The sequence below is a fragment of the Typopeltis vanoorti genome, chromosome 2, assembly GCF_054136105.1.
Source record: "Typopeltis vanoorti isolate ZY-2024b chromosome 2, IOZ_Tvanoo_1.0, whole genome shotgun sequence".
In the NCBI taxonomy this organism is placed as follows: domain Eukaryota; kingdom Metazoa; phylum Arthropoda; class Arachnida; order Uropygi; family Thelyphonidae; genus Typopeltis; species Typopeltis vanoorti.
Window position 1 is genome coordinate 11,043,010 of NC_143550.1, and position 72,089 is coordinate 11,115,098.

The following is a 72,089-nucleotide window of genomic DNA, read 5'->3' on the forward strand; positions in this document are numbered from 1 at the left end:
ATCCAGATTTATCGGGTTTGTTGTGTTGAATGGATGATTGATGCTCTTGAATTCTTTTTTCTATAGAGCGTCCAGTTTGTCCAAAGTAGGAAAGATTACAAATACAAGGAACTTGATACACACCAGGTAGAGACATAGTTGAGCGTTTATCTTTAGATAAAGGAAAACAGGTGAATAATTTGTTAATATGTGTATAAGTAACTGTTAAATGATATTTCTTCAGAATTCTTGAAATTGGTTCTGAAATCCCAGAAATGTAAGGAATTGGAACTCGACGTATTGAATCTTTGCTGTTCTGTGTTGGATTGTAAGAATCGAAAAGATGTTGTATATTCTTTTCGGAGAAGCCATTTAGTTTCATGTGATGTTTGATAGTCGAAAGTTCTTTCTGTAATAAATGAGAAGTTGAACAGCTAGTTTTGGCTCGTCGGATTAAACATTTTATGATTCCTGTTTTTTGACAAGGATGATGAGCAGATTCTTTGAGAATATAATGACCTGTGAAAGTTGGTTTTCTGTAAACTGTTGTTGTAATAATGCCTGAAGGTGAACGGATGAGGAGGACATCTAAAAATGATAACTCGTTGTCTTTTTCAATCTCCATGGTAAACTTTATACGAGGATGTAAGAATTGATACTTCTTAAAAAGGAAGGTAAGGAGTCTCTGTTATGAGGCCATACAGCAAAGATGTCGTCTATATATCTAACCCAAAAGGATGGGTGAGGGAATATAGATGAGAATAGGACTTCTTCCAGATATTCCAAATAAAAGTTGGTTAGAGTAGGAGAGAGTGGACTTCCCATGGCTGTTCCTTCAATTTGGTTGTAAAATTGTTTTGACATAAGAAATATCCAGAGTGCATTACGAAATCAAATAACTTTATAATGTCTTGTGGAAGATGTCAGCAAGTAATTCTAAAGTCTCTTTGGGAGGTACATTCGTATATAAAGATTCGTATATAAAGATATCTATACAAAGCTAACCATAAGATCTGTAGATTGTAGTGCGATATTTTTCAATTTATTTAAGAAATCCGAAGAGTTTTTTTAAAAAAAAAAAAGAGCATGAGTTGCCTATGTGTGATTTCAATAATTTAGCTAGATATTTGGCTATGTGATAAGTGGAAGAATCAATACAATCCACTATAGGTTGAAGAAGGATCTGTCTTATGTATTTTAGGTAGACCATAAAACCTGAGAGGCCTTGCAAAATGAGTTTTTTGCCTTTCAATCGTGTTCACATCCAAACTTATGACCTCATCTAGCAGGGAGTTTAATTTCTTCAGTTGTCTGTTGCTTGAATCGTCATTGAGTTCTTGGTATGTTGAGCGATCTCGAAGTAAAAGGAAAAGTTTTCTTCTATAGTTTAAAGAGTCAATAATTATTGTCGCTTTCCCCTTGTCAGCGTTAATAATGATGAGGTGATGACTGTTGTTTCTTAAGGAATGTAGCGCTTTCTTTTCAGAAGGAGATATGTTCAAAGGAGGAAGCTTGGCTTTAAATAGCTAAGAAGCAACTTCTAGGTGGAGAACATTAGCTTTTTCACTTGAAAGATGAATGAGGTTCCGTTCGATGTTAACTAGGAAATCTAGATATGGAATCTTTTTAGCGACTATAGAGAATTCATTTCCTTTTGAGAGGATGAGTATTTCACTATTAGTTAAAGGGCGACCGGATACGTTGATAATCCAATTATCTGGAACTTGGAACGGCTTGATTTGGTTAGAAACAAGAACATCATATTTGCCGTTTAGATGTTAATTCTGTTTTTTTTACGAACGTTGTATAGAACGTTCGAATAAAATTCGAATTCAGAACTATGTTTGAAAGATGTGGTTCTAAGTTTGTGGAGATATAGATACAGAGATCAGAAACTTGATGAATGTTAATAGCCAGATCATGTTTAGCTGCTCTGAGTTGATTAGGGATTAAAGATAAACTGGTGTTCCTGTAAATATTATGAACTCCAGGAGATTTAATAGTTTCTTTAATCTTAGCGAAATTAGGAATTATCTTGTTGTCGCGGCATTTTTTCAAAAAGATGATCCTCGCTCGCAATTTACCTTGTGTAGTTTACCTAATTTACCGTTTTTTTTTTTTTTTGGTGAAGTTTTCTCCGTGAAGGAATAAAATTTGATTCTTTAAAGATACTTGTGACATTAGGATCATAAAATATATACACGTTTACACAAGAATATTATGTAATTTCAGACTGAAATATTTGGCAAATTAAATATTATTCTTGTGTAAACGTGTATATATTTTATAATCCTAATGTCACAAGTATCTTTAAAGAATCAAACAATAATAAAAAAAATGAATACTTAATTATTAAAAAAACGAACACGTTTTAAGAATAATAATATTTCTATATGAACTAATTCAATAATGCAAGCAAAAGTAACAATTATTATCAGTTATTTCCGCTGACAACAATATTCAATGATAAAACATTTTGGGTCCGATCTTTAAAATATTTTATTTCTTTCATGAATAGTAGATTTTATTAATAAGAGTAATAGTTATGTTAATGACGATAAATGTATAGAACCTATTATGTAATTTAAACATTGTGAAATTCTTAACGTATAAACATGTATTCAATATATATTTCTTGAAGTATCCGGTTTCACCTTTTAAAATATCTATCTGTTAATCGTCTCTAAGACCGTGAAAACTCATGGCAACGAGATATCTAATTTATGTTTCTGTCTCGGTTGTAAAAGCAATATTTTGTACAAGTAGCAGCTCTGAACCTTGCAGAAATGATAACTTTTCGATAGTGTAGTTTATGATAAAAAATCATCTTAGTTTCTATTGGTCATCTAGTACAAACACAGACGTCACGCCGTAACCATGGAGGAGAAATTACGTCATGTTTAGAGACCTTGACTTCCCTTATCAAGAGTTGAAAGGTTCTAGCTCACGTGATATGCTCAAAAGAAGCATGCCTTGAGTTTTGCTCTAATATTCCCTCCAGTGGATTTGAGATCTTGTTTCTACCACGTGTACGTTACCATGCACGTGTTAGTTATGTTCTACTTCTTTTAGTTTTACGGTGATTACTTAATCAGTTTAAAATTAAATTAATGTACAGTATATGGCTGCACATATCAAGGTAATATTACAATTTCAAATAATTATATCACTCAAATAACTTCTGTAATCTAAGGAATTTCAATTTTTTACTATTCCGTAAATTCTGTCATTATGCTTGCGAGCAATACGTCTGGAAGGTCAACTACAACACCATTTTCTGTAAAGGATATCCTTTCTCATCCATATGAATCTATGGGTTTCCAGAACGTCAGTTTCGAGAAGTTACTCCTGGATGATGAAGAGGATATTAACAATGGTAATGTTCATGAAGCCAATGCTGAACACAACTGTTCCTCACCCTTTCCACTCCAATGGGACAACGGAATGAATTTTCCTATGGGTCTACATCAGAATCCATCCATATGCAGCCACCCTTCATCTCCGCTGCCATTATTATCATCATCAGCTTTAATACAGTCAGCACCGTTACATTCTGATTTATCTTATGTGGACATTGACAGCCCAGTTATTCAAACAAGCGAAGACGCTTTCAGTTCTGGATCGTACAGCAATGGCGATAGCATTAACGGAAGTCCGCTGGATCCAGATTTGGATAGAGAACTTACTCAGTGGCATACTCCTGTATCTAGTCATCTATTAGACAATGGCGAAATAGAAGAAGGTAAGAATTATAATGTGAACATTTTAAATAAATATCCTAATTTTAAAATTTTATATTTTAATGCATTAGAGCAATCACATAATAAGCGATATGATGTCATGCTGCAATAGCTTCCTTTTCTTATTTTTACATCCACAGTAGCACATTTTTTTTTTCAGTAAGCTATAATGGTTTATTATATTTTATTTTGATATTGGCAGAGATCGGATATTATGATAAATATTGCAACAAACTGAAAATTTGAATTCTCTACAAAAGTACTTAAACCTTAGTTTTGAATGGTTAGTTAAAGTGTTTACCCATTTTACACCTTACTTCAAAATATAACATTCCCGAATGCTATGTTAAGTATTGTAATAATATTTAAAGTGGAATAATTTGTTAAATTGTCGGGAAAGAACTACAGAAAATTTTATCATGAAATCAACTGAAACATTCGTAATATATTAACAAGCCATTGCATGAATCTCTGTAAATTATATTTTGTATTAATATTTTTAAATTATTTACTTATAAAAAGACAAAGCTTATAAACATAGGGAAATCTACAAGATTATCTAGTAAGTATACATTTCAAATATCATATCTTAAACAGAATTCACTAAATCATCAAACTGAGCTACTTCTCTGGAAAAGAGAAGTTGGTGGTGAAAATTCGGACCTGCTGCAGCGAAGAGAAGTGTGGCCTCCATCTTCAAGTACTTCACTGTGCTACTGGTTGATATAACACGGTGTGAAACATGCAGTCTCTTAACCTGATAATGATTAAAATAATTTCAGAGTTAAAACTCGTAGCTGATTAATTATTTTAACTAATTAATTGGTAAAGTCAAAATATAAAAGAGCGAGTATCAAAAACGAATGCACCAATTAATTTCCTTCTGTTTATTTTCTTATACAGCGGTTTGAATGTGTCGCATTTCTAAACGCATTTTCATTAAATTTACTACTTTGAAACTATTTTTAGTTCTTTTTAATGAGTGTAAATTCCTGTCAGTATTACCCCAAAATAGAACTACTTCATTCGGGTATATTCAACATATTTAGTAATCTTATCTGTAACCACTAAAATGAAGGAAAAGCAGATAACAGAAGGAGTATGGTCTGCGTAAGGCTACGAAAATGTACTATAGTCGGATGAGTCTATATTATTATTTTTTTTTTCTGAAGAAATGTATCTTATCTATTGTACCAATCTTCAGCATATAGGATAACTAGATTCACATGTCACTCACTAGGCTCCTGATGACCTGGTATATATCCTGGAATGTTATATTTTACCAAAAAATGCAATCTCTGCTTTCATTAGATGTGTTCTTTAATGCATTGGCATATCACTGAAATTGGTCCAGCTGTTGTTTTGTCGTTCTTTAAAATTGTGGGCGGATCATCGTAGCCTATGCATAGTGCATTATGTAAGGTCACCAAAAGTGTTATTTTAGCATTTTTCTTGAAGCAAACTTTACCACTGTGTCACAATGTATATTATACTTGAAAATAAATTAAATTATTGATTTAATACCTTAGAGAAGCAAACAAAGTTTACGCAAGTTGATTTCATATCCACTGCTTCAGTATCCCATAATGCAAAAATATTCTGTAATGGCTACTACCCAGAGCGATTTCGCCCTTTGTATAAGTAAAAGGACATCTTCAAAAGCTAGGCGATTCATCAGATCCCTCTAACGTCAATAAGCAACCCGAAGGATCATTTTAACAAATTAACTCTCATCCCTTCAAGATGCCAGCGATGGCTCACTCAATGATAGGCAGATCCTATCACTAAGCAGAACCGTTCATCTCCCATGGCAAAGCATCCACCGACGAGACCTGATAGTGGCTACGTCAGGAGAAACTATACCATAGGCAAGCATCTAATAGAATGCAGTGATCGTGACCACTTCAGCGATTTCCTCAACATCAGCGATTTCCCCAGGTCAGTTTCGACCTTTATTCATGTCTCATTAGAGGACCCAAGAAGACATCTTGGTTAAATCAACGCAGATATCATATATTTTCTGTATAGAAGTAGTAAAATGATGTATGAATTTATTACTAAATACTAGTATGATAATTAAATAGGATTAAATCAAAAATATAATCTCTTGAAGTATAATATACATTGTAACGCAGCACTAAAACTTTCTACATTGACTTGAGTATTTAATAATATTGTATTATACCATTTCACTATTTACATATAAAAATACATGACTTCTGCGTTGATTTAACCTCGGAAGTTTCCTGATTTCTGAACTCCCACTGATTAGACTTCAATAAAGGTCGAAGCATGAGGGTAGTAGTTCTTCCCATTATGTTTTTGAATTATAGGATACTGAGGCAATTGATGCGAAGTCAAGCAACTCTATATACAAGTAGACAAGCTGTGAAGATACTTCGCACCAACTTTGTTTGCTAACCCTTCGATAAAGGGTTGAAACAATAATATGATTTCTTGTAAATATACAGACGGTTTATTTGCTTCACGGAATGAAAAACCTAAGTTTCTAGGAGAAAAAACTATTCGATCAGAGAAAGATACTGCCTAAATCGCTTTTCATTATAAAACTGAAAGGGAAAAAATTGCATAGGTTCACACTATCATACACGGGATTCAAACTCCGATCTTTTCTGAACAACTCAGTTTTAGTTGAAATATAGGATAATACAACCCCATTATCAGATTATATCGTTTCATTTCATGAGGTAAGAATTATTGGAATGCTTGAAGAAGGCTGAGTTATTGATATTGCCAGAGAGTTTGTAAACTCACAGAGCGTTCTATCCAGGCTCTGGGCAGCGTATCAAACCAATGTAGTGTGTTCCTCACATTAGCTAAGAGGTCGCCCAGAACCACTGAGCACGAAGACAAATTTTTGGTTATAACAGCAAAATGTAATCGATGCCACACCGGCAGGTCAGCATGCAAGTCAGCTCCATTCAAACACAGGTACGCGGATATCTCGGCAAACTGTAGCAAGACCGTCTGCGGCAAGTAGGCCTATACTCCTGAAGGCCTCTGTTCTTAAGGAGGCTGGTCGCTTTATCCGCAGCTCATCGTAGAGCACGTTTTTTTTCAGTAGTGTTGCGTCCATAAAAATTGGAGAAGACATCAATGAACTATTACAGATGAGAGTCGTTTTAGAGACACAATAGAGAGATGTATTGCTGTTCGAAATTCCCTTCCAGAAATGAGGAATTATGGAGGAGAAATGTTTCAGTCTACTTCAAGAATTACTGAATCACTTAGTACTAAGCATGGTACGATATTGTGAAAGCTTCAACGCATTTCGGGGGTTGACACATTCCTTACCTAAATGTCTCTCCGCATAGCTTTCTGTAAGCACTGTACATTAATTTGTTAACTACTTCCTTAGGAAATTTGTAACTTTTGAAACGTATTGAAATTTAAATTATACGAAATTTATAACACATTTTAGTGTAATGTAATTTATTTATATTCTGAAAATAAATGTATGCCCACATTTGAATGGAGACATGCAATTTTTTTTATATACAAATAAAAATGTAGTTCGTCCTTGGATTTTGAACACCAGTATACTACACAATTAGAATATTTCGTCACCTTCCTGAAGAACATTCATCTTCGGATTAAATTCACAGTTGAATTTGAAAGAATTAGGTCTTTATTGTGTTTGGATACACTGGTTGAGATATTAGAATTAAACACACTCAACTTCTCCTTCTCCAGGAAAGCAACTAACACAAAATGTTACCTACACCAGTGGCGGCTTGCACTGCAGCACCCTAAGGAAAAAACGAAAAAATTAAATTATGTTTCTGTTTATAAATAAAAACAATGCTTACAACATTATATAAATGCAATACAATATGTTAGAGATTACATCTTGCGTTTCGACATTGATTGAATAGTTAATAATTGGAATTGTTCGATTAACGCTTTTGATCACGAACCAAATGTAACATTTATTTCGTAATTACGAAAATTACGAAACAAACAAGTGTCGGAATTATCAAGTTCGGTCAGTTACTGCTAGACTTGCCGATATTTGTTTGCACTTGTCACTGCATGCAACAAGTGAATCCGACACTGCTCGTTGAGCAGTGTCGCTACAGATAAATTGTATGCTTGCGAGCGTTATTTCTGGGAGATATTGAATTTTTATTATTGGTGTGTGCTCGTCGTAGTGAGGATAAAATATTTTTATTGAAAAAGTTTGTCAAGGCAAAAATAGAAGAATGGATTTTATTTTTAAATAATATTTTTAATAAAGCAGATTTTTTAATATGTAAATTTACTTATTAATAAATTGATTACTGATTAGAAAAAAATGAATTATTTTTCTTATTTTGTATATGCAGTACCCCCACTTAAAATTTTCACCGGCCGCCACTGGCCTACACTCAACTCATCACCACCCAGACCAAAAAATATGTATCATGCGTTTCTTAACGGACAGGGTCTATTGAATTTCCACTAACAAAGATATAGTATAGTATACAAAGGTATAGTATAGTAAATATTTTTATATATAGTATAAAAATATACAAAGATATAGTATCTTAATTCTGTTCTTCAAAAAAATGGAAGGACGGAATTCATTTTTTTACGCATTTCACTTGAAAATAAAGTAAATAAATAAATAAAAATACATGGAAAGGGTTTATATTTTTATTAACTTTTTTACATTTTTTTTTATCGCAGTCAAGATCCTGCAGTATTATCATGCAAGACCTGCCAAGATTGAAAGAGGAATAGTATTTGAGTGGAATGTCTACAAAGAGATTATAAAGAGATTTACAAAGAGAATATATAAATTTATTATTAAAAGATTTATAAAGAGGATTACAAAGAGGTTATAAAATGGAGGACAGAATTACAACTAGATTATATGATTTTAAACTGAATTACAGGATTTAAAGTAGAATAAATGCTACGAATGGATTATAATGATCAAGTAATCGTTATAATCCATTACAGGACAACATAAGGATCATAAAATTATAAAATAAAATTATGAAATGGATTACAAGAAGATTATAAAGTGGACTATATGATTGGAAAAGGAGTAGAGGACTATTAAATAGAGATATCATGTCTTATGTGAAGATCAGCAGCTATGATATCACATACTTCAAAAATATTGTTGAAAAAAAAACGTTTTCTGAGATTAAATTCCATATAAGAGACCAACAAAAAATATTGATGCCAGGAAGTAAAACTAATCTGATTTATCAATGTAAAAAAACTATTATTGAAAGGTCGATAGATATAAAATTTCTATATCTATCGACTCCTATACTCTTCAATATATACAGCTAAAACCAGGTATATGGTAATAAGAAAAAATAAGCAACAAAATAAAAATTTAAGAGTATCAACAGGATTCCTTCGAAATGTAAAGGCTTATAATTATTTAGAAGTAATGATTACAGAAGATGGAACAACAGTTATGGAAATAAAATCAAGAATAGTTAAGCAAAAGAAGTGTTTGGGAAGAATAAATTACTAATGACCTCTGAATAAATAAGCAGACTAAAATGAGAATAACAAAATCGTGTGAGTGGTCCACACTGAATTATGGATGTGAGACGTGCACATGAAAAAAATTCATAATTAGAGAATTGCAGGCCTTTGAGATGTGATGCTGCAAGAGCACTGAAGATTTCTTGGAAGGAGAAAAAAACTAATGAAGAGGTAATGAGGTTAATGGGAACCATTCAGATGCAGTGCTCTGCTTCAGAAATTTTGCGTTGAGCACTTGTTAAAGACTTTATAAAGATAAAAGTGCATGACGGCAGGATACGTACTGGAGGGAAAATTAGAGGGAAGAAAAAGAATCTTCTGGAAGAACAAGAACTTCTTGGGTTGACGATGTAAAGAAATGAATGGGTAACAACAGCTATACGAGACCAAAGGGATGGTAGAGGAATGGACACTAACGTACTATGATTGCTAAATCCAAATTGGAGAAGCTACTTAAGAAGAAGAAACTTTAAAAACATTTGTGGGGAACTGTTATAAAAAGTGGTAGGTAGGAGATAAAAATTCCACAATCCAGTTGAATATTATTAACGAGCACAATTATTGAAAGGGAGTGGGTGGTAAGCAAATTGATCCCTTTGTGTTTTTCACTTTGTAGATTCAAGAAAGGATGCATTTAACACTATATCACGTTTTTTTTTTTAAGTTGGAGGTCTTGTTCACAAGACTTATAACACAAATAGTGCTAAGTGTGTGGGCCAGTGATCATGAAGAAAGGAGGAATAAGCTAATGATTTTTCTCTAAAAGATGGAAGTTTGGATCATTGTGGAAAAACAGTAAGGAACAGCCTTTTCAGAGAAAAGAGGCAGGTGAAAACAAAGTGAGGGGAAGTAAAGTGTGTGTGCGATGATTGAAGCTGAAGGTGGTAAGGATATTAACTACAGTTGCTTGTGGTGTTACATTCCTAGAAGGAAAGGGAAGTTTGTTCAGTATGGCCATGAAAATACCTATAAGAATGCATTATACAGAAACACAGCATTTACACATCTGTGTGAGAAAGAGAATGGAGGATATTTTGAGAGAAGGGTTATCTGTTAAGGAGCTTGCTCTCTTCTGGATTTCACCAAGAATTCCTGGGGATATTTTTAGTTTTTCACCTCATGTAATGTGGCAATAGTATTCTAATGATCAGTCAAATCTGGGATTTATAAAATATTGGGGCGTACAGAAAGAAACGAGAATTCAGGAAGTCTTTGAACAGAACATACTTTCCCTATGCTTGTGAATACAGATCGGTGCACACATATTCTTTAGGAACTAACTCAAAATTATTCCTTGAAATTTCCAAACACACTGTATGACCTTGTTCTCGATCCCATTTGTAATGTCTGAAAGACTTGCTGTATTTATTCTTTGTGTTAGAAATGTTGATGTAGAACAACTTTTTATCAACTCGTTGGATGAAAAGAATCTTCTGAAAGGTGTCAGTTTGTGCGGAATATTTTCACTTCTCTTGATTTGTACGTAGTAATAAACTTCACATCTCATAGTTCGCCAGTAATTCGTTTGTTTAGGTACTCCTAGGCAAACGAATTACGGGCGAACTATGAGATGTGAAGGTTATTACTACGTACAAATCAAGAGAAGTGAAAATATTCCGCACAAACTGACACCTTTCAGAAGATTCTTTCATCCAACGAGTTGATAAAAAGTTGTTCTACATCAACATTTCTAACACAAAGAATAAATACAGCAAGTCTTTCAGACATTAGGTGTCAGGTGTAAGGTGTCAACTTTAGCACCGAAGTGAAGACTGTTCCGAGGAGTGGCGAGCAAATCTCTATCGTAGCAACGCTGATGTAAATTTGGCATTTTGTGCATAATATTTTCAATCTATTTATTTGTAGAGGTGGTAAAGTGTACATCTGACGGTTTCATTTACCTGAGTTTCCCATATCAGCCAAAGACAGATTAAGTGATGCTTAGCGCTTCACCGACTCCTTTGACAGTTTAATAAATGTGTTGCACATCGTTTCGCAGTGGTTCTTAGGAAACCTGTTGCTTTACAAAGGTGATGTCGTCAACATTTTTTTTTTTTTTATTTGAGCTAGTCAGATGCCGTGCTCTTCTTCAGAGTATTCTGATTCAGGAATTTCGCGTTGTAAAGTTAGGACTGCTTCGGCTACAGTAGCCAATGTTCAAATTTCCACTTTCAACTGAAAAAACATGATATTGGGTATGTGTTCTTATCAATGAGAAAAAAACAATTAACCATTTAACATAAACAATTCAAGTAAAGTTTTTTCTATAAAAAGGTTATTGAATATGGTAATACACAGTTATTCATAATTCTCTATTCAATTTTATCATGTACAGAACACGAACTACGTAATGCAAAAATATTAAACCAAAATTACCTAATATGGCACATACGTTTAAGTTTCAGACTAAAAGTGTGAATGTACTGCGAAATAGCTCCAGTTGACTGAACCACTGTCAAATATTTCTGCACAACACTTCAATGACTTGATGACTTGATCAGGCCATCAGTAAACTGCCGCGTATACCATAGGGGAAAAATGTTGAGCGTGTGAATAGGCTGTGAAGCCTAAGAAAATTAACAGCAATGCAAGTATAAAGTTGGAAATCGCAATCAAAGGTTCATTGATGTATACATAGAGTATGAAATCATGTAAATTCCAACTTCTGCGGTCCATGGATGAGAGTAACACAAGGCTTAGCATGACATTCTGTAATAAAATGCTGGGTTAAAAGGTGATGTTCTTATAGGTTGATATTGTCAGGAGATTCCATATTTCTTACGTTAGGTATCTCTCTCTCTCTCTCTCTCTCTCTTACACACACACACACACACACACACACACACACACACACACACACACACACACACACACACACACACACACACACACACACACACACACACACACACACACACACACACACACACACACACACACACACACACACACACACACACACACACACACACACAAATAAATATCAAATGAAAGACACTAATGGAATGCTATTTCTTAAGTGTTGTTTCTGAGTATGCCGATTTAGGAGAATTTACAGACATGCGAAAAGAAAAATAGAAAAAGAAAAGAAATGGCTTTAACAAAAAAAAAAGATAACTTCAGCCATCAAATATTGAAACAGTAGTATATATCATGTACTCTCTCTCTCTCTCTCTCTCTCTATAGCCTGAGTTACGAAGTCTAGATAAAGACAGGTTCCACCCTTATTGTAGAAATGATCTTAAAGGAGAGTAGGTGAGGAAATTGAAAAAAAAAAATAGTTGCCAAGGAAGCTGGAAGTAAGGTTCCTTTCGAAACATTAAACAGCCTTTTGGAAATAACGACGACTTTGAAAGTCAAATTTACATTCACTCGACTAGAAACAGCAAAAGGTTTCGACTTCTTTTATGTAGCTTTCTTCTAGTAACTAATGGAAATCTTAGTCTGAAAGAAATTTCACTTTTGGTTATACAAATGAATATTCCTTATAAAAAATTCATGATGAAGGTCAACAGATATATTTACTTACAGCTCAACTTATTTAAGTCTATATTTTCAACTTTTCTTTCAATAATGGCGACCTGTCTCTAGTGTTAATTTGCGAGTTCCAGATAAATTTCTGTTTTCAAAACAGAAATTTATATTTTTGAATATATACCAACCTGCAATTCATCTGTGTCATATGATTCTATTTTGATACACATTGCTTTTCCGAAAAGAAAGTTGCATAGGAATTTCCCAACAGTGATACCAAGGCATCTACTGCAGCACAGAAGAAATCGGTTTCAAGTGCATTTAACTTGGAAAAGAAGACAACATGATACAGATCATCATTACATCGTTAGAAGCGTTTGTCAGTCAGATGCTCTGTAGTAATCCACTGAGCCAGAAATTATTGAGTACAAGATAAAATCGTTCGCTTATGCTATTAGCTGTAACTACAATCTAGTAACACCATCACTTCACACTGAGAGCCAAGAAATGTGAGAACAAACGAAAGGCGGATCTACTCCTGCTGTGACATGCTCACTTACAAACCTGTCAGGTCGCCTTTAACCCAATGTCGAGTTAAGAAATTAAATAAGAAGCACATCCGTGCAATCCTCAAACAGTTTTCTTTCTTTCTTTCTTTCTTTTTTTTTTTTACTCAACAGCATCATTTTTTTCGGAGATGTACATGCGTGACATTAAAAATATCCATGAGATCGTGGACATGAGGAAACAAATCCTCGCGCCGCATGAAGAAATTATGAAAGAATTAAATCAGGAATCAGTAATAGAAAAAAAATTAAAAAAAATAAACATAAATGGATGGAACATGTTCAAAGAATGAAAACAGAAAGATTACCAAAACAAGCCTTAAAGTACAAGCCATTAGGAAAACGAAAACCAGGACGTCCTCTTAAAAGATTCAACGATGACTTCTAAGACCTAAACAGGCCACTCTAAGCCTAAATCCTTGATAGGCATGATGATGATGATGATGATGATGAATTTAATTATTTAATTACAAAAATGTTTATCTTTATTTGTTTGTATGCTTTTTTTTAATTCAAGAGTTTTCATTTTAATTTCAAAGTGTTTGGTATGAATCTCTCAACTTGTTAGGTCATGGGTTGTCATCTGCAGATACATCAAAATCTTTCACACACCAAGATTGTTCCTTATCACCCTTCACAAAACTTATAAAACTGGGAAGTAAATATATTTCATCATTTTTAGTAAAGTATTGCTATTCTTAGCGAAGTAATAGATTTATCTAAACCTTCGAGATTAAGTGTTTACTTTTTTATTTGAAAATTACAACCAAACGGGGCATATTATTATTATTTTTTCAGAGGTAGGAAAGATATTAAGAATAACAGACTATATATCGCAGTATTTATGCAGAATACTTTGAGTTAAATGAAGCTGATACCAATCTCTGTGTGAGAAAAGAATGGGAAGGATACAGATTCCGTACGGTGTATGAGCCTTCTGCACCTACCAACATTAGCCTCACAGCCGTTGTATCATCCTAATTAAATAAATAAACTTACTATTTCAGTGGTCCGCAGGAACTTAAACAATGTAAATTTTCCTTATGATTTTACAAGATCAAAAACTTTACATCCGAATAAGTATCAGGTCCTCAAGAAGGGAGAACGCACCCCAAAGTTTGGGAATCTCTGTACTAAAGTAACAATAAAAGAGCTATTAGAGACTGTTTTTATGTGAGTGACGTTATTAAGATCCCATGATAAGTAGGTGAGATAAATTTGTGCTCAGGTAAGTCAAATTAATGTGAATACTCCACAAGTGAAATACTTTTTGAATAAAATTTAATAATTTTATATAACTTGGAAAAAAAATAAAGGAAAGAAAAGAAATCGAAGGTCATATTTGCTTTTCCTCCCATGCAACAATTCGTTTCTGATATGCTGATACCGATGTTTGTAACTCTTTATATGTTAAATGCGTTTCGGAGAGCGAGACACCATCCTTATTATATGAGTCCGGAAGAGGTTTTATTAGTTCTTAGAGCAGAGTTTCCGAATTAACTAACCTTCAGTCTATCCTCGGTATCTGCGTATGATCAATAGCTAATCTTTTGTGGATGAAACAAAATCATGAAATAGCAATAATTTAATTAATATTATGCAATTATACACTTTATTACTTAACTTTGTTTTTATTATAATTTTTATGTAAGAGAAACATTTCAGTTTCTTAAAAAAGTGCAGAGTGGAGTGTACAACAACATCCATCCATGCCAAATACAGAGCATTCTACACCATTTACGTCTGCGTTGCGCACGCGCATGTCTGCGCCCTCGAAAAATGGTAGAATATTTCAACGTCTAGGTAACTTCCTGACCTCACTAGCTACTAGACAGCTGTATTTACAGTGGAAGAAAAGAAATTAATGGTTTTTGCTGACAGGCGTCTTGGTAGCAGTTTAGCCTTTGATTTATAGAAAATATGTTGCGAACATGTGTTTACATTAAATGTAGTGATGGGAAAGAGGGAGTGAGGAGCATGTTACTAACTAGATACCCTAAAACTACTATTACACTATGCGCTTGTTATGCAAACCTTTATAGCCGATGAAACTAAATCTGTTATACGAACAAATCGTAGTCTTTCCCCCCCCCCGTAACCTGCTGTTGTGATTATAATCATTATTTCATCCGTGATAATTATGCTTGAACCTGCATGGTATTCGAATCCATTTCACCGATACTTGTGAATTAGTGAAATCACAAATACCGCTGGAGGAGGAACGAAATAATTGTCTTCTTTATTGCGAAATAAATATTCCATTTGGGATCATACGAACTTCTGCGAATATATACATAGCTGTCTCTTTAAAGGCAAAAACGTAAAAACTGATGTAGATTCCGCACCCGCGAGATCATGAATATGTTTGAATCCTCTGTAGCCTATTTCGTATCGACGATACCAGTTGTATGGAAAGTTCTATCGAATTCCCTACAGGAAGTGAAGAGCATTTATAATTTCTCCCTTTTTTATATTATTTAATCTGAAGGAGCCTCTCTAAAACGGTGGTTGCGAACTGATTCCTTTCGGAAACAGGTTACACGTTTTCGTCAGAAAAAAAACAAACAAAATGGCCTGAAAAGTACGTGCGCTGCCCTCATTGTCTTAATTGCTTCAGCAAAAGGGAAAAAACTCTCTCTCTCTTCCTACATGCACACACACACACACACACAGCTAAAATCTGGCTATAGGTTCAAATCTAATGGCGTTATACATCTTTCCTAATTTACTCTGTCATCGATATCCCGCTTATTAGAAACCGAAGTTATGTGAAAAAGTACACGTTTGTTCTCTAGTGCTTATATAAGGTAGTATAATTTATACTACCTTATTTAAGTATAATTTATACTACCTTATAGTACATATTGGAAGGGAAAATAGGTTAATAGTACAAAGCAATCTATACTTTGTACTATAAACTTTATACTTTGTAAACATAAACTACTCCTAATACACAGTAGTCTAAGTTTACAAATAGTATGGACTGCTTTGCACTATAAACATATTTTCCCTTCCAATATGTACTATAAGTACATATTGGAAGGTAGTATAAATTATATGGTACCTGATGATTCCAAACAGAATTTTCGATATTAACGGCATTGTTATGGTTATTTATAGTTACGCTATGTTACTTTTGTTCAGCATTGTATTTTCTTTCTCGTGTCGTATATGATCGAGTAAGATGTTATTTATTTATTTTGGTTTTGTTTTCTTTATCGAGTTGTATATTGTTTATTTTATTGTTCTAGACCATAGGTGACCAACAGCAGCCCCGCGGGCCGCATGCTGCCCGCGGCAGGATAAAAACTATATTAAATTATATGTATTATCAATTTAGCTATTAGTTTCGAACGCAGATTTTCTGATTGATATACTAGTTACTGTATATTCATTATTTCTGATGACAGAAACAATTTATATTCTCCATACGTAATCAAAATTGCTTTAAAAAGATTACTCATTTTATAAAATCTACTGCTTCTATGTGCGAGTTGTAGTAGTGGGAGTGGTAGATTTCTATGCGCTCCAGAGTAACGAATCATTGAAAGTCACTTGCTCTGCTCTGGTTACAGAGATCAGTTTCAGAGACTCAGAATCACAGTTAACAGTGTTGTTGTTACAGTTTGTGTCCCCTGGTCAGTTGTGTACTATGAGTAAGAAACGTAAGATCTGTGAAGAAAACAGGTCATTTCAGGAGGAATGGGAAAATGATTTTCTATTTGAAAATCATTGTGTGCCTTGTACACACAAATACACACGGAATATAACCTCAAACGCCACTATATACAGCACCATGCATCTAAATACCAAGAATACGCTGGACAAGTATGTACTAAAATTGTACGTAATTTGAAGAGAAAGGTTAGTGCTCAGAAATCTATTTTTACTAAACCAACATCAATACAAAAAAGCTCACTTTTGGCATCGTTTGTTGTAAGCGCAGAGATAGCATAAGCAAAAAAAAAAAAAAAAAATCATTATCTGCTGGTGAATTTCTAAAACACTGTTCTGTGAAAATGACACGTGCATTTAGGGAAGATAAAATGGTCAGTGAGTTTGAAAGCATCCCACTATCAAAACAAACTGTAACAAAAAGAGTCGACAAAATAGGTTCTCACATATTAAATAAATTAAAAAAGTGTTATTGCAGATTTAGCTTACTTCTCATTGGCTCTGGATGAATCAATTGACATAAGAGATACAGCTCAACTTCTAATTTTCATTCGCACTGTTTCCAAAGACTTTGTTATTAATGAAGAGCTACTAGCATTAGAGTCATTGCATAACACAGCCAAAGGTCAAGACATTTATGATGCAGTTATGAAGGTTGTAAATGGTACTGGTGACATCAACAATCTCACAGCTATTGTGACAGATGGCGCCAAATCAATGCGTGGTACTCAAACAGGATTAGTTGGCTTACTAAGGAAGGCCAGAATCAATTGCACTGCATTATACATCAGGAGGCTCTGTGTGGTAAAATTCTGGAGATAGAGGATGTTATGAAAACTGTGAAGTGTGTGTGAATCTAATTAAAGGCGGAAATCGGGCCTTGACACACTTCAAGTTTCTTTCTTTTCTAACATAAATGGAGGCAGAATATGACGATTTAGTGTTGTACACAGAAGTACGTTGGCTAAGCGGAGGGAACCGTTTGAAACGGTTTTTTGCTTTCAGATAGGAAATAAAACAGTTTTTAGAGGAACAGAGAAGACAAACAAAAAACTAATCACAAAACTATGTGATCCTCATTTTAGCAGCTTACTCGTCTTTCTAACAGACATCACACACCACATGAATGAACTCAATGTGAAGTTACAGGGACGTAACCAAACAATCTGAGATTTAGTTGGACACCTAGATGGGTTCATAAGTCGACCGAAGGTTTTTAAATTCACCCTAGTCAGAGGAAACTTGGTACATTTCCCTTCCTGCAGGGAGTTGATGGAGGAAAGTCATGATATTGACCTCAAGTTTTCTATGTCAATGTTAGACTAACTTTTGGAGCAATTCGGTAAGCGATTTTCTGACTTCAGTGACATGCGGCCACAACTGACATTATTTAACAAGCCAATGAAATGCGACATTTCAGAGCAGCATGACACTATTCAATTGGAGTTGTGTGATCTTCAAAGTGATCCCTTTTTCCAGTCAAGGGTGGAGATAGGCATTGACTTTTGGAAATTGGTACCAAGAGAAAAATATCCTGCATTGAGTGATTTCAGCTTCAGAATTGCATCTATGTTTGGAAGCACATACATATGTGAAATCACTTTTTCAAATTGCACTCAAATACACTTGCTCATTCACATATAAAGAAGCCGACGACTGATGACCACCTTCCAGATTTGTTACGAATAAATTCGTAACAAATCCTGAAGGTGGATTTGTTACACAAACAACGATAATGTTTATCGTCATCATCGTTGAAAATCGACTTTGATGAACTTGTTGCCGCACATGAACGCCCACAGTGTTCTCATTAAGTTGTGTTACATGTAAAAAAAACAGAAATATGTAATTAAATATAATTTAACAACTTATATTTAAATCAATCAAGTATTTTACATCGTTCTCACAGTAATAAAATGATTTAACAAATATAGTAATTCAATACATATAAATATTGCCTTTTTTTTTTCAAATCAAAAAATCATGTTTATTTGTAAGCTTCCTATAATAGTACATGTTGAACAATCCTATGTGTAACCTAAGAGCAACAGCTCATCTAGGTTACGATATGCATAAAGTTACAAAAGTTTATGTAACGCATTTTACTTATATACACATATGTACATTCATATAATATACATTACATATTATTATAATATAATTACATAATAAAATCGCAGATAAAATAAAATTTCATCATACAGAGAAAGTTGCATAACAACTAAGGAAAAATATAAACCAAAGCAGTTAAATAGCATTTAAATTTTACGTTTTACATATAAGACTGGATATTTGAATACAAATATGCTAAAAACCAATAATTTATACAATTATTTTGAAAAACTTTTTAATGAAAATTTTTTTTGAAAAACCTTGAAAAAAATGCGGAGTTTATTTTTATTTAAGTCCTGCCTAAAAGTGTGAGGCCCGTGACGCTACCATTCATCATATATTGGCCCTCGTATAGAATGAAGTTGGCCACGCCTGTTCTAGACAATCATTTCATTTTAAATTGAATTATTTAATTTAAAACAGTTAAATGTTTTGATCTTTTGCTCCATTTTTGATATTTCCTTTCTATATTGAGAATATTACATTAGAGTATTAAAGTTAATATGAAGAAAAAAGAAAAAGGACTTACATCCTGTAAAATGAACTTTTTTTTTTCATTTGATTTTTGGCTGGGAAGGAAAGGTTGAGGAGTAATAATATAAGACATATTATGTTAGGCAGCCTGTTTGTGTCGAAAGAAGAATGAATGGGAATTAATGAATTCCAGAATTTGCTATTTTAACAAACTCCTGAATTTAATCCAATCCTGGATTAAATTAAGTAATTAATTGGGTAAGTAAATATTAATAGAAATAATTCTAATATTAAATATATTTATAATTTTAAAAGTCGTATACACATATTAATGACAAATATGTTAATAAACTTGCAAGTTTCAGCCAAATTGTAATTTAGCTGAGCTTTGATGATTAGTATTGATTACTGATGGGGAATTAATTGTTTACTTTCGAAAGATCTGAATCATGAGGCGATGCATGAGCACTTTCTTCCAATGCCAAGGAATTCTGGTGATCGTAGTGAGATGAGAAGAGCTATTTTTTTAAATCTTTTTTTTCTATATTGAGAGTTTTTTGTTTCGTTTCATTTATGTGTTCTACAAATTTTCATTTAACCGTAAATTTCATTTACGTGTTCTGACAGGTAAATAATTTATTTATTTTTTATTTAATTTTTTATTTTTTTTTAAGATTTTGGGGATTCAGCGGAAGTCGTATTTCACAATTGTGAATTTTGGCAAGAAATAAGGAAGTCCAGATTAGAATTGATAGAATGCATTTCGAGAGACAAAATCTGCGTTTCGTATAAACAGCAATTGGTTGATTACTCCTAAGCTTTTCTCCTTCATTCAAAATCTAACCGATCATGAAATGCAAAACTATAATAAAATAAATTAATAACTTAAATCGGTCGTCTTTTCAGATACATCTTCCGTACCAGTGTTTACTTACTTTGGCTTTTAACTTCCTGTTATTTCATGCACATTTCAATACCGTATTCTGGCTCTATTATGTGGGTTCTTAGATCACTGGGCATGTGGAAAATAATTTCTTCTTCCAGAGCAAGAAAAAATGATTTCTTTACTGTTAACCTGGAAGACTAAGACCAATGACTCTTGTGATGACACGATTCTTTCAGAGGCTTACAGAATTGCAAATCCATCCATTCTGTACTGATATCTTTATAGTTTTGATTTTCACGACAGTTCATCTCAAAAATCCAGAATTACAGCAGTGAAGTCCAAAGTCGTTTGCAGTGAGACAGCGCAAATCATCTTGGTGGTGGCAATGCATCATGAAATATTTTTTTCGCCGATCGAAATATTTGTAAATATGTAGTATATTCGTATTGGTATCCTGAATGGAGAAAGGCTTAGATGATCTGGAAACCCTGATTTAGAGATTGGACATAATACTTTTCTCAAGCCTTTTCTACCCTGAGTAATGGTCTCACTCGCACCGGGCAATAAAAACAATTCACCTCCTCATCATTTACATTCAGAAACATTCCTGGCTATGGTCTGTGTTGAGTCTGATACGCATCCCTTTAATTATTAGCATTTTGAAAGGACTAAATCCGCTGCCTAATCTTATAATTAGATCGAAAGTGTTTCACTAAAGGTTGATTAATGTCACGCAAGCTAACGATAAACCTTCTTGTTTCTAATTCCTTGTTAAAATTATTTCAAAATTATTGATGTACGAATACTTCAAAGCATGCAGTATACTCATATCAGTGCAAGCATTGTGAATGAATTCAAGAATAAGTATGATAGCTGGTGCGTGTAGTATGTGGCCTCCCTGGTGGTCTCTCTCTCTTAATAATAACAACAATAATAATAATAATAATAATAATAATAATAATAATAATAATAATAATAATAATAACAAAATCGACCATCCTGACAGTCATAAAGATGTATGGGAAAATGTATGGATTTTTTAATCTAAATAAAAAAGAAGACTAGTGTGCTGAATTTGTGCTGCTAACAATAACTTAATGGTTTAAAACGGTTCTGTGAAATCTTTGATTGATGAACTTAAGAAACGCAATAAAAGGTTATGCATTATCAACAGCTTTGTATTAATTTTATTTAAAACTGTAGTTTTTTTTGTAAAATTTATAAACTTTACACTACCACAGGGGTACGCTTTTATTTTCCCACTATTTTAAATTGAATTTGTGATATAGGGTAACTTTTGCGTACATATCTTTATCCTGTTATTTTTCTCATGCAGACGTTTTTCACTTTCTTTGCGAAATAGGACGACCTCCTGTCAATCTTATCACCACTCGCAGACCATACTTTCTGCTAATCATCCACTGGTTGTTTATCCTCAATAAATATTTGTAGCGTGAGACTATCTGGTTTATCTTGTTTCTGTTTACTATTCTCGCTCTCTCTCTCTCTCTCAAACTAATAGTTATTCGGAAGAATGTGAATACTGAGACCGAGACGTAAAATAATACACATTTTAATAAAATGATCTGAATTTCAGAGCCTGGTTATGTAATTTTAAAAACCTAGAATGTGTATAAAAGTTCTCCTTAAACCTCATTACATTATTGTTCTTGCGATTAGATACACTAGCAACACACACACTAGACAAGGTGTTGCACTATTTGTCTTACGATTGTTATTTTTAATAGAATATTGCATTTATATTGTGAAAAACGGTTAATAATTCACATCACATCGTAAATTTATTATTACATTATAGTGTTTAGTATATTATTATAATACTTATTATTATTCCAATATTATATTATTATTATACAAGAGGCTGTGTAGCTCAGTGGATGTGGCGTTTGCACATCACAGCGCTTAACCGCAAGAAGGAAGACTTTGTTTCGAATCTAGTCGTTGACTAGAGGAAATATTTCTAAGCCTTTCTTCGACCGGTTTCCGAGTTAGTCGATTTCTGGCACGAGCACCGGTTTTTTTCTCCCAGAAACTTGGGTTTTTAGTCCCATAAACACAAGAAAATCGCCCGTAGACCCCACAGTATTTTCAGACATATGAATATATTGTGTTAGGGTTATGGACCACGAGTGGTGGCCCTTGTTGAGCCGTCTCTCTTCAATAAGTGCCGCTTAATTACTGAAAGTTTAACTTGCTCAGGTCACACTATTGTTTCTTTCCCATAATTTCTTTCCTACTTCTATTTGTCTCATAACCTTAGGCCTTCTCTCTCTCTGATTGGCTACCAGTGGAGATTGAACTGCCCACTTAGTCTCCAAAAGTTTGATAGGGCTAAAACGACCACTTCTGGGAATAAAAGGCGTTATCTGATTTTTTTTTTATTATTATACCAATATTAAGTGTTTTATATTATTTATATTTTATATAATTAATTTAAACACAGCATCTTAATCTTAATTATCGAGGATTATCAAGTAATGATTTTATATTAAGCTATCGCCATTAGGTTAGTCAAAGATTAATAAACAAACTCCTCCTTCATTGTAATATATACATTCCACAGTTTTTTACTTTTTTCCCCCCAGAAGATCTCTTCGTATTTCTAGCTGCGGAGACCACTTATGTGAGGCTGTGGTAGTCGTATGCTCTGACCAGTTTTTGGGATGATTCTTGAACTTCCTTGAAAAGGCCAAGAAGCTGTTAACCGGCTTTCCGCTTAAGGGAGACATGCGTTTTCTGTTGTCTTCTCGTCTTTTGACGAATAAGGAACTCATTCTCCTCATTCCTTCGGTAGGCTGTTAGGAGGAATTCGGCATTTTTTGAAGCAGAGTTTCTCTCATACAACCACAATGGTTCCGAACTGGCTGTTGGATATATGTTTTCTGTGCTCTTTCGCTTCTTTTTTTTCTGTTCCCTACTTGCTCAGGTCACACTATTGTTTCTTTCCCACAATTTCTTTCCTACTTCTATTTGTGTAAGGTTGCTTTTACAGAGTCCAGTCGGAGGTTATTCCAAAAGGTATAATTTCTTCAGTTATGAATCAGCTGTACTTGGCGGAATGTTTGGCACTTCAGATTGTTTTTTTCTCTCCTGTAAACGTTACTTTTCTCCAATTTCAGGTTTCTAATTTTCTGATGGGTGACTCAAAATGATGGTATTGTCAGCTACTTTCGCATTGTTCAAAATATGTAGCCATTCTTTCTTGTAGAGCTCTCTTCATGTCAATAGAAGAGTGACCAACTGGAGTATATTACAAAAGCCTACAGACTTATCATGGTAAATCTCTCCTACCTGCCGCATATATCTCATAGTTATGCTTAAACGCATTCACATTCTTAGAGTTCACAATATAATCAGGCAATGCGTTCCACTCATCACCACACTGTTATCCACTTAAAATATACTCCTCACCTTCTTAATCACCCCTCTCTTCGCCTTCCATCTGCCCATTTCATCTATCCTCGTAGCTAAAATTCCACATTCTTCGAATAACTTTTGTCAACAGTTCGGCTCCTTCTCCGAAGTGTATCCACTACAAAATTTAGTGACCAGATCGAGCACAACAGTCCAAATTTAACTAGATGAAGAATTTTTTTTACAATCGAATCAGCCATTTTATATCTGCTGATTGATGCTCTTAATTACTTCTGCAGTCCTATGAGGTGTCTTTAGTACCTTTGCAACATGCGCCTTAAATTTCAAATTTCGATCCTCTATAACCCCAAAATCCTGAGCTTCCTCCACTATATTTTCACATAAGATTATGCAGTGTCCAAGACGCACATCCCAAAATTCAAAACCTTAGGAATGTTAAACTGACCATTCATCTGCCAACATTTCCAGCTTATTTTGATCTCCCTGAAGAGCCACCACAACAGCACTACACTCAATAACCTTTTGCAGCTTCACTTTATATGCAAACAACCGAGAATACCTTTCCAAATTCCAGTGAATTAGATCAATTTCATTAATATAAAGGTTGAAAAAGTAATGATCTCAGTGTCGAGCCCTGTGGATCTCCTCTGCTGTATACTCTGATTGTCTTCATTCTCCCACTATATTTATGCAGTGTCACAATCGTACCCTCCTTCCATTTCTCAAGCACTTTTCTATTCGAGGTTTTCATTAAACAGCCAAATCAATGGAGCTGTTAGTTGTTCGGCAACTGTTAGACTTAAGAAATTTCGCCATATGTCTTAAGAGGCATGTGGCGAAATTTCATCCACTCTGACTTTTCATCCACTCACATTGTTGATATCCAGAGTACTTTGTATGGTAAATACATTCATTCACGTACTTCCAATCCTTCAACCCTCTTCATCTCCTTTGGAATAAAACTCACCTCAGCAGAATGAAAAACACTAATAAAATATTCATTAAACATTAAATAAATATTCATTAAATATTCACTAATATATCACTCATGTTGGTCACTCGACCACCTGTTCCATCTAGCAAGACCATTCGTTCACACTTCTTTCTCTTGCTGGGTACATAACGAAAACATTCCTTAGGAGTGATCCTTGAATACAGTGTATTAGTACCCACTCATATTCTAATTTCTACCCTTACTATACTAGTCAGCTTCCTTGATTTAACTTTATATTCTTCATATAAATATTCACCACCTCTCATTCTATACTTTTCCATAATCTCCTTTTCATCTGTAATACTTGATATCAGTAGTCATCTATACTGTCCCAATTTTTTTTTTTTTTTTTTAAACTTTATATCACTCCTGGTATCCACTTTGTCATTGTTGTTAGCACGTGCTCCTTGCTGATTACTGACCTCTTTATCTTTCAATTCCTCCATCCATGCTGTCCAAAGTTAATTTCGAAGACTATTAAAGTCTTCTGCCTTGTAATTCTACATCAGTTCCTTTCTTTTTAAGAATTTTGCATGCCTATGTACCTCCTAGTCAATACCATATAGTCACGCTATAAACAAAACAAAAACTTTTAATCCTTGCTTTCTCTCCAAAACATACTGTTTAAGACATTTGTCACTCAAGAATTCCCGAAACTGAGTTTCCATATTACCATAGGCTACCTCCTCTATCTTCTATCCAACTTAAAATCGGTCAAGTTGGCTGAGTGGTTAGCGTACCCGCTCTCCAACCAACCCTCCTGTAGAGACCAAACATGGAACTTTTTCAAGCCTACAATACGCGAGGCGGTGGTCTCACACTGGGCGATGGCATCCATGCCCATAGCGGGATTCGAAACCACCGCCTCGCGTATTGTAGGCTTGAAAAAGTTCCATGTTTGGTCTCTACAGGAGGGTTTTCGGACTATATAAAAATAAATTAAAAAATTACAAAGAGCCTGTGTAGCTCAGTGGATGTGGCGTTTGCACACCACCGCGCTAGGCCGCACGAAGGAAGTCTTGGTTTCGAGTCTAGTCGGCGACTAGAGGAAATTTTTCTAAGCCTTTTTTCGACCGGTTCCCGAGTTAGTCGATCTCTGGCACGGGCAAGCAGGTTTTTCCTCCCGGAAACTCGGGTTTTTCGTCCTGTAAACTCAAGAAAATCGACCGTAGAACCCACATTATTTCAGACATTAAATATATTGTGTTAGGGTTAGAGACCACGAGATGGCGGCACATTTGAGCCGTCTCTCTTCACTGTGTACCGCTTAATTAGTGATAGCCTTGGGCCATCTGTCTCTGATTGGGTACCAGTGGAGATTGAACTGCCCACTCAGTCTCCAAAAGTTAGATAGGGCTAAATGGCCTCGCCTACTCCCGTATATACGGGAATAAAAAGGCGTTAGCTGATAACTGAAATTACAAAAATATATCCCATCCTATCAGTGGTTTTAAACTAGCACTTAAGCGCCCACGACTTTTCCAAATATTCTTGGACCCTGCAACCGCAACCGTAACGCGAGGATAAGGAGGTTAGCACTATGCCTCACGCTATGGTCTATGTCTGTAGATACATGTGTTCACGGGGTCAGTTTGTCTTTTCTAGACCGGCCAACTCACCTTTCGTCGAAAGAGACCAGATAAAGGTTCCTCACGTCGCTGACGCGAATCGAACCCTGATCTTTCAGAACAAAGGGCTTTCTTTAACAACTGAGCTACGGAGGTTTATACAAAATATACAAAATTGATAAAAAATGGGAAAAAAAATCCTTAACCCACCCAGGGTAAACATGTACTATAGGTTTACTAAAAATCTTTCGTGGGTGGAACCACATATACAAAAAAATAAGATCACTAATAATGATCACCAGCTTTCCACTCACCAAGTCAATTTTGCCTGAACATTTCCTGTTCATCGCCAGCTATATTCTCTGACATTCAGCTATATATCTGATTCACTCTACACACCTTCCACGTCATACGCATTATATCCCTTACGGCTCTCTATCCTGACAGGGTGCATCCCATCAGCTGTCAAGAGCAACACTCTGCCACACCATTTCTTACCCTCTTATCCTTCCGAGAAAAAGTACATCCTTTTACCTCTCTTCCTGTCAGCACATCCTCTTCTGTTAACCATGTTTCAATATTACCAATAATCTTATGTGAGATTGAATCAGTCAACCCCACTAACTCATTCCCTTTATTCCTAATGCCCCATGGTATTTGTACATAGAAAAAGGTGCCATTGCATTCTTCTCTCTCTCTCTGCATATAGTAGTGTCAGCGCTCCTCCTCAATGTATTATTTTCGGCTGTAGTCTCCAATGTATTAAACGTTACCTTGTCTACTGAAACAACTTTTCTACATGCCGTCGTCCTGCCTGCACCAAACCCTATCAGTTCTAGTTTCGCTGCCCAAACATTTGCATCAACCTCTTCAAAAGTTTATTCCCTGTTCTGATGCAATCTATTTCTTCCATACAGCTCTCTACTGCCATCAAATGCACTCCAAACATCCCCATATTCCAGTCTTATCTTCCTACACATTCTTGTGATCGTATCATTTATTATCACCGTTCTTAACTCCTCGTTGTGAAAGCAGGGAAGTACACGTCCCCATCATGCTTTCCTGTTGCACAGTTTTTAACGATGTTCGCAACTCTTTTGCAACTCGACTGATTGATTAACGCTGCCTCTCAGATCATTAGTATCAGCCATCACTATTATATCCTCTTCATTGCCAAAATTACCATCTCAATTGTTCTTGCCAGGCAAGCACTCTTCGAAAATCTTACTCGCACACCCTCAATCACTGAATCTCATATTGCGCCTCTCACACCTTCATTTCTACTCACACTGGAATTCTACCACCAGTTGAAATTGGTCAACTGGTGGTAATACCAGTTTACCTGTAAATGAAGCCAAAATACTTTAAACATTTACCAGTAATTACATGTTTTCTAATAGTATTTCGGTAAATCAGAAACATTTTAATCGATATTATGATAATTTCATGTTGACTAATTTTGTAAAATTAGTTCATTGTTTGAATAAACCGCTCGTATGTTAATTATTTATTATTATTCATTATTTATTAATTATTCATGCTTATTTAGCTGTCGGCTGCTTGCATTATTACCTCAAATTTTCGTGATTAATATAACTTTGTATTACTAGCAGTATTAATTATAATTTCTTACAAATATGTGATATGCCAGTTTCAGTTCGGTAGACTTTAATTTTTAATTTTGGTAGACTTTAATTATATATATATAAAGAAGCACTTCTCCAGGCTCTTCGCGAAAATATCCAATTATTCTGATACTGCATATTGAAAACAAAATTATATCCCATGATTTTGTGTTCTTATTCATCATGGAAAGAGAGGGAGAAGGGGAGAAAGAGAGAGAGAGAGAGAGAGAGAGAGAGAGAGAGAGAAAAGGGGGGGGTGGCAGTGAGTAGTGTTAGTATCAATTGTTTACTTATTGTTTCGGATAGTGAAAATCAAATGTAAGAATTAGAATATTTCTTGTGACTTGGTATTTGGTAATAGCAGGTATTGAAAGGTTTATTTATTTAGCCATGAATAAAAATTCATGTGGTATTATTGTAAACGTAACGAAGGGGAAGATTCAGGTTCTAAAAACAGTGCTAAAAAAGCCAGCACAAAGCTTATTAAGCAGAGCGAGGAGAATATTAAGAATACATCACCTTCAAATAAAAGTATCAAGGTTAAGACTAACTGGGGATTCTTGATAAAAAATTTCACCACATTTTAACAAAACAATCGGTGATCTTTTTCTGCTTTGGTAGCCGGGATGCTTGTAGATGTTTTTGCATGGGATGGGTTCCTCTATAGCAAATTTACATATAAATATACGACGACGAAGATAACCGTGGGCATAGACTTCAAAACTTTACAATACATAAAAAAAAGAAAAAAATCAACTGAAATTAGTGATTCCGTGTCTCTGAGATTGCTGCAACTTCACACTCGATTCCTTCGGCATCCGTTGAGTTATCAAAGAAGAGGGGGGGGGAGATGTAATTGGCTATAAAGGAAAAAAAAAAAAATAAATAAAAATAACCTGTAAGGGTCCTACTGAAGAAAAAAAAACTTTTGTTTATTTTCAATAAACAAAAAAATTACAGGAAAATATTTAAAAATGGTTCTTGATTGGCGAAATAGTCAGTCAACCAACAAATTAGAAGCTGAGCGATTTTTTTTTTTTTCAGCTTATAAATTAATTTGAACCCAAGATCGCATCGAGGGGACCACAGTTATGTTTTTCTACGCGATCATTTTATTAAAAACGACGCACAATAAAAAAAAAAGTAGTGAGTTTTTATATCTGTGCTTTCCTTATCTTTAAACTATTTGTGTTTTTGTAATAAAATATTTTGTTTTTTTATAATTTATATGAATAGTAGCTAGATAGGTTATAAAGGCCTCGCCTACTCCCTATTAGGGAATAAAAGGCGTTAGTTGATTTTTTTTGATGTTTTTTAAATAATATTTTATGATAGTATATCATAAAAATTACTGTTTCGTTGTCTCGGGTAACACGTTGTGTCGTTTGATTATTTGCACAAGTGCATTGTTATTCGTAAGCGGGAGAGCCCTACTTAATTTAGGTTAAATCCGCTTGGGACTGTTTGTTACTATATTGGCATAGGAAGCAGAAACAACTGACCTTTGTCCGTTCCTTGGGGCAGGGCTGTGACTTCTCTTTTCCGTGGTGTAGACCTTTGACCGACTCCTGCTGAGCCAGAGGGATGGCTGTTGTTGGCGTTGTACAATTACTGCTCGTTTTTGCAGTAGATGAGTCTAGAGATTCAAAGACTATGACAGACTCAACGGCATTTCTTTGCAGTGACTAAAGAACTTTATTATTAATATTTAATTTTTACTTCTAATATCTTATGACGGTAAGGCGTGTAGAAAAAATTGACTTTTAATTTCCTGAAAGAGTTCAGGTTAACGATTATTTTCTTATAATATTTAAAATTTAAATGATCTATAAAGCACTACTAAAATAAGCTTTGAGTAGGCGCAAGCTAAGACCATCTCCTACCTCCGCTTTATTTAAATTATTAACTTCGTCAAAATATCCGAATAACAAAAATTATTTACATTATACAGTATATAATGTAGATATTACATATAAAATTAAGAAAGAAGAAATGAGGCGACAGAAAGGAAAGGAAAAGCCTTTTATATTGCCATATAATGGAGAAGACAATACAGTTTTTATGGCTACAGTTTATTGTATTTCCTTCTACTAAGCGGTTGATGTTGTCTGGATAAACTACAGCTTTGGATGCTACAGTAAGGAAACTAACGTTATCTCCTCAAATCCACAAAATGGTACCATTTGGACTCAGTGCGTTGAACTGAGCTTGACTTCCCTGTCTGATGATGGCCATCAGCAGTCGACCATTCATGTTCCTACATAGAATTCACAAGAGATGTAGCTTGAATTCAGTGAATGATAAACTAGGCCGCCAGAAGAAAGCGTTCTGAGTTTCATTTGAACGCTTTTGTTTTGTAAACGTTTCTTCAACCGGTTCCCAAGTTAGTCGATCTCCAGCACAGACAAGCGGCTTTTTTCCTGTAAATTTGGGTTTATCATTCTACATTTGAAGAATATCAAATGTAGAACTAACTCTTTTCAGACAAGAATATATTGAATTAGGATAAGAGACAACGACGTTGCTTCTCTTGTCTGCCTCTTTTCACTGGATACTGTTTACAATTGGTCAGTCTAGGGCCAGCTATCTCTGATTGGCTTTGATGATATTGGTTGCTCCTCAAGTCTCCAAACGTTGTATATATATATATATATATATATATATATATATATATATATATATATATATATATATATATATATATATATATATATATATATATATATATATATTGTCCTATTCCTTAGGTAATAATAGTAGATTACAGCTTTGGAAGCAAGGTAATAAAATTTTTAAAAAACTCACATATTCTGTTTCTCTGCTTTGTGTTTAGTAAGTACCAGCAGCATCCATTGCTACATGTTACAGTTGCAATAGGCGATATCCAGTGAATGATAATCCTTTTATCATTCACTGGATATCGTACCAGGTCGGATGCAACATGTTTGCATCCAACCTGGTACATTTCGTCTTAAAGAGGAAATCGTGCTGAAAGCTAAGTGACATGACCCAAACGGTGAGTTTGGAAGTACTGACTTCAGAGATGATGGTAAACTTTATCAAATTTCGAAGGCAGAAGTGCTAGAGACCAATTCAGATGACACAAGATGAAAAGTGGATTCTTGAAAGTTTCTCGTTGAAATTCGATTTCATGAAGCAACATCGAAAATCTTCATAATGCTGTGTGATTTTAGTTATATTCATATTGATTAAAAATAAAAATATAAAAAAAAAAGACACACGCACATATACAGTATATCGTTCGCATAAAGTTCGGTCAGTGATGTCTGGTGATTCGGCCTGGCTCGCAAACGGAGTTCCCATTCATCTCACAGGTGTTCGATAGTGTTGAGATGACAGCTCTATGCAGGCCAGTCAAGCTCCAGAACACCCATCTCATCAATTCATTCCTGCACAGACCTCGTTTTGTGGAAGAGGGTATTATTATAGGAAAGGGCTTTCACTGAATTGTTTTCCATAAATATGGAAGCAAAGAAACTGTGGAAATATTATTATATGCCACAGCTTTAACATTTCCTGAATCATGAAAATCACTCCAGACCATGATGCCCCTCCACCAAAATTCAGAGCACATGCGAACAGTCACTGTTCTCCTGGATTACCCCAAACCTACACTCTTCCGACGGACTGCCATATAGTGAAGCGTGATTGAACTCTCCAGAGAACGTGTTTCCATTGTTCCAGAGTCCAATGTCCGCAAACTATACATCACACCACCTAACGCTTATCTTTGTTTTTTTGGCGTTAGGTTTTTGTGAGAATGAAAGGCCAGGGAAACCCATGTTTTTCAGCTCCCGATGAACAGTTGTGATGGCAGCGTTGTCTGCAGGGAATTTTGAAACTCGGTAACAGACGCTCATCCGAGAAATATTTTCACACCAAAACCTTCAATACTCGACGTTCCCTCTATTTTATTTTTCTATGGCTTAAGGTCGTAATTGTGCTGTTGTAGCTTCTTGGCTGTTCCAGTTCACACTAACATCGCTAACTGTTGATAGGGACAGATGCATCTGGACAGAAATATATCGAACTGAGTTGATTGCAGAGGTGGCATCCCTATGATAGTGCGTTATCTATATTCACCGATTTCCTTGGCGGCTCATTTCGATGTTAATTTGTCTATGAAGATTGCAAATTTTCGATTAGATAATTAATTTGCTGTCTTTGCTATATGAATCCTAAACTTCAGCTTCCTGTTTACTGAAATCTCAGGAAACCTAGCCTATACAGTTTCTTCTGGCATAATACCACCACTAATGTAATACGCCATTGGATGTATCATTACACTGAAGTGAATAATTTTATAATTAATTGCATTAATCCGAGAGCAGCCATTTTATAGCCTATTCAATTTATTCTGCAAGTGCTGCAGGTCAGTCACATTCCTAATTACTTTGCCTATATTTAGCCATCAGCAACTAGTGTATGTCTTCTCTTATTGTCAATTTCAATGTCAGTTCTTCCCAATGTCATTAATAAGAAAACTGCATAAATATACCCAATCACTGATCTTTGGGTAACGAAAGACCACTTTAATTCTTGCAGGCTCAGGCCCCTGTATACCACTGTTTGATAGCTTCTTTCCCGTCAGCCATCGCCTAATTTAGAATATTAGTTTTTTAGTTGCAATTTATGCAACAGCCTTTCATCATTTTTCCTATCAAAAGTTTTAGTAAATTCCAATATTATCATAGTGTATCCATTATTTTTGTCTAACACAACAATAACATTAGTACTTTAAGGTGTTTCATCTCGCAAAAACCGATTAGAAAAATACACGCAATTTACAGCCATAGTAGACAGGAACAAATTCTATATAACAACATCAGTTTCAATTTCCTAAGAAGCTAAGCTTCTTGGTTGTGACAAGCTATTGAAAGGGATCTGGCAGAAAATATGTGGTCACAGCGATATACTAGCACATTCGATTTCAATATCTCTTGAATATTGAACGAGCTACAAATTGTATTTCTTTTTTCGTGTAAATAATTGAGGATGATATAATCATGAAGACTCCGTAGCAATAGGGGACTCTATCCGTCCTGAGGGCCGGATGACAATAGGAGGAAAGGATATAATCATAAATTCAAAAGAACACTAGGCTTTCATGAAGTATTTATATACTTCATTAGGTACCGTAACCGTTCATGTTTTAATCGAAACCTCGACAGAAAAAAAATCTACATTTCAAAATGCAAATTTTACATTAACATTTTCACAAATTCATCGTAGTGTGCCTTTGCGATGCTGAAGAGATGTGATATATACTAGTAGCAAGTGAGTTCCCGTCTGATAATGAAAGCAGAATAAATCAATCATTAACAATAGGCGTTTACAACAAATTGATTCAAATTTTCAATGCCTAGATAATTTAAACAGATATCATATTTAATGTTAACAATAAACACACATTATTAATTTGTAGTTGAAGTTGGATGAGTGGACAACATTGCTTGTAAACCGACAGACGTTGCTTTCGAAGTTCATTGTGACCGAAATATTAATGGATTAATTCAGGTGGTAGGATTTTGATCGTCTTGTGTGCAGGCAGACTCCAGTTAAGGAGAACGTCACTGTAACGTTTACCTTCAATAGAGACCTCCCGGCTATTTGTCTTCATTAGCATTAAAAAAAAAAAAAAAATCCATTCAGCTTTCAGGAACCGAGAGCGACATTTCTTATGCCTTCAACAATGCACAATTCAACCTAGTAAATATCAATGCAGGTTCAAGTTCATCTACTGGATCTAGAAATGTAAATATTGAGACTATTGAGAACAATATTAACGCAATCTGTAGCTTATTTCTTCATTTACACTGAAGAATGTAATTAATACATACGTTAAGTAATAAATACGTTAAGTTTATCGTAATTTTGGATTAAAATTAATGAAGAATTTCCATCGCTTACCATTCCCAACAACCTACTTATGTGAAAACAAAAGACAGGAAGAAACATGCTGAAGGGTGCACTAAAAGAGCGCGTAACATTGTCCTTCGGTGTATTAGATTGGAATAAACGCGCAAACAGGCAAGCAGACCCATCGTATTAAATACAGGGCGTTCGGGATAAATTTGACAGTTTCGTAAGGAAAAAGAAAATCTTCTTTGTATCTATTAAATTTAATGAATTGACAAAAAAACATTACAGGCAGAGTTAATTACAATACTATCAACAAGATTTACTCAAAATAACCACCATTAGCATTGATCACAGCTTCAATTCTGCTTCGGAACCTCGAACAAGCTGATGCTACAGTCTCCCTGGGAAGGGCCGCAAAAACTGTTTTAATTTTATCCATTAACTGGGCTTTTGTATTACTGGAAGTGCGATTGGTGTCTTTTTCAACTGCGCCCCATACAAAATAATCCATGGGGTTAAGGTCTGGGGAGTTTGGAGGCCAAACATTTGGACTGGTGAAGTCGTAGAAATTTTCAGACAACCATTTTTGACTTTTCCCAGAGGTGTGGCAAGGGGCCGAATCCTGCTGCCATATATACGGCCTACCATTGGCTACCCTTGTTATCCAGGGCTTGACTACAGTTAGCAACTCCACGAACAAAGCCCGAATTCCAATGCCAGGGTTCTTCAACACCTGTTCCTGCAGATTTGCGAGGAATTCTGCTGTACGAACGCAATCAGATCGTCTGCTAGGGATCTTTCTTCTTGCTACATCCTCGTAGTCACCATTGCAAGTCTCTAGTTCATGCCTGATTGTTTTTACTGTATTCAGGGAGCATTGGGCAGCAGTCGTAATATCCTTATTTTGATGGCGGGCACGAATCATCATGATACAAGTTATTCTCTTCCATGATTCAGGTGGGTTCCAGCTATCCATCCTCTCTGACATCTTGTATATGAATGAAGAAGGGTCCAAACTTTTAAATGAAGAGAAGTGTGTGTTAATACATGTAACTTACGGAAAAATATAATTAATTATAAATATGTCAAATTTATCCCGAACACCCTGTATAAAATAGGATTTTCTGTTTTGAGGGTGTTTATTTTGAGTTTATTTTTTTCTATGCTGTATTTAAATATTAATTAAATCAGTGTGTGTGTCGGGATGCGATGTAATATGTGGTTCGCCATCAAAATAACTTTGAAAAACACTGGCCTCTTGTAATTACGGAACTTTCCTTGCGGAAACGCTACTCAAGTATTGCACAAATTAAAGGATAATTTTTCTTACCTACCTACATATTGATTTTTCGTAATTCTAATTTTTCTTAACGTTAGCAGCTGAATAATTTTTATGTCCATAACTCTTCTGCAATGTTGTATAATAAGACAATATCCATACACTCTCAAAATGTGACTAATACGAAAATGAACATTTCTATTCAAGTCATTCTCTATAAATCAAATTACACAACTGTGTTGCTTTCTTTCGATTAATGATAGAATAGAAAGAGAAGGAAATAATTTTTTGAGATTTTTCAGTGTGTGTGTGTGTGTGTGTGTGTGAAGAGTCACTACAAATCAACGCCAGAATAGTAACCGTGACCTTCAACTTATTTCGTAAGTTCAAGGTTCTTCATTTCGTTCCCTATTGATAGATCTTTTCTTCTATCTTCTTGTTTCTAGAGTAGTAAGATGTGAATATCTGTTACAGAAATGAGTGAAGATTGAAAGTTTACATTTGCAGTAGTAAGGGCTACTATTACTTAACTTTTAATTAATGCAAATTAATTAAAAGTTAAGTTTAATTTAAATTAATGCAAAAGTTTCGATCTAAGAAAGGATAGACAAAGAAGTAAGCACCTAAGAGGCACATGTTTTTTTTTTCTCTCTCTCTCTCTCTCTCTCTCTCTCTCTCTCTCTCTCTCTCTCTCTTGTAGTTCTGGATATCGTTAGCAGGGCACAGTGATACACAGAAATTGCTTTTTTGTTTGATTTGGATTTTAGGCCGAAGCAACTAAGGCAATGTGGGAGTGTCTGTAAAGTTAGTGTTCTGCATCTCGCTCATTTGCCTGCATGCGGAATGAAAAAACGCGTTGAATGGAGGAAAAACCCTGCCACTGACGCTAGTTCGCTTTGGAATGAAAAACTCTGATAAAGATTATTCGCGTAGAAAAACTGAACAGTTTTAAGAATTGATCTGTATCAATGCTTGATTCTGTTAATATATAAGAAAAAAAGCCTGACTCTTTAAACAACTTTTAATTTAAACATTGTTTATTCGGACGCCATTGTGAAAATAACTAGCATTAGGACTAATTCAAATTAGAGATGCTAAGCTCAGAATTTTTCTTTGTGTAGCCTTCTGTATCAAATTGCTACTAAAATTGAAAAAAAAAAAAAAGACTGAAAATAGAAGAAACTGAAGATATCAGCTACATCATGAATAAAAAAATTATAGAATAAATAAAATATAAATTAGCAGTATACAAGACAATTTTCAAACTAGTATAACTTATGTATTTGAGAGCTGGATTAGAAATAAATCTGTTGATCAAAGACTAGAGCAAGACAAAGAGAAAAATTCGCTTTGAGAAAAATTAGGACCATGAATAAACGGTCAATGGTAGAATATTATTAAAAATGAAGATGTCAGGTTGGAACGTGACATTTTTACATCCAAGAATATGTGATCAGAGATAATCTCAGTTAAGCTGAATGGGAAAGGATAAGTAGGCAAAAGAGTCATTGGATTCCAAGAAGAAAACCAAGAACTTGGTGGATTAATAGAATATGAATCGTCAGGATACCGAGTTATAATATATGACAATATGGAAGTCTTGAGAAAGAACAGACTACTTGCAAGAAAAGTGTTAATAGGAAGTTCGTAAAAACGTAAGTATTTCATGTCATATCATATCATCTTATACCACCCTTGATGATGTATATAAATAGTTTGATGATGAAAGACCATCTCGTGAAATGACAAGGTACATTATCACTGCATACGAAACCCAGAGTCGTTTTCGCTTGTGGATAGTCTAGCATATAATTTGTAACTTATTTAATTTCTAAGCGAGTCACATACTCCTCATTTTGGATTTAAATTGTTCGATTAAAATCACAATTGTAATGACTCCGCAGATAAATAAAAAAATACTTATTTCATTAGCATTTAATTAAGTGTAGCAGAGTTGTTAATGCTGAAGAGAAAATTAAAAATAATACTTAATGTGCATTTTTCTAACATTGTGAAAAATGGCTCCTTCAATAATGTGCGATTAATTCATAGATAGTGATAATCGGATAAGAATTCCATTGCAGGCATAATAAATAACACGCCACATCAAAATTGTAGAGTCAAATGGTTTCAATTTTGCATAAATAAGATACTAAAATGGAAGAAATTATGAATCTATCCTATGTTATAGTCAAATATAGAAAGAAACATAAAAGGTTCGGAAATTAGCCGAGAGATTTCATAAAAGTAAATTTCAAACATACATTCCAAGATGAACAAGGGGCTCGAAAATTTGAGAAAAATTTATCTGCAGTGGTGAGCCCCTTATAGCTCACCACTGCAGATAATACAAAGAAAGATTTATACGGTTTTGTCCAAACGTAATTTTAAATCATCCCTAAGACTTGATCTCATTCGATCTAAATACGAGGAGGCTGTTATGACAGCCCCCCCTCTTATTTAGAGAAGTCCAATATAAGATACAAGATCTCTGTGAAATAATCAAATCTCCTCTCTGGGGAAAAGCACTTTCTGTTTGCGCTGGCTCTTGTCCTCTCTAAATCTTTTCACACAACAGGACACACAGCTCCATTTACAAACAAACAAAAAAACTCAAAGCAGTTTCTTGATCGTTTGAGCGACTATATATAAGTATGCAAGTGAAATTCTGTTTCTTCAGTGCTAGAATATTTAATGATATAAAGTATTTACCAGCTGGGTTTTCTTTCATAATCGTTAAGACCAATCGTTTACCTTTGTAGCTTTAAAATGCACTACATACAAGATTATAATTACTACCAGTAATTATAAAAATCATCTATATATCCTTAGATGAGTTTATACTGAGATATGATATATATAGATTCTAAATTCGTTGCAAAAGTAGCTGGTGGCAACACCTCTCGAGTTCTAAAATAGCACACATCATTATATGCCAACAATTGACTTCTGACTATACTAAATCTTATAATACACCATCATGCCAAGATACAACTTTTCCAGAAAATACCGAATTATAACTATTGCATTCACTATATTCACTATATATGGGACAAACTTCCATGGTGAGAGACATATATTGTACAACAGAACCAGGCATCATTGGACGAGGAGTAAGACAAGGCTGTTCTCTCTCACCAATTTTGTTTAACATGTATTCTGAAGCAATGTTAAAAGAAACACTGGAGAATTCGGAAGAAGGAATAAAGATTGGAGGTAGACAGATATATGCAATGACATACGCAGGTGACAAGGTATTATTATCAAATACTGAAACAGGACTTAAACATCTGCTGAACAGATTACTGAAATACTGTATCAATTATGGAGTGAAAATAGCAAGGAAAAAGGCAAATATGGATATCAGAATAAATGTGGGAAAACTGAATCAAATAAAAACATTTAAATATCTAGGAAGTGTTATGATGGAAGACGTAAAAGTGACAAAAAAGCAAGAATGGGCATGGGAAGAGATGCATTTAAAAGAAAATGGAATTTATTCAGAAGTAAAATAGATAGAAACCTAAATAAAACACTATAAAATGTTATGTGTGGAGTGTTGCCCTCTATGCAGCTGAGATGTGGATTTGGAGAAGGATGGAAAAAATAAAATGCATAGATAAAATAATTAATGAAGAGGTCTTGAAAAGTGTAGAAAAAAAAGTCTGTTAAAGAGGATAAAAACAAGAAAACAATGCTAGATGACATATATATATATATATATATATATATATATATATATATATAAGTGGGTGGACCGAAAAGTTCTTGGCCTCAACCATAAATGGCAACACTATCGGCAAGATTAAAAAAAAATTCTAAGTTGGTACATCTGTCACATCGATGGGAAATTGCAAGTCATTCTATCAAGTAGTTTGTTTTATTTAGCTGTCGGAAGCCAGTGTTGTCTGTATCGCTTGAAACGGATAAAATTGAGTATAGTGCTATTATAAAATTTTTTGTAAAAGAAATTTTAACGGTAAAAGAAAATCGAAGTTCATAAAATTTTATGGACACTCGTCTCCTTCGTTTTCGACAATTAAGAAATGGGTTGCCGAGTTTAAACGCGGCCGTACCAGCCATGAAGGTGATCCACGTGAAGGACGTCCAAAAAGTGCAGCAACACCAGAAATCATTGAGCAGTGTACAATATGGTATACGGTGACCGGCGAGTCAAAGTGCGTGAAATTGCTGAGACTATAGGCATTTCAAAAGAACGTGTAGGATATATTTTACATGAAGAATTGCAAATGAAAAAGCTTTGAGCAAGATGGTTGCCGTGCTTCCCCACAGCAGATCAAAAACGCACTCGCATGAAAATCTCTGAACACTGTTGGGAGCCTTTTAACAAGAATAAAACTGGATTTGTTCGTCGATTTATTACTATGGATGAGATTTGGATTCACCATTACACACCACAATCCAAACAGAGGGCAAACCAGCCGGCAGAAGCGCCAAAGAAGACAAAGTTGGTTCCATCAGCAGGAAAGGTCATGGCATCGGTGTTTTAGAATGCTGAAGACATTTTATTTATTAATTATCTTGAAAAGGATAAAACAATAATCGGAGAATCGGAGAATATTATTCCGATCTTTTAACCAGACTAGACGAAAAATTCGTCAGAAAAACCCGGTTTGCATAAGAAGAAAAAAAACCTTCTTTCATCGAGACAATGCACCTGCCCACAAAGGTTTCTGCACTATGAATTGTTGGAATATCCACTATATTCCTCAGATTTGGCTCCCTCTGACTTCTATCTCTTCCTAAAACTAAAACTCTTCGTCTCTGGTCAGCGTTTTTCTTTGAATCAAGAGGTGATTGCAGCTAGAGGAGTATTTTGCAGATCTTACTGAGAACCACTACAGGGACGGGATAATGGCGCTGGAGCATCGCTGGAATAAATGTATTAGTCTTAAGGGAGATTATGTTGAAAAATAAAAATCATTTTGAAATTATAAATTCGTTTTTTCATTTTTAGGCCGAGAACTTTTCAGACCATCCACGTATATATTGTATATTGTATCTATTATAATGGTATAATTATACATTTCTTCGACAGATGGTAAAATATACAATAAATATACTGATAATATTATCGTTAGGAATAAAATCACTCGTTGTGCTCATATACATATAAGAAGAGTGATTAAAGTTTGTCTGATTGAAAAAAGCATTATTATTTAAATAATATCATAGTTAATAACAGTAAAATATTTAAATTAATTGGAAAAAGGTTCGGAAACATTTTTAATCCCTTTGACTGGACATTTTTGAGTAAACATTTGACTATGATCAAAGTTTGATCCTAATGCTGAAAGAGGAGAAGGTGTTTGTTCACACGTGCTCTGAAAATATTTCGGGACTTTGCCCAAGGTCTTTTAGGAGCGGGGTCATCCTACACTAGACGTATGTTAGATGCCAGTTTTAGATATAGAATCTTGGTTTTCGATAATCCTTATGTTATATCTGTTCTGTAATGATTTTGCGATGATCACGGCTGCTTAAAAGTTCTGAAGAAATTAAATTTCCCTGGAGAATAAGAACCAATTATGACAGTGCTTCTGAACTAATAATATCCTGATATCTTCTGTTTACCGATAGTTATTTTTTATTTTTATTTTTTATTTTTGTTTTTAAGGCGTCTGAATCAAAGAAGGAGAAGCTATTACACGCTCTGTGTTTCTTGAAAATATATCCTTATAAATTACGCGTACTCAAGATTTTGGCATTTTTTTCATATAGCCCTTTATGAATATGAAAATAAAATTAAATACGAAAACCCGGAGGTTTCATCTTGTTTAATAATCTTGTAGAACAAGAAAATACCACCGCAGAATGTATATATACCACTACAATTGCTACTTTAAATTCATATGGATTTTCTGAAAACAAAAAAAAATCATTTCATTGCATTTTGTTCTGATGGTGCTAGCGTAATGTTAGGAAAAAAATCAGTTGCAATCAAACTTTTACAAAAATTTCCCAACGTTGTGAGCATTGCGCTCATCGTTTACACTTAGTATTTGACGATTCGATAAAAAAAAAAAACATTAAAGAAATAAATAATTTTGAAATATTTATGGATAAATTATATGCTTTTTATCATCAATCAACAAAAAATCAACGAGAATTAAATACAGTTGCAAAAGGCCTTGGTATCGAAATTTTAAAGATCGGCCGTGTGTTTGGACCACGATGGGCAGCTTGCGGATTACGAACGGGTCTTGCTTTGTGAAGAAATTACCCAGCTTTATGCAAACATTTTGCATCGAACAATAAATCTAAGGTCTTTTAAACCGACTTCTCAATTTGGAATTTTTAAAAGATCTAGCATTAATGATTGATATCCTACAGGAATCAGGATGTCTGTCAGAAACTCTACAAAGTCTTAATATGAGTATTAGAAGGGCTAAGTTAGGCCTTTTTTTTTTGCTCGACGATGCGAGCCCTTTGTTAAAATTTCCATAGCTCACCACTGGTTATCGGCGCAAAGAAACTATCCAGCTATTTACAGCAATTAAACATCAACGAAATGACCCCATATGATCTACAAGAAAACAGCATTACTTGGAACGGTCCATATTTTACGACGCAACCTGGCAGACTATTTTTCTTAGAGTGTTGGGTTGATTGTGAATTGATCTGTATCAACAGTCAAATTGTCGTTTAAATGATATCTTGTTTTGACTGTGTATTTATTATGTGAATAATTGAATAAATAATAATAATTATAATAATAATACCTTAACAAACCATCTTCCTGTATATCTTCGTCAATTCTAATTGCTGAGTTAATTTACAACTTAAATATACAGACTATGTATTGCTTTGAATAGTGTTCTAATTACCCCATATTTGTGATTTTTTTTCTTCAGCAGCTTGCCTCCCTGATGTATCCTTTTCCAGATCTATAAAACTTAAATTCTGATCATTAATTCCGAAACCCAGCTTGCTATTCTCAAGTTTCCCTTCGATAAATGTTTGCATTTTCTTCCTTTTTTTTTTTTGTATATATCATACCTGGAATTCGTCTGCAATTCTCGAATTCAGTTTTATTTTATTTTCAACAGATGAGTGACATGCGCAGTAGACTCCAGTTATCGAAAATTCGAATTCCTCCTTGCTACTATGTATTCCATTCGTTGGAGAAATTTTTATGTCTCACATCTGAGGATTTTAGTCGAATATTATTTATTCCCGCTGCCTTTCCATATTACAAGTTTCGCATGTGTACCATTCCTTGGTACACCTGCGGACTATCTTTGGTAATCCCGATTGAATCCCTCTTAAATGTTTTCTACCACTGTTCGCTCACTGCATATCTCATTTAATAACCATTCTCTGAAATTATTTTAAGCATCCATAAAATCTTTGTAATCAGTTTTTTTTATTTTTTTTTTCACCCTTGTCATTGCCAATTTCCTTTACTCTACTCTTTCCTTCCATTCTATATTTTTCAATAGCCTCCAAGACATTTTGCCATATCATTATATTTTTATACATTCTTATCAGCGTCTTCAAATTCTCTTCTGTTCAATTTTCTCTCCATTCCTTGGTACACCTGCGGACTATCTTGCCAAGAACTTTCTTTATCATTACTTTCTTTCAAGGACTGCTTCTTTAATATCTAGAGTTCATCGTAGTGTTCGATCTCTTTGTATACTCACGAAACTTCCTACTTGCTTCCTTGACTAGTGAAATAATGTGGGGGGGGGGATTCAATCAGAATATCAGAGGACCAGACCTTTATTAATCGCTGACAAACCGATTAGACCAATCTGAGATTATCACACCACTAATTTATCTTTCAGAAATGCAAATATTTCTCGTAACAGTTGCTATCTGCCCGTAAATGTCACTCCATGTTTATATTTTGAAAATAAAAATAAAATAAAATAAAAATAAAAAAGTAGAACTTGCTCGGTAGATAACGACAATGCCGTTCATCTGTAATGTTGAGTTACATTTCCGGTTAGGATTTGAGGAACACTTATACGAGCTTTTTTTAAGCTGAAGATGAATGACCCGGTCTCATTTTGAAGAGAAAGGTTTCATGTCAGGAAACAGGAAACCAGCCTGAATAAAAACCAAAGCATAACAGCTGCACAATCCCGAAATGTTGAGGATTCTTCTGCCACACACACACACACACACACACACACACACACACACACACACACATAGAGAGAGAGAGAGAGATGTCGGAAAATACGTACTGTAAAAGTATGGTGTCATTGTCTGTCGGGTAAAAAAAAAATATGAAAAAAATCACAACGATTCTTCTTCTTTCAATTGTATATTTTGAAATATTAACAACACTAGAATAGGCGGAAGAAAAAATGCTGTTAAAGAATTTGCACTTATCCCTCGTACGTTTGGTATTATAACCATGTCCTTTATATATATATATATAAAGGACATGGTTAAATTTAACACCTAAATTTAAATTATGCTTTCCGATATATTTCTTACGCATTATTTTACTTTAATACATTTCTTAAAAGTTTTAATCTTCTTTTTTAATTCCATAGAGTCATCGAACTACTCTCCTACTCCTAGTCTTCGGCTGAAAAAACAAGAGTCAGAAAATCGTTCCAGTCCAGTTGATCAGCCAAGAACAAACTCTGATTCTTGCCCAGTTCGACAACGCACTCGACGTAAGCCTCGAGTGCTTTTCTCTCAAGCCCAGGTGTACCAGCTAGAAAGACGCTTCCACCAACAACGCTATCTCTCAGCACCTGAAAGAGATCAACTAGCGCGAGATTTAAAATTGACCTCTACTCAGGTAAAAATTTGGTTTCAAAATCGAAGGTACAAATTCAAGAGACAGAATCAAGAAAAGGAACCGTTTTTGAATTCCAATACTGCGCCCACGAGACAATCATCACTACCTATGTTGCAAGATAGAAATCCATACTCTTCTGTAGAACATTTGATATCGTCAATGCAACCTTATTTTCCTCCTCCTCCTTATCCTTCACTTTCTGACAAGAACAATTTAAGAGAGAAAGATGGCTTAATGTCCCCTGCTGTTTCAATAGAACGCACTGATTCTTATCAAAATACCTTGAATTTGGACAAGCAGCAAACGCTTGGTCATCCTGTCAATATTAAGACGGAAGTGACGTGGTTATAGCATTTGTAATAACTGATTAATAATTTGCATTTATTTGTAATTGTAGTAGCACAAAATTGGACTCACTACTGAAGTTAATATTTCGGTCATTATTTCTCTCTTTTTTTCTTTTTTTTTCCTTGTTACTCCACTGGAGACAATTACTGCAGCAATAATATTGAGTTTTAGTGACAGTACACACACACACACACACACACACACACACACACACACACACACACACACACACACACACACACACACACACACACACACACACACACACACACACACACACACACACAGAGAGAGAGAGAGAGAGAGAGAGAAACTGAATTCCTAGCGCAACTGAAATTAAATTAATTAACAGTGAAAACGCAAGTGTTTTGCTCAGTTTACAATGAGTAAGAAAAATAAGAAAATTAAATTAAAGAATTCAAATTTCCTTAGGCGTTTTGGTTTCAACTTTTTTCTTCCTTCTTTATCCAGAAATAGACGACAGATTAATTCACTCCTGTTTGTTCAGATAAATTTCAGACTTCATCAAGATCATGTAGTTCATTCTGATACTGAACCAGATAATTGAAGGTGTAAAGAGTGAGGTATCATTGCAGAGGCAGCCACTTTATTTGAAAACTAACTGTCTGTTACATGATATTTTGGCCTTCCCCAGATCATCCCATCCCAAAACTCATAGATCTACTTTTCATCTAATCTATTGATTTTCATATTAAGTTAACAAGATATGTCGCAATAATAATAATACTAATGAGCTAATATTTGGTCTTACTTATCTGTTTTGCAGCTCTTGTGAGCATGAGTGATTTTGCCTCTGGCTAATAATTGTAAATAATTTGATAAATAACAAAAATAATACATGCTTAGTTTAAATCTACTGGATGGCAAACGTGCATAATAAGAAATTAAAGAAATGAGCGATTCAAGGGCATCTGAGTGGAAATGGAATTAGGTTGTTTTACCATTTTATTTATTTATTTCAATGTGCGCCTTGTTCAGGCGTGTGCGCATCAAGGCTCCATTCATTTTCAAATTACCACTTCATCCTTAATCAAAACAACTATAAAACGACAGTTACTTGAGTGTCATTTAGAATGTATTTTGATTTCTAAATATTCTTTATAAAATATCTCCAAAAAATCTATACAAAACATTTGCACATCTCTTTAAATAATCTTATGACGGACTTTTTTATTAAAAATTTGGATTCAGCTGAAATTTGGGTTCGGTTCGAATCATGTAAATTAATATCAGTTACTTTTTTTAAATGTTTTGATCACCACTTCTATATTTAAGAATAACTAAGAAAATAAAGCGTCCATTTGTATTAATTCATATTTAATACAAGTCCCAGTCATAAAAATTTAGGCCACAACGGCGGTGGTGGTGGTAGTGGTGGGGGGGGGGGGTCAATAAAATGAAATACCGTCTAAGTATGAGTCATCTTGCTAAAGCGAAGTATCTTTTAATTTTAATTTATGCTTCTATTACAGATGACTCAGTAACAGATTCTTACAAATGCAATAAGAAAATCAATAAATTACAGGAAAAGATAGCTCTATGAGTTTGGGATGCGATGATTTGGGGAAGGACATAAAAAATCCATGCCTCGTTGCCGATTAAGGGAGGAATAAAAAGAATAGCAAACAACACTTGTAATGGTTTTTCTTTTCTTTTCTTTTCTTTTCTTTTCTTTACTTTTTTGTGAAATATTTCATAGTAGGCTCACATATGGCTTAATGAAACCTTGAAAAATTTTAATCTAATAACATCTTTCACACAAAAAAAATGTAATTTTGTCTTTACCACATTAGAAACAGAAACACAACAAAATTACCACATCAGCTCATTATACGAAGTGAACTCCTGGTAAGTTTCCAGTGGAATGCATTTTTCATGAACCACTAGAAAATTTGTGATATGAAAATTATAAATGAATAAAAATAATACTAAAATATGTTGAGAAAAATAATATAAAACTATTTTCGTATATTGATGCTGCAATTCACATTTTATTTATTTTTATCATACTGTTTCAAAACGACTTTATTATTATTTTTTAATTTTGAAAATGTGAATTAAAAAAGGAGCATGCGAAACTTCTTTGAAAGACGCGCTCATTTTTAGATGTATTCTTAAGAGCATGCAGATGACAAAATAAAGAGTGTGTGTTATTGTTTTTACAGTATGTTAATTCCTTCCATTTGAAAATTTTTTTTCTTTTTCGAATTCCTAATTTTTCTGTTGAGTTTTTTTAAAAATTTATTTATTTATTTTTATTCTTATGACAAAAGGGATACAAAACATCTATAGTTCAATGTCCAGTCTGGAAAGAAAATCAAGGCCTCATCCGTTACCTTGTGGATGTCCTGTAGGCCACAACCGTGAAATTGGTGGCTTGGGCAGTCGTTTATAATATGACTAATCGTCTGAGCCATGGGAGAACAATCACAATAAGGGTGGTATAACGGCCTCATTTATGTAGCAGGTAGCCACATCTGCCCTAGAATACTGGACCAACAATCTACCGTTTCTTGGTAGATTGTTGGCCCAGTATTCTCTCCACGTGTCAGGTGTTGATGGCAGGGCAGCCGAAGAGAGTTCGTCCATGTACCAGAAAGGCTTTCTAGATTTTAGGTTAAGACTAGGTGGATTTATGAGAGCCTGGTGCAGGGGCAGGAATGGGTTGCTCATTGCTTTATTAATTTCTTTAATCGAGGCTTATCTTCTCCGTATGTTTGGTGGAGCATAGGGCATGCAGCCAGGAGAAAGGGGTGCTTCTCACTGCCCCACTAATTGTGCGCATGGTAGAGTTTAGCTGGGTGTCTATAATGTTAGTGTGTGCAATTCTTTCCCAGACAGGGGCACAATAATCTGCTGCAGAGAATGCGAAGGCTAGTGCAGATGACCTTAGGATTTCTGCACTACAACCGAGGTTGTTCAGCAAGCCTTAAAATGATATTGTTTCTCGTTTTAATTTTGTTGGACAGGTTGGAGATGTACCTTTTATATATTAGGTTTCTTCTTCTATCTGCATCGTTCAGGTGAAATATTGTGGATACGATTTTTTTGGATTTGTCTTCAAGTACCACTGCTTGAAGTACTCTTCCAGGATATTCAGGTCTGTGTTCAAGGTTGATTCCAGGTTGGCAAAGGAGGTAGATTGATGTAGGATCGCTAAGTCATTAGCGTACATACATGTATATGCTTGAGCTGGCACGTGGTAAGTCGTGCACGTAGATGTTAAAAAGTAAAGAGGATAACACAAAGCCCTGTGGGAGACCGTTGTGAAGGAATCTGGGCCTGCCCTTTTCCCCACCAATAAGGACCCGGATCTTTCTGTTGGAGAGAATGGATTCAAAAATATTCAAAGAGAATGGAAAGTTTTTTGCACCTTTTTTTTTTTTGTTGAGCCATACACGAGAGGTTGGTAGATCAACCTATAGTACATTAGTACCGTGTATGAATTGGGAAAGAAGGTACTTGTTCACAATAAATTTGAATGACTGTAGATTGTATTCCCTAGGGAAGGCTGTTCAATAGTATAGCAGTTGAAGGGACGAAGGAGGAGGAGAAGAATTTTGTTCTGTGGGTTTCAAGGTGCATTGTGTAGAGATATTGAGCAGCAGCTGCACGTGTTCCAATGAGCTTACAATTAAGTGGGGGAATTATTGATGCTCTTTCCGATGAACATTTTCCATTGAAATATTTGTAGAAGACACAGTGCAGAGACTGATTGGCTGTGTGAAAGTGGGGGGGGGTAAGTTGGTAAGAGATGGGTTATTAATAAGTCTGATTGCTCTCCTCTGTATGGAGTCAAGCAATAGAGAGATTTTACGGGCTTCACCCAATATGTGGGAGCAGTATTCGATGATTGGGTGGATTTTTGATTTGTATAAGGTTAATAGCAGTTCAGGGGTGAAGTAGTGTAGGAGTTGGGAATTGATGATCTTGAGCGAAAGAGAAATCCTAGTTTTTTAGAAGCTGAGGAAGCAATGGTTGTTTGTGTTTATGTCAGGAGAGACTTGATGTCAGAGTAATTCCAAGAAGAGAAATCTCAGATTGTCTGGAAATTTGGGTATTGTCAAAAATAATACCAGGAGAAACTGATTCTTTTTTATGAGAAATGAGACAGTACTGGGTTTATTTGTGTTAAAATTGACTACGTTATTTGAACCCCCATTGGAGGATGGCTTGGGGGTATGAATTGAGGACAGTGGTGGTTGCTGTTCTGTAGGTTGAGGTGAGTTGTGTGGAGTAAGGTTTATCAAAAGAAAGGGAGGAGTGCAATGTGCTGTCATCTGCAAAACTGTGTATTGGGTTGGAGGTAAGCTGAAGTAGGTCATTGATATATAGTAGGAAGAGAGTTGATGAGAGGACAGAACCTTCTGGAACCCCAGCATTAGTTGAGTGGTGAGAGGATAAGGAGCCATCGACCACCACACATAGTGAACATCCAGACAGAAAGCTGGTAATCTAATTACAGAGGCCTTGAGATAGACCAAACGATGGCAGTTTGTTTAGTAAGACCTTGGAAATATCAAGTCCAACCGTTTGTGATTCGCCAATTTTCTCCATGGCATTTGACCAGAAATGCAGGACATATGTGAGCAGATCTCCTGCTGATCGGCAGCGACGAATCCATATTAACGGTCGTTTATCAGGTGGGTGTCTTCAAGGTAGTGTAGGAGTTGGGAATGTATGATTTTTTTCCATTACGTTAGAAATGGAAAAAATCATACATTTTTTCCATTCAGCACTGAGGTGAGCGAGATGGGCGGTATTTGGACGGCAGTGACTTGTCGCTATTTGTTGGGTTTCATGTTGTGGGATAGATACCAGTGGAGTAAAACAGTTTTTTATATATGTAAACGACATAGGACAAGAGACAGTTCTGGTGCGCAAACCTTCATGACAATTGGAGGAATGCCATCAGGAGAGTTTTTTCATCCAGGAGACTTTTTTGTGTCTAATTTAGACAGTATTCTGCTGATCTCTTTTTGGCAAAAGGATATGGTGGACATTGTATGTTGGGCATCTGGAATGGTCGGGGAACATTTGCCATTGTCGAATATGCGTGCATTGGAAATAAAGTGTGAAACCAGGAGATTGGCTTTTTCTGTAGGAGATGATGCAATGGAGCCATCTGGATATAATAGAGGTGGGAATAGTGTTGGGAAGGCAGAAGTTACGGCCGATTGCTTTGGCGAGAGACGAAAAGGTTCGGCTGCCATTTGGACAGGCTGCTAATTTCTGCTTTTTGCTCTTTCAAACTCTGTTTTGAAAGCAAAAAGGCGCATTTTTTGGTAAACCAGAGTTTAGATAGGGTCAGAGTACCGTGGGGAATGTATGATTCCATGTTAGTGAGGATTACTTTGGTTATGAGTTTGGTTATCAGTGCATGTGTTTGGGTTGGAAGGTCAGAAGCAATAGTCTAACCATGGGAATGAGGCAAATAAGTTGCGGAGGCTGTCCCACTTGGCACTGTTATAATGCCGAACTACTCTTGTATGGGAGTAGCTGTGTAAGAATTGTTGAATGGGGGGGGGGGGGGGAGGAGATGAGCACTAGGTTGTGGTCAGAATTGTCAGTGAAGTTCACCTACTGAAATTATGGAATTCTGCTTCGTTTTTTTTTTTTTTTAAATTAACATGTGTTCAAGTTAATACATGCAATTACTTCTTTTGCCGTCTTGACACGCCTCACTCTTGTCGATCATTGCTTGCGCTTAGCGAAATATTTTAGGAAATGGATTCATAACGCTAATCTAATGGATATTTTTAAAAATTCAATTGCGTTTATATAAAATAAAGGTGACTTATATCAGAAATTATGTACATTTCAGTACATCATTTCAGTACACCATTTCAGGTCAAAAACCGCTGAGAATTATCAAAATGAATCAGCATAAAAACAACAGTGTCTCTACACGCGTCTCTCAGCTGGTTGGTAAGCAGGAACATGTAAGAATGCTCATATCAAAATGATACAACCTGTAAAATGTGGCATCAGAGAAGAATTCACAAAATCAAAACAATAAGAACAATAAAAAAAAATTGTCTCAGCTGAGAATTCTCGCTTCAAACAGTTAATTACGATTAACCTCTTCAAAAACTGATGGTGAAACCAGCAACGTGAAAAATCCATAAATCGATCACATAATAATTATGAATATGAATCATTATACTGATGTGACAGTGATGGATGAAACAACAAGCAAGAAAAACAAAGAACAATCCGAAAGCCGAGTGAGCAGTGTGGCACTTTTCCATATATATACACTGGTTTCCAAAGCCTAAGAACGAACACTTTCTGAAGATTGCAACCGCAAATTCAGATGAATTAGCGTGTGGCAATTGCTATAACTGACGATTTCGAGTAGAAAGAGGGTACACATTCATATATTCAAATCGCACAAAAAAAGATTACTTGGTAGCACTGAGCAGGATAAAAGACAAAAAAGGCTGCGCTAAGTGAATTGTGTTTGAAGAAAACTCTTTTTGGGAAGCAATAAAGTTGAACACTTGGATGTTTTGTAATGTCTCAAAAACCTTATCTATTTTTTTTTAATTCAACAACAACAACAACAAATCGTGAAAGAGATATACACGACGGTGCTGGTGTTGGGAGGTATTACGTTTCATGGACGCACCTAGATAAGTGCTAGAAAATGGAATATGACTGGTGAACGATCTTGCAACGAAGTTCTTCAACGTCATGTTCGATTGTTCCGTGATGCTGTAGGCGAAGAATTCCTTTTTATGGGTTTCAGATCCACACGACATAGTACATGAGCAGTGGAGACCGAGGATATTAACTGAATCGAGTGGCCAGCACGCTCCCCAGATCTCAACGCCATAGAGTACGTTTTGGATGCAATAGGGAGATGCTTTGCTGCCTCGAAATTCCAATCAGAAAACAAACAACGCTTATCCTTGCTCTGAAGGAGGGAGTGGGCGATTGGCCTCAAAACTTCCGAATCACTTGCTGCTAAGCATGGTACAACGTTGTTAGAGCTGCATCGCAGTTTGAAGTGGGCATATCCATACTGAAATGTCTCCCTGCATATTTATTTGTAACCACTGTACATTAATTCCCCAATTACGTCCTCAGGAAATTGGTAACTTTTGCCAAAAACGTTTTGCAATTTAAGTTGTACGAAATTTATAACATATTTTTTGTCATAAATTATGTCATATATATGTGTCACATATGTCATAAATTATTGCCAGCGTACTATAAATAGTATGCCGGCAATAAATTTATGTTCACATTTGGATTTCCTTATGAAAAATGTTTGACATACAGGTCAAACATTATATATGTAGTTCGTTCTTAGCTTTTGGCCAGTGTATAATAATTTCTTGTTAGTTTAAATGAAGTAATATATTTTACTCTGATATTTTTCTTTAAAGAAGAAGCGTTCATTTTTCGTATTTCATCTATTTCAAACTGCAAGTGAATATAGTTACAATGAATTTGCATTACTTCTAAACAAAGCTATTTAATGTGATTCCCTCAGAAGAAATGGTTCAAAAGTATCACACATTTGCACCGTGGTTTAACAAATAGAGAGTGTGTGTGTGGGGGGGGGATATTACATCTTAAACATAGGCTTTATTATGAACAGTTTTTTCAAGAAGAAAATCAACCGAAAATGGACTTGAAGAAGCCCAAATGGACAAGCTTACAATGAAATAGACTTCATCCTCTCCAACAGAAGATATATAATAAATAACACCGAAGTGCTTAATAGATTTAACACAAGAAGTGACCACAGACCAGTAAGGGCAAAAGTATATATCAACAAAAAGTGGGAACGGAATAAGCTCACAAGAAAAAAGTCCAATTTAGTGAATCTACAAAACCTCTACCACAATAAAAACGTTTATAGAGAATCACTCAAAAATGTACAAAAAAAGTTAAACACAGCTACTACCATCGATGATGCAAATGAAATCTTAACAACATCTATCTTGAATTGTGCACTAGAAATAGGAGGTGTAAAAAGGCACCAAAGAGAGGAAAAACTAAGACAGGAAACCTTAGATCTGATTAAGAAAAGAATATATATGAAAAGATATTTGAATGACACCAATAAAATAGAATATGCGGAAATATGTAAAACTATACGTAAAAGGATGAAACATGAAATTAGATCATATAATACATTAGATTAAATCATATAATTAAAGAAACAATGAAAAACAATAGTAATATTAAGGTCCTAAGACGAACATTATCATTTGGAACAAAGGAAATAGCTGCTGTAAGAGGAAAAAATAAAATAGTGAACTTATAAAAAATAGAGATGCAATAATCAAAAGAAATCACGAATTTTATTATGAACTCTATGAAGACAAAGACCGAGACATCAAGAATCATCTATAGATAAATCGAGTGAAGAAGAATACGATGCCCCTGAGAGCTTACAAGGTGAAGTGGAAATGGAACTGCGGAAAATGAAGAATGAAGGAGAAGATCGAATTATGGTTGATTTCTTAAAACTGGGAGGAAGCCCTGTCATCAAACAGCTGACTAAACTCTTTAATAAATGCCTAAAACAGAGAAAAATTCCAAAAATTTGGAACAATTCACTTCTAATATTAATATTTAAAAAGGGTAATAAGGAAGAAATTAAAAACTACAGACCTATAAGCCTACTCTCCACCACATATAAAGTCTTCACAAAAATTATAAATAATAGAATAAAATCTAAACTAGTGGGAATGCAATCCTGTGAACAAGCTGGATTTAGAAAGAATTACAATACTTTGGACCATATTCACACATTAAGACAGCTCATTGAAAAATCAATTGAATACAATAAACCCTTTTGTCTGGCCTATATAGACTACGAAAACGCATTTGATTCAGTTAAAACATCTGCAACACTAAAAGCACTTGAAACCTAGGGAACTGAGAAACCATATATTGAAACACTAAAACATATTTACAATAATGCAACTCCTGTAATTAAATGATATTAAAACAGTGAAAAGTTCCCAATACAAAAAGGCATTAGGCAAGGCGACACCATATCTACCAAATTATTTACAGCTGCACTAGAGGAAGTCTTTAGAAGCCTTGATTGGGAAACAAAAGGAATAAACATAAATGGAGAAAGGCTGCATCATCTTAAATTTGCAGATGATATTGTCCTAATAGCAGATAATCTTGAAGATCTGGAAGAAAGGCTAAATCAGCTAAATGAAGCCTCCAAAGTAATTGGACTAAAAATAAATATAGAAAGAACAAAAGTAATGATGAATAAATACATAAACCACAGAACTATAAAAGTTGAAACCATGAAATAGAGCAAGTTACTTCATATGTATATTTGGGCCAATTGTTATCCTTTGAGGATTGTCAAAGAAAAGAGATTGAACAAAGAATTCAACTTGGAAGGATGGCTAATGGGAAAATGAGAGACATATTCAGAAGTGACATCCCTATGAATCTCAAAAGGAAAGCTTTCGACCAATGCATACTTCCTGTCCTAACATACGGAGAAGAAACATGGACTTTATCAGAAGCCCTAAACAAAAAAGCTGAGAATAACACAATATCGAATGGAGAGAAGTATGCTAAAAATAACATTAAGACAAATACCTGGATAAGATCTCAAACAGGTGTCATGTATATTGTAAAACACATTAAACAGGTTAAATGAAGGTGGGTTGGCCATATTGCCAGATGCAGTGACGGGAGATGGACTAGAAAAACAACAGAGTGGAGACCAATGGATGGAGCAAGACAAAGAGGAAGACCAAGAAGAAGGTGAAGGGATGAACTGGAACAAATTGCAGGAGTGAGATGGATGGGAGAAGCAGAAAACCGAGTGATCTGGAAAATCATGGGTGAGATCTTTGTCCAGCAGTGGACAGAACCAAAAGGTTGAAAAATAATAATAATAATAAAAAATATACACTACTCTTTTAAGCTACTTCATGTCCGTAATGAGGTGCTTGTTTGCAAACAATGCGACGAAAATTAATTGGAGGCATGAAGATGCTAAAGGCAATTCCATTGGCTTAAAAGCGGAAATGCTGCCCAGTCGGCTAAATGGGTCGTCATTGATAGAATAAGTAATATATATATCCTACCATTTTAGAACAGTTCTGTTCTAAAACGATTCCTTTATAAAAAAAAACGTTACGTGATATCCAACTGTTTGCTTAATGCAAATCTTGATTATATATAGAGAGACAGGAAGTGACAAAAATATGGAATAGAGAAATGACGATTCGGTAGCATCTCGTTTTCCAATAAAAACGTCAATGATTCCATATTCCCTAATACTATACGTAAATTCTGGAACTAGTTCGTACTTGACAAATAAATAAAGGCACTGATTCAGGTTAAAAAGTTCTTTCTAGAACGTTATGATAATACCAAATGAGATAAATATAGATACAAAGATGTATAGTACATAACGGGAATTTAGCAATGCGAATAGGATTTAAAGTAGATTTCAAAAATGTTGAGATGACAACTGATAATTTAGAACAATGATATTTCGAACTTCAACATTATCACATTATCATAAACATTAAATTCATCGGTTTGGTATTAAAATGCCGCTATCTACAAGTAAAACACATACACAAGGGCGGGAATTGTTATTCGTTTAAAAACTACAAATTCTAAAACGATCAACGATACTTTGAAACTATTGCTTCTGTTTTTCTTCTCTTTTACCAGTTTTCAATTGTGGACTGTTAATTCAAAACGAAACCAATAATGGAATATTAGAATCTGAATTTTTCAATTATGTCGCTGATAGTTTTTAATAGCTGAGTATTACTACTACTTGAACACGTTGCTTAAATTAACACTGTTGTGTGCTATTTAAATGTTACACTATATCAGTTGAAATCTTGAAGTGACACCATAAGGGAAGAGAAAGTTCTGAACTGAATAACCATTATTTTGTCATATAAAGATGATTATACAATTTACATAAAACACGATCCTGAAATGTTAAAAGAATTATCTCATCAACCTTGGATTTCTTTGAAGTAGAAGGATGTGAAGAATTTTATTCTCTCATCAAATTCGTTAAAATTGGTTGGTAAAAATGAAATAGGCAAAAGGAAATTTTTACTTAAAAAGCTTTCTTTATAAGTTGGTGATTCAACAGATATTTTGAACTTCCTAAAACTGATGTGATCTCTCCAGTGTGAGTGTGTGGTGGGGGGGGAGAAGTGATGACACTTCTGAAAGGAGCTTGGAAAACTAAATATAAGGTCTGCTCACAGTTGCGAGAACCCTGGTTAGCACAGTGCTAAGAAGAATCAATTCATGTTGATGGGGAGAAAGGACTAAGATGATGTGCGAATTCGTCACCAACATGCGAAATCACGTGCTCTATACGTAAAATTTTCCAACTCTTATACAAGCAAAATAGTTATCACTTTAAAAACTAGAATTTCCATAAAAAAGCTATTTTCTGATTTAAACGCATTGATTACCATATTATTGGAATGGATTAGCCTTCTTCTGCCAAGCTCAGAAGTGTCGAAGGGAATCGCATCTATGGTCGGACTTTACATTAAATTCCTCTTCGTAAGAAAATGGGTTGGATAATCTGCAATCCTGCTCTAGTAACTAATTAGAGGGATAGCGTGGTCCTTTTTTTTAATCATAAATATATTTTTTAAATATACAACACTGTGTAATTAGCAACTAAAATAACTATGTGTGCAATTCTGGAAGCTGGAATTATCTTTAAAAAGCCTACGTCGGTGGTAGCTTCGTTTTGATTTGTGTTTAGCAGTAATTTAGCCAAAACTATGAGACCAATATGTTAAGTCTAAGAGATGTGCAATTTCTCAGACCAGTTGACCTCTTTTGCAGATGAAAAACCCAAGTTTGAGGGAAGGGAAATCCCGTGCCTCCCTAAGAGACAGGCTAACTCACCTGCAGTTGGAAAGCATTTTTCGTCCGAGAAGGAATTCGAATGTAGCTCTTCCCCACTTTAGAATAAATATTGCGTTATTCTCGCAACTTCCACAGAGGAACCTCGTCTGTAATGCACTTGAAGTGGCTTGAAAGCCCCTAGTTCCAATCCCGCTGACGACACGATGAACATTTATAAGTATTTCTCAACTGACAAAACGCAAATAATATTTTTTTTCTGTAAAATACGAATAGACTAACTAGTTAGATAGTGCATGTAATTGATGAACATCGTAAAGATTAGTTGTCACAATTATGGCTTTAGATAGTTTACAGAGAATCAAATTAGTAGGATGTCAACATGATTTCTCTAGTAACTCGTTAAGGAAAAGTCAGAAAATATCTTTTAAAATTTCTATTTTGGACACCAATTTGAGATTTGACTTACATTAATTTATAAAATTTCCAAATGAACTTTTGTTTATTATCCGTTAGACTTTCCTGTTATGATAAACTGGTGTAGAATTGTTGCAATATGATCAAAGTGTCTCATGTATACGACGATGTCTGAAATGTTCTCGACCTTGACCATAGATGACAACACTATCGCAAGATTTTTTTTCTAAGTTGGTGTATCTGTCTTAATCATCCATGTGAAATTGCAAGTCTTTCTATTAAGCAGTTTGTTTTATACAGCTGTATGACGCAAAAGTGTTGTCTGCATCCCTTGAGCTAGATAAAATTGACTATAAAATTCTTTGTAAAAGAAGGTTTAACCCCAAAAGAAATTATTCCACGTTCATAAAAGTTTATCGGCACCCTTCTCCTTTGTTATCGACAATTAAGAAATGGCCTGCCCAGTTTACACGTGGCCGTACCAGCCTTGAAGATGAACTCCAAAATGTGTAACATTTTGGACTTCATACGTAAAGTGACGTAACGTGAAGGAAGTCCAAAATGTGTAACAACACCAGAAATCATTGATCAAGTGCACGATATGGTATTGGATGACCGGCGAGTCAAAGTACGTGAAATTTCTGAGACTATAGGCTTTCAAAAATAAAGTATACGATATATTTTGCGTGAAGAATTGCAAATGAAAAAGCTTTCGCAAGATGGGTGCCGGGCTTGCTCACACCAGATCATAAACGGACTCGCATGAAAATCTCCGAACTGTGCTTGGAGTTTTAAGAAGAATAAAACTGATTTCGTCGATTTTTTACTATGGATGAGACTTGGATTCACCATTACACAACAGAATCCAAACAGCAGTAAAAACAGTGGAAAGAACCGGTTGTTTAGTGCCAAAAGAGACAAAGTCGGTCCCATCATCAGGAAAGGTCATGGCATCGGTGTTTTGGGATGCTATGTTTATTAATTATCTTGAAAAGGGTAAAACAATAACATGGAAATATTATTCCGATCTTTTAACCAGACTAGACAGAAAAATTCATGAGAAAAGACCCGGTTTGGAGAAGAAAAAAAATCATATTTCATCGGGACAATGCACCTGTCCACAAAGGTGTTTTGGCAATAGGAAAAATTAAGGGATCTGCACTATGAATTGTTGGAACATCCACCCTATTCCCCATATTTGACTCCCTCTGACTTCTATCTCTTCCCAAAACTAAAACTCATCCTGGCTGGTCAGCTTTTCCTTCTAATCAAGAGGTGATTGCAGCTGTAGAGGGGTATGTTGCAGATCTTACCAAGAACCACTACTGGGACGGGATAATTAAGCTGGAGTATCGTTGGAATAAATGTATTAGTCTTAAGGGAGATTATGTTGAAAAATATAAATAATTTTGAAATTATAAATTCGTTTTTTCATTGTTAGGCCTAGAATATTTCAGAGCACCCTCGTATGTACATATATTTATTTATTTATTTGTTTATTTATCGGCTTTGATAGCAACACCTCTGGATTCTTACTGTTCTACAGATACCAGTTCATTGCAACCTAACGGAAGAAAAGTAATATTTCATTAGAAATGTTGTCCATCGTATCTAAATTATTTCTCGATTCTTAGCTAGAAAGAAGTAATAAACGGTTAAAATGAGGTTCGTTTATTACTACATCGTCCATATATAGCATACAGTGTTCGTAACATGTATCTGCTGTTATCAATGCTGACAAAGTTCAAAGCGAAAAAGTAAACTATTGAAGAAACGGATCTGTGTAGCGATTCGTAGAGCAATCAGCACGACATATTTTGCTCCCATCAATATTATATATATATATATAAAAAAATCCTCCGGAACGTTTCGAATTTAGACTGATTAGTGTGAAGTGCAATAAGACTACTCGATATAAATTATAACACCTTTAATAGTGTATGTAAATAGTTTGATATATTCGTGCGAAGATAAATCATAATGTAAAAAAAAAACAAAAAAAACATCCACCTGAATGTAAGCATACACTCCACATTAATTTGGCACGTGAAAAGAGTTATTTTTCCTTGTCATTTCTTCCCTTTTTGATATATGCTAATGACTCGTAGTGAGAAAGGATTTCAAATTTAAGTTCTAAAATTGTTTCACTGATGATTAAGAAACTCCGTTGATTGGCGTTATCATTTTCTGATGAGAAAGTCATTTTCTTTCTTTTTTCTTTTCTTTTTCTTTTTTTTTTAGAACAGTTATTTCTTTTCTTCGGATAACTGGCTTGGGATTACCAACAATCTGATAACAGAAATCTCTTCTCTAATTGTGCAGCCGAAAAATCTTGTGGTCTATCATTTCTGCACGCATCTTTACTTTTTATGTCCGTTTGTGAAATATTTGCATCTATCAGTCATTCTGCCGTCGATACACAATTATTCAGAGGTTTTTGGTTGTACCAGCTTAATTCCGAATATTATTATTTAAATTTATTTACTTTTTTGTTACCCGAGCATTTGGAAAAGCACAAATGAGAAGTGCATTTCGTAATTCTATACTGTTATAACTTTATTCTTGGAGGACGAGTGTTTATTTATGATGTTGGTTTTGACTAGCGCCGTTTTGTTGAAAACATTCGGCAAAGTTATACGACATAATATTAATAATTTCTCAGAAAATGATGGCATTTAATTAATTTTGTTATTTATAATCTATATTGAAATGTATCGAATTGTTTCTTTTTTTATTTGTTTACTTGCTTCACTCTGACGGTTTATAGTTGCAAAAGAAAACAAAATGCAGAATTATGTGCAGTATGAAGTAAGTATGTTAAAACCGGGACAAGAGTTAATAAAATACTTTAAACTATTGAAAGACTCGCTGGATATTTACAGAAGTATCACTGTTCAGTACTACTTTTCAATTTTCAAGTAGTTTCTTGAACGGAAAAGTACAGCAACTATTTGACGGCTGCCGACGCTATGGCTGAAATATGTTTGTTCCAGAAAAGAGTGGAGGTGTGGAGCAGTTCAAGAAGGGAAATTTAATCTGAGGAGATCGGTTATCATTGAAATGTCGCGATTCCTATAAAGAGAAACCTGCTGACATTTTTTAAAAACAGGCGAGGTGGAATTCTTTGAGGAATGCAGAACGAGGAAGGCGGCTGTTCTTAAAAAAAACAGAGAAGTTGGGTCACGAGTTTGAAGCTGGACTGTAAATGGGTTTTAGTTAGCAGCAGCTCTTGTTCTTATAGTTTTGAAGGAGAGTAGATGAATGGTGATAGCCGATTTAGTAGAGTATTGCCCAAATGCGAAAATATCTGTAGAATAGGCAAAATATGAAAACTGAACATCTATGAAAGAGATCATTAATTAACCGGAATGACCAATTCTCGATAGCATTCTGCAATCGAGAATTGGTCAATATTCCATCTTTTGGAATATTATCTTGAACGGAAAATTACACCGAGTTCTTTGATGCAATACCTAAAATATGTTTGTGCCAGGAAAGAGTGGACGCGTGAGTCAGTTCGAGAAGGGAAATCTGATCGTGCTTGGAAATGTGTTTATCATTAAAAATTAGAGGAAGAAATGTAATATCTATCTTCCGAGAGATTTGACAGGACTGGATTTAGTGGCATTAAAGTATACAGGATTGTCCTTACCCCAGTAAAATAAATCTAGGAGATCGACGTTCAGGACAATCGTCACAATGGATCTTGAGGATTCTAACAATTAGACACTACAACGTTTGTTAAATATAAAGGACTGTCACACTGTCATCTACGAAGTAGTGGATATTATCTGAAGTCACTGAGAGCAGTCTATATATATATATATATATATATATATATTAAAGATACGAAGCTATTTTAAACCTGGCTTTACTCCATTTCCCAAGTAAGCAAACAGACAAGGAAGTCAAGTGTGCACCTGCAAGTATTGCAAGTCTGGGTGACCCCACACGTAGTGCAAGTCAAGCAACTCGCGGTAAAGGTGGTTAAGCTCTTATCACTATTCTTAATATTTACCCTTAATGCGAAGCACATCTCCTGGATGAGATGAATGATGCTATGTATTAAAGGCAAAGGGCCACTACCCAGACCGGTTTCGACCTTTATTGAGATCTCATCAGTGGGAGACAGGTTAGAAATATCACGATTTTAGTAATACAGAGCTTATAAGTATTTTACCAGAACAAGTTACCATAAGGTGTTTTAACCTTATTAATTAAAAATCTCAGGATGAGAGATAGCTGTAGAAAGTATTTTACCTTGGGTATAATAAATGTTAAAGATACCAAGCTATTTTAAAGCAAACAGACAAGTAAGTCAAGTTTGCGCCAGCATGTATTGCAAGTCTGGGTGACCCCATGTTACTCATCATGTCGTTTTTACGTTTTTTTTTTTTTTTTTTTTTAGGAGAATGTTCTCAGAGTAATATCAAATTTTTTGAGTGAAATAATCTTTTCTTTAACAATATTGTATCGAGCCTTTGTTAAAAATAATGTCGAGCATGACGTCATCATGTAAGGTTATTAAGTGATGTTAAATCAGTATGTCTAATGGTAAGAGTAGTGAGAATTCTGAGAATTGCTGTAGATGGAAATTTCCAAGAACTCGCGAAGAATGACGTCAGCATGTCAGATGGTCAATACCTGATTAATTTCGATAGACGCAAGCATGCGCACAACGGAGGTGCGGACCTATAGAAGGCAATTCATTTGTCTTAGAGTTTGTTTTCCTAAGTTTTCACTTACCCGAGTCCCCGTCACGTCAAGTTCACATATATACACAATGGCATTGTGTTTATATGTGAAAGTAAGTCACTCTGTACATATTTCTGTTTGACTTAATTAAATGGTTTGAAAACAACACATTGGACTGATTCTGTCAATGGACTATCCGAAAAAATTCGAACCTGCATAAGATAGAAGTTTAAATGATTTATATTTAAGCTACGAGTAGTTTCAAGTAAGAATAATATAAACGATATCTGCTTAGTCTTTGCTTCTCATACTCAATATATAGTCTAACTGGCGCAGTCTTTAAAACAAATAAATTTGTTAGACTATAGACCGTGAGAAATTGGATATAGTTGAAATATATACATGGCGGCAGTCGACCACATTCATGAATAATTAAGTAAAAAGAAATTAAGGACAAAGCAGGGTAGTAGAAGTACGTAATAGACGACAGAACGTCTATAATTATAACAATTGGCGCTGTCCACTACGTTATAACAATATCAAATCAAAGGAAGACGTTAGTTTGTTAAACATATATTGACCCAAAGTACACAAAACAGTGAGCAGGTGTCACTGTAAACGGATTCCAGCTTGAACAGGTGTCGTTTGAGAGTGGATGAAAAAGTGCGCTCCTGTGGCGAAAGGGACTGTGTAACGTGTAGTTTCGGCTCTTTAAGGCGGATTTGGAGATTCCAGGGGGTGTGCAGTTATAGTAATTAAGGAATTATACGAATTATGGAAAAGAAAGTTCGGTTAAGATGACTGCACATAGTGGTTGGCGGTGTGGTGCTCGTCGATTATGTTGCCGTTTATTCCAATTGTTTAGTCTGTTTATTCCAATTCTTAACCATTTTACCAGCAAGACTGCAGGTAAAATGGTTAAGATACTGTTTCAGATTTTTGGTTTCTTTGATGCTTTTTATTTGGTTGTTTCTTGTTGTATTTTTTTTTTTGCAATTGCGTTTTATATATATATATATATATATATATATATAGTTATAGTTATCTACTCAAAAGTGCCAAAAGTTTACAAATCGAGTTGCTGACGTGCCGGTGCGTGCCAAAAATTTACAAATCAAGTTGCAGACGTGCCGGGCACGTCAGCAACTAATTAATACAACACTGAATAATTAATTAACATTAGTTAATACAAAATTAATTGCAGAATTTTATTGAGACAAATTTAAAAATCAATATAGAATTTCATAATAATGAACACATAATTTGACATACACATTGTCGTATACACATCAATATTAATCTATTATCAATTTATTAATTTATCAATATCAATATATCAATATATTAATGAGATTTTTGCTGTTGTACATTAGATGCCAAATGCTTTATATCAGGTTCATATTTTGTCACTGTTAGTAATACACACGCCGAATGAGATTCATCAGTCACTCTATTTCTTAAACTGTCTTTTATAAAATTCATTTAAAAAAATAATGACTCACAAGCATATGTAGATGAGAAAATTTATAATATAGCCATCGCTAGTTTATTTAAACAACAAAAGGTTTCAGGAATAGCATTCCAAGTTCTCAATATTTCCTATTCTGCATTCTTTTTATCTGCCCCCAATAATCGATCATTTTCCATTATTTCCAAGTCATTTCTCAGATCGACAAACTTTTGTTTCTATATAGAACTAGATTGAAAATTGATTAGTCGCATTTCTATATCTTCCAAATTCAACTACTCAAAAATCTCCAAACTGAGTTTATCTGTTGATCTTGTGTCCGGATGCAAAATAAATTTTGATGTCTCTGCAAATTGCTTGAACTGCGTAAATCTTGAAGAAAATTCGTTGATTATCGACTGAATAACTGTAGAAAACTCTTTTGTCAATTTCACTTGATATATTTTTTCATGGGATTCTAGATCTGCAAAGACATTTTTTGTATTTGGAAAAAAGCGGAAGGTATTGGAAATGACGTCACGATTGATAATTGGTAATTTAGCTTCGAATGCTTTGATTAAATCAAACATGACGATAATTGTTTTGTTAACACCTTGCAGTTTAACATTTAATTCATTTAAATATAAACACAAATCAGTAAAAAACATTAATTTCGAAAGCCATTCGACGTTCATTAATTGATTGTATTTTTCAATGATTTTTCTTATTATGTAAAAAAGTCTGACTTCATCTAAACACTCAACAAATCTTTGAAGAACTTTCCCACGACTTAACCATCGGACGTTGTTCTACATAAGTAAACCATTGTACACCGAGTTTACCTCACTTAATAATTCTATAAATTTTCGTTTATTTAATGCGCGTACCGATATAAAATTGATCAATTTTGTTACAATGCTCATAATATCTTCCAGTGGCTTGAAACTAGCCTTTGCGCATAAAACCTGCTGATGTATAATACAATGAAAACCCAGAACTGAAATTCCAATATGTTTGGTAAATAAATTGATGAACCTATTTTCCTCTCCAGTCATACTGTGAGCACCATCAGTAGTTACTGATACAATTTTGGAAGGATCTATATCTCTTTCAGCAAATGCATTTACAACTGCGTTGCAAATATCTATTCCTTTTGTTGTTGTTGCTAATGATGTTAAACTTATCAACTCTTCTTTGATGTTATTCCCAACACAATAACGAATAAAAATTGCTAAACGAGCTGATCCAGTTATGTCAGTACTATATCAAGACAAAGAGAAATTAGACTAGAAGATTTTATATCTGTTTATTGCTGATGAGTTATATTTTAGCCATTTCTATGATTCTATCTTTCACCGTGTTTCTAGCCAAAGGCATATCTTTTATTCTTTGAATAATTTTTTCCTTGTTTTCAAAACCTTCAAAGAGAAATGGTGCGTATTTTAACCATGCTTCTTTTATGTATATTCCCCATCACTCAAAGGTTTCCCTTGTTTAGCAATTTTATTTGAGGCAAAAAATCTAGCAGCAGTTATATTTGAACGACTGCCGATAAATTTTAATAGGGTTGTTGACTGGGTATTCCTATTTTCTATTGCCCGAACAATAAATTCTTTCTGTTCGTCCTTGCTTTTCTCAAGGAGCGATTTATGGTTTGTCTCATAATGCCGTTTTACTGACGACGTTCTTCACACAACTGTCCCGGAACATAAAACGCATATTGCTTTACTGTCTTTATTAATCATGCCATACTCTTCAGTCCACCAGCTTTGGAACTCTCTGCTGCTTGACTGTAATATTTTTGGTTTTTTATTTTCGCCAGCCATGTTCGGTAGAACTGTAACAAAATAATTCACAACTTAAATCAAATGCATTTTTTATAGTTTCAAAAAAATCAACATTTTATTATATGCCTCAATTAAATTATCTTTATAATTTCCATTTACAGTAGCAAAAACAAAACAGTGCACATACGCAACAATAATGCACTTGCCGCTGCTTATTTCTGCCTACTGACGGATGCGCGGTGCGAAATGCATAATGAACGCATGTGCGATTAGAAAAGGGAAAAGTCAGGAAATCCTAAGGATCAGGATGCAGGACGCAGGACATATATGGCGCAGATGGTGAAGCTTGACGCTTTTCATATTCCCTGTTGTCTGTTTCGGGAGCAGTGATGGGAGAGATTTGTGAGCTATTTTAGCTCGCCCTGAGTGGGCAGAAGTGGTTAGTCATCGTTGAGTGTTAGGATGGCTTTCGGTCTTTTATGTTTCCAGTGGTCATTACCGTCATAGTTTCCGGCTTGCTGTATTAGTTGGTTTGGATGCGTAGATGTCTTCATGAAGAATTTTTTTCTGCTATGGAGCGTAGTAGTGGAGATATGTAGTGGATATTTATGTCCCGGTGGATCTGGGCGTTCCTGATGAACCACGGGGCGTCCAGTATCATTCGCAAGCACTTGTTCTGTAGTCTTTGTAGCTTGAGGATGTTTGTCTTGGAGGTATGGCTCCAGGCTGGGGAGTCGTATCATGATCACTGTCTTGTACAGTAGAATTTTGTTTCTTGAGCTTAGTTTGCTGTGTCTGTTGATCAAGGGGTATAGCTGGGCGATAACTCTTGAAGCTTTGGTGCATGTGCTCTTGATGTGGCTGTTGAAGCATAATCGCTTATCGAGAATTATTCCAAGGTATTTTGCTTCAGTTTTCCAGGGAATTTTGGAGTTGAACAGGGTGATGTCTCCTTTGGGGGATGCTCGTATTCTTGTGAAGAGTATCGTTTGGCTTTTCTGGGGTTTAATTGTAGTCGCCAGTCTTTAAACCATTTTTCTAGATTCAGGATGGTGCCTTGTAGTTTTTTGGTAACGAGATATGGCTAGAATAGCCGTGTCATCTGCATAAAGGGCGATGGTGGATGTGAGAGGATTTTGAGGGATGCCTGCCATATAGATGTCGAACAGGATCGGGGCTAGCAGTGATCCTTGAGGAACTCCAGCGAGGATTTTCCGTTGGGTTGAGACTGTTTCATTGATTTTGACTTGCATCCTCCTGTTGGAGAGGTATGATTTGATCAGGTGTATCATGTTTAGTGGAAGGTTAACGATGATAAGATTGTAGAGGGGGCCTTAGTGCCAGATCTTATCGAAGGCCTTTGAGATGTCTAGGAAGACGGCTCCAGTGTGTTGATTCCAATTAAATCCTGTGGTGATGTATTCTACCAGTCTATGGATCTGTTGGGTGGTGCTGTGATTTTGACGGAAGCCAAATTGTTCTTGTGGAATGATATTTAGTTGATTGACATGATCTTGGAGTCTGATGAGGATGATTTTCTTAGCTATTTTCCCTAAATTGGATAGCAGGCTGATGGGATGGTAATTTTCAGGTAGGTGTGGGTCTTTGCCTGGTTTGTGAATTGGGATGATGTCAGCTATTTTCCATGACTGGGGGAAGTGCTGCCATTTGAGGACGGAGTTTATGATGTTTGCCAGATGTGCTATGGCTTTGCGTGGTAGTGCCTTGATGACTTGGTTAGTGATGCCGTCAGGACCTGGGGCTTTTTTGATCTTGAGATGGTTGATGATGCCGATGATTTCGATAGGTGAGGTAGGCATTATAGGGCTTGGATTGACATCGGGAAGATTTTCTGTGAACCTGACTTTACGATGGATCTTGTATACATGGCTGATATTTAGGTTCTCATATGCAGGACTGCATTGTTTCTCTAGGTTTCTTGCTATGGCTTTGGCTTTGTCAGCATCTGTGTATGCAAGGTGCTATTCTGCTTGTAGAGGGGGTTAAGGATTTGTTCTTGTTCCTGAGGTTGTTTAGGAATTTCCATATGGAATAATCTGCTGTGGAGATGGAGGTGAGCTTGTTGTCCCATTGTTGGTTCCTGTGGTTCTGGAGAGCTTCTAGGACAGATTTGTTTAATCTGTTGAGGGCTGTTTTGTCCTGAGGAGCACGAGTGTTGTGATATCTTTTTCTTTGTCTGTTTTTTCCCTTATTAAGAACATGATTTCTTCCGGGAGACGATTTTGTTTGTGAGTTATCGTGGATACTGTGGCTGCTATTATGGCTTTATTGATTTGATTGGTGAGGTTCTTTATTACCGTGTCTATTTCTTCCTTGGCTTTTATATGGGAAACCGGACCAATGTGTTCTGGTAGCACTTTCCTAAGTTTCTCCTAGACAATGCAGGTTTTGGGGGGAGGTGACTGATCTTTGTTCCCTAAGTGAAGTAGGATTGGGTTGTGGTCTGATGATAATTCGTTCAGTGCTGGTATTTGATGTTGTGTAGGATGGCGATGTCTAGGATGTCGGCTGTGCCAGTTGGGCTGTGGTGGGTTTGTTCAGTGGGTCCTGTTACGACAGCGTTGTTTAATCCTGTGTAGCTGAAGAGGATACGGCCATTTTTATTTGTGGTTCTGCTATTCCAGGAGGGTTGTTTGGAGTTTAAATCCCCAGCGACGATGATGGATTCATTTGTGCCTAGTATAGCATCCAAGTCAGAAAATAGCAGGGTCTTAGCAGGGGAGTTGTAGGCGGCGTAGATTTTAAGTTTTCCTGTTGAGTTTGTGTGGACTTCGACACCGGTGAGTTCTAGGTTGGAGGTTGGGGGGGGGGAGATGCAGTTCCTGATAAATATGGCTGTACCACCACCTCTGTAGTCCTGTCGGTCATATCTATATAGTGTATAGCCTCTCAGTTTTGGATTGTCTGCAGGTCTTAAATGAGTTGCATTAATTAGGATGATGTCAGGGTTGTATCTGTGAAAGAATTCTTGAAGCTCCAGTATCTTGTTTTTTAGGCCATTGGCGTTCCAAGCGGCGATCTGTAGTGAGTCTGGGAGTAATCTAGTTTTATTCATTAACAAGCATTGGTAGTATGGTTTGAGTTTCTTTTAGAAATCTTTTTGTGGAGTTTGGTGAAGGGTTTGACTTACTGAAGTCTTGAAGCATGTTTGCCAATGAGGCTGTGATGACTGTTGTCATGTTTGGAAGAATTTGGTCCTGCTGGATATCTTTGGATGAGCGGGCTACTTCGGCGTATGTCCTGCTTCGACGGTGGCTTTGCAGACTGTTGGTATTTTCCATTTGTGAGAGCTGGCATTTTGTTGTCTTTTGTTGGGTGTCAGGCAACTGGGGAACCGTCAACTGTGATGCCTGTGGGCAGGGTTGAGAGATCTGTATCCTTTTGTTGTCTGTTTTATTCTTAAGGAAGTGACTGCAGCCTCTGTAGTTTGCCGGGTGGGGGTCCCCGCAGTTCGCGCATTTGGCCGGTGAGGTCCTGGGTTTGGAGAAGGTTGCTGTGGGGTGGTTTTGCCCACATTTGAGGCTTTTGTAGTAATTTGAGGTAGAGTGGCCAGGGTTTCTAACCCTGGCCACTCTACCTCAAATTTCTTCAACAGTTTTTTGAGGAGGTCGAGCGCCAGCTTCTTATCCAACGATTGGATAAAGTCATCGGGACTTAAATTGTTTATGTTTAAAATATTCAAATATATGCTTAACTAAGCTGGATCTCAAGGACTTCCGTATATCGTATAAACATAAAATGCATCACACTAAAGGACTATCGTGAGACCGCAATAAACACTCTAAACACACTCGAATGACAATGCACAGCGCTACTTAGAAATATAGACTTTACGGCGAATTCTCATGAGAAACGAAATCTTTACATGTTCCCACGGTAGCTCTAAGACCAGATATCACCACTGAATAACATCTAACTTACGGTACGCACATCCTATAAAATCTTAACCGAACTCGTAATATCTGATCGCATCTACCTCCTAAGGATTAGTCGTTCTCAATTCTTTTTCTATAGACTGTATTTTACCGTTCCCATTTTTTTTAAAGTTCATACATTAAACTAGCATGAGTATTAATGGTATATAAATTAAGTGGATATTAAATCCAACATTATTTCAAAGCCGAGTACAGTAACTATAGAAATTTCGTGGGAAATTTGGCGAGTGTATTACCGTAAAATCTCTGGTCAAATTTCGCAAGAAACGTCTATAGTTTCTGTAGTCGGCTTTGAAATAATGTTGGATTTAATATCCACTTAATTTATATAATTATATCCGATGTGAAGCTTTTGGCTATTTATTTTAGTAAATAAGTATTTATAATTAATTATGGCATAATCATAAATAGTATTAATACACTTAATGTATACGGTGTAGCATGTTGAAAAATATAAAAGTACGCATTTAAATTAGTTATCAATCACAGAACTAATGCTACAATATTGTAGTTTCCTCAGGTCAACATCATTAAATTAACTTCCGGTAAGTTTCATTGATATATCCCATTGTGATCACCAAAAATTTATAATATTATTCAGTATTGAAATTTATTATTGCATTATTAAATTGATTTTAATGATGTTGGTTTGGAGAAGAAAAAAAAAACGGTAGTGAGAAAAATATTTATGCATTGTAACTCACCATAGAAGTCAGTGGAGCAGGGAACAGTAGAAGGATGTCGACTTGTCGGCGAACGCTTACCGTCGAATATAACTTGCCCTCGCGTATAACTGGCTCCCCTGATTTCACTTTATGAAAAACGACATTAAAAGGTTTTGCATATATACCTCCCACACAAAAAACAACACGCCCTCCCCAACAGCCATTATATACTGTAGATGCAAGAAAAAAAAAAGTTTTATTGTATCGCTGAATAAGGTACAGAGGCTTTTGCGGTCTGTGTAATATATTTCTCAAAAAATAGTGCAATTAGAGACAGCTGGAATAAAAACGGCGCCTAACTAATGAATCACATGTACCCTCTCACAGAAACTAGCTGTATAGGCAAGCAAAACCATATGTTGCACCGGAAACACATTATCTAACTAAAACTATTGTCCAATTTTTCAATTACACGAAATAAGTGTTTATTTGATTGCATTTGAAATTCTCGATGTCATTATGACAGATCACAGAGGCTAACTTCAAATAAAATTCTACTACGAATTGAAACATGCCATATAATGCTTGTGTGAATTTCCCTTCCAGCTCAAACGCAAACAAGGCAATAAAAACCACTCATGGGTTGAAAGTTTGTGTGAGTTGAGCCCGCCAGTAATGAGAAGTTCTGTCTCTGTCGGAACGATAAACGACACCCGGTCGTGAATGTCTTAAAACTAAGAAATGTACAGTGAATGTTGTTATGACAGTTGCAGATGTTATGGAATTTGGTTCAAGAGAATTAGCATTTCAACTCAAAAATTGTCGGTTCCATTTGTCTTTGGGTCGCGTAATCTTTGTTAATACTGCACCAATCAAATCTTATATTCATGTCTCCATAGCTGCTCTCTCCTGTAAAACAAAATATAACTTGTACGTATTGTAACGATTAAAAAAAAAGGCTGAATAATTTATAAGCGCATAAAAGGATATCACATGCAAATCGTTGACGTTCCAGCAAAATTCTCGGGCGTGCCACCTCTGGCACGCGTGCCATAGGTTCGCCACCACTGTCCTACACCCTTTGCGGGTGTAGGAGAAGATGAACAAAGCCAAATTCCAAATTCCAAACAAGCGTATACTACGCGCTGTCGCGAGTGCGCCAGTACTGAACAGAGGCAAAGTATGCGTCAGAGAGATTAAAACTCAGGCTGTTGTTGATATGAGAGGAATCTAGAGAAATTTCCCTAGATTCGACAATCTTTCTCTCGAGTTCATCATAGCACACATGGATGTTAGAAGTTTGAGTCCAGTTCACAATGTGTTGGCGGCCTTCGTCTGAGTTAGCTGAAAAGAAGCGTGGATAGAGAGACCGCTAGCTCTAGTCCTGTTATAGGAGATATCTCTATGGTGTTCTTTCAAACTTAAAGGATGGATTTAGCAGTCTGGCCATAGTATGGCTTTCCACAATCACATAAAATCTTCTACACTCCTGGAAACTGAGTTGGAAGATGTTTCTCTTTAGGTTTGCTTAGTATTGACCGAAGGTTTGGAAGGGTAGTGAAGGAAGTTTTGAAGTTAAACTTCTTGAGAATCTTTGCCAGTTTTGGTGAAATAGAGCTGATGTAAGGCAACGAGATGAAGGCTCTTGGGGAAGAGGGATCTTCAGAAGTAGTTCAGTGACTGGGCATCATAGTGTGCTATGATGAACTCGAGAGAAAGATTGTCGAATCTAGGGAAATTTCTGTAGATTCCTCTCATATCAACAACAGCCTGAGTTTCAATCTCTCTGACGCACAATTTGCCTCTGTTCAGTACTGGCGCACTCGCGACAGCGCATAGTATACGTTTGTGTACTATGTACTAGTAGTATCTTTTCAAATATATCATGTCATATTTTTATCTCTCGGTATCAGTGATTAAAACTTTTTCATAATATTCCAACCGAGTAAAAATATGAATTCTGAAAAAAAAAAATTAAATTAAATTAAAAAAAAGTGTGTGTGTGTGTGTGTGTGTGTGTGTGTGTGTGTGTGTGTGTGTGTGTGTGTGTGTGTGTGTGTGTGTGTGTGTGTGTGTGTGTGTGTGTGTGTGTGTGTGTGTGTGTGTGTGTGTGTGTGTGTGTGTGTGTATCCTATATAAATTGCAAACGTAGAAAAACCAACCTTCATATGGCTTGGATAGATTATAAAAAAGCGTTTGATTCGGTGCCTCATATTTGGATTTTAAAATGCACAGAACCTTTCGGTATTAGCGAAAACGTGCAAAACGTTTTGCAATAATGCATGAAAAACTGGAAAACAATGTTGTTTATAAATAGAGAAGAAATTGGAGAGATAAACATAAAAAGGGGCATCTTTCAAGCAGACTCATTATCTCCTCTGTTGTTTATATTGTCATTGATCCCCTTAACTAGAATTTTAAATAAAACTGCTCATAGTTATCAAACTGCGCAAAAGAGTGCAAAGATACTCACCGTTTATACATGGGAGATCTGAAGTTGTATGCAAAATCAGAGAATGAACTCGGATCGTTGCTAAACACTGTACACATATTTACTTAAGATATATCAACGGATTTTGGCTTAGACAAATGTGCAATTGATGGAATAACAAGAGGAAAGTTTGAAGATATGAACGAAATAGAGCTACTCAATGGCGAAATAATCAAGGCAATATAATTCAAAGACAGCTACAAATATTTGGCAATTTTAGAAGCATCACAAATTCTGCACAATAAGATCAAAGAAAGAACTAGAGCATAATACATAAGACAATTAAGAAAACTCCTTAAGTCAATGCTTAAAGCTGGAAATTTGATAAAAGCAATTAATACCTGTGCCATACCTGTTCTGAGATATTCAGCAGGCATTGTTGAATGGACTCAGCTAGAGATGGAAGATTTAGATCGAAAAACTCGAAAATTAATGACAATGCACCATGCCCTGAAT

General features: G+C 35.3%; 1 protein-coding gene across 1 annotated transcript; it reads left to right on the forward strand.

Annotated features, from left to right (window-relative positions):
- The first annotated feature begins 2,988 nt into the window (after positions 1–2,988).
- LOC150108815 (uncharacterized) lies at positions 2,989–46,474 on the forward strand. The gene is made up of 2 exons (XM_090403452.1): positions 2,989–3,721; positions 43,694–46,474. The coding sequence occupies exons 1-2, from the start codon at positions 3,211–3,213 to the stop codon at positions 44,296–44,298; spliced, it is 1,116 nt and encodes a 371-aa protein (XP_090259578.1). The 5' UTR covers positions 2,989–3,210; the 3' UTR covers positions 44,299–46,474.
- Positions 46,475–72,089: the final 25,615 nt, after the last annotated feature.

Bases quoted from the DNA above. Each gene is read 5' to 3' on its own strand.
- LOC150108815 (XM_090403452.1), top strand. From the start codon at position 3,211: ATGCTTGCGAGCAATACGTCTGGAAGGTCAACTACAACACCATTTTCT. The intron at 3,722-43,693 runs GTAAGAATTATA...TTAATTCCATAG, and splicing joins CAATGGCGAAATAGAAGAAG to AGTCATCGAACTACTCTCCT.